The sequence below is a fragment of the Carya illinoinensis genome, chromosome 11 (genome assembly GCF_018687715.1).
Source record: "Carya illinoinensis cultivar Pawnee chromosome 11, C.illinoinensisPawnee_v1, whole genome shotgun sequence".
Taxonomy (NCBI): Eukaryota; Viridiplantae; Streptophyta; class Magnoliopsida; order Fagales; family Juglandaceae; genus Carya; species Carya illinoinensis.
Window position 1 is genome coordinate 10,197,448 of NC_056762.1, and position 72,089 is coordinate 10,269,536.

Sequence of the window (72,089 nt, forward strand, 5' to 3'; positions counted from 1 at the left end):
GAGAGTGGAACTAGCTTTGAGGCTATCAAAATAGATTACCCCATCTCACTGCAGCGAAAAGTAATCTAGTTCTAAAGTTGTCGACTAATTATCTCCCCCGAGTGAATGAATAGGGAGAGAGTCATTTGAAGCGCCTTTGCCCCTCCCTTAACGGAGTTTGGGTCTATCTTTAATAGCCCAACACACCTTACCTTCCTCATGTGTGTCGACTGATGTGAGAAGGTTTAGTTAGACATACTGCCCGAACAACTTACCTCCCCCCAGAGTACCAAAGGGCGAGATGAGCCAGAGGCCATCTCAACCGTCCTGTGGGGGAGAGCAGATCTAACCCTAAGGTTGCCCAAACATTACCTCATTTCGCCATGACAAAGAGTGGGCACAGCACTAGCCTAACCCTTACAGACTACCTCTACGTGAGGGTCACCAGGTGAGACTAGCCTTGGTTTAGCCCAACCTTTGCCACGGAGGAGAACGGGTCCAGCCTTGAGGGTGCCCGAACATTACCCTGTCCCGTAATGGCAAATGAATGATTACCTCCCCTAGGGGGATGAATGGGGAGAGAGTGGCTTGAGGCGCCTCTACCCCTCAATCAGCGGAGTGCAGGATAGTCCTAAGACTACCCGACACAACTTCAGAAAAATCGTCTCCTCCATTGGATAACGTCTTAAATCTTCTCCACACATCGGTCAAGCAGATCAGGTTTGCAAACTTCAGTGATTATTTACACCGATTGGTTTGGCCTTTGTAGCATTGATGAACTACCCCTCTCGCCAAGCACGAGGCTCAATGAGGTGAGCTTAGCCTATGAGCTGATCGACCTCCACCAAAGAATTTGGGCAAGTTCAGTCTTACATGTTGCTCGGCCCCCTCTCGCCAAGCACGGGGTCAACAAGGCCAACTTGGTCATACATACAGCTCAATCTTCGTAGAGGATTTCTGGGTGAGCTCAGTCTTACATACCACTTGATCCCTCTTGCCAAGCGTAAGGGTCAACAAGGCAAGCTTAGCCTACGAGCTGCTTGACCTCTGCCAAAGAATTTGAGTGAGTTTGGTCTTACATACTGCTTGACCCCTCTCGCCAATTGCGAGGGTCAATGAGGCTAGCTTAGCCTATGAGTTGCTTGACCTTCGCTAAAGAATTTGTGCGAGTTTGGTCTGACATACCACTTGACCCTTCTCCCTAAGTGCTAGGGACAACAAGGTGAGTTAAGCTTACATGCTGCTTGACCTTTGCTAAAGAATTTGGGCGAGTTTGGTCGTACATACCATTCACCTCCTCTCGCCAAGCGTAGGGTCAATGAGGCGAGTTAGGCTTACGTGTCGCTCAACCTCTGCAAAGGATTTATGTGAAGATTTTTGAGCGAGCCCAGCCTCACATGCTGCTTGACCCCATCTTGCCAAACGTGAGGGTCAATGAGGTAAGTCTAGTCATACATACCGCTCGACATCCGCAAAGATTTATGGGCGAACTTGGCTCATGTGCGCATGACATAAGCTTTTTTGTCTAAACTCAACTTACACAGATTCCCTGCAACCTTCGAAAAGTTTTTGGGACAAGACTAGTGACACAAATGCAAAGGACAACCAACAAAGCTTAGCCTAAATAAATGGTCAGCCAATGCAGGGGCGAACGAGTGAACAAGCCATTTTGCTCAGCAGGGTGCTAACCAACATTTAGAGTCTCCCTCACAACACAAGAAGTTATTTACTTGTCAAGTTAAAAGAAAAGTGTTAAGCCTAAATAAGAAATCAGCCTAAACAAGAAATCAACATACTATCACCCGCAAGGGGCTTGCGCCGCGTACAAACAAGCAAAGCGGGAAAGAACTATAAATATTGAAGGCGTAAATAAAAGACATTTTATTCATCAACTGTCAGAATTGTTACACAGAAAAGGTTACAACATATTCGCAAGAACCTATACAAAGAGAAAAAAGTCAAGAATGATCCCAAGGCAGGGTCAGGCTAGGTGGGGTACACTACGATACCATCAGCAAAAAAGACAGCATTAGCGGGGTCATCATAGAGGCACCATCCCAAAAGTATAGAGGAGCTAAAGATAGAAGGGTAAGAACAGGAGGCAAAGATAGGACTGAGAGACCAACCAAGCGCCCAAGACCCACAACCATCGAGGATAACCAAAGCGGAAACCATCCTCAGTCAAAGTTTCTCCCACACAAGCCCGGGCCCCATGTGGAAGTAGCAAATAGAGGATTCGCCCTAGTGGTTGCCACCCAGGTCAAAGGTCGTGGGGCCGCAAGGAGCTTGAATTGAAAGAAGCCCCCTCATTGAAGAAAGGGCCCCCTCTTTCTCCTCCTCTAGCCAGCGAGGAATTGCCTGAACCAGAATGGGTCCAGGTCACGAGAAGTCCCCTTCACTCGCCAGGCTTGAGTGAGAAGCCTAGCTCCATCCTGATCATGGGAACAGATCAAGATGTAATGACAGAACATGAACTACACGACGAGTCTTGAGATAGGAAAAACCATCGAATAAAGTGGCCACAAGGTTCGGCACGCACCACCTTCACAACACATCTTGCAGCGAAAAGGGGCAACACGGTCTCTGGTAAAACTTCCTCAGAAAGCCATTAAAGGCCCCCAAATGCTTGCTTCAACACAAGCACAAAGTGGGTTGCAGTACAAAAGGTCTGGCCTGGAGCCAGAAAGCTCATAAGAGTAAGAACTAGCGAGTGAGGGCTCAACATATAGGAAAGGAAAAGGTTTGAAACGCTTAAAAGGTAGGAAGAGAGGTTTGGTAGCAAATGACAAAACTGGAAGTATATATAGGTGAAATGAGACGGTTCACTTCCCAAGATTCGGGGAGCATACGTATCCCAGAGCCTCACCAAATTTAGTGTGAATCTCATGAAAAGCCCAGCATGAATCATGTGACACGCGCGATGAGTGTTATCCAACACCATCAATATGGGAAGACTAACGGGTAGACATTAATGGCCAACTACCCAAGATCCTTGCAGATTCATGAATGGAGCATCGAATACTGAACCAGCCTTATTGGGAAATCAAAAGTCAGTGTATAGCAAGGAAATCAGAGGAACGGAATATCAAGTGTCACCCTAAAAAAGGAAACCCCCACAATGGGCAGGCATATGGACCATGTAAAGGGAACATGCTAGAGATACAGGGGAACAATCATGACATAAAGGAGATGTATTATCATACGAAATGTATATATAGAAATGAAGGGACGCATTACGTCGATGGTCTATATAGGTAAAGAGCTAGGGGCGAAGAAGCTACATCACAACCCGCAAAAAAAAAAAAAAAAAATAAATAAAAGGAAAAGAAGAAAGAAAAACGACAAGCAGGATTAGTCACGAGATGAACCGGGGTCCCTTTCAGGGCTAGTATAGCCCCCCTCGAGAGGACCTGGCTCCTATACAAGCCTAGCAGGGGCAGCGCCAGCCCCCTCGAAATTGCCTCCCCTTAAGTTAGCATGCGCATCGCCCTCGAAAGGATGGTCAGTAGGATTATCATCCTCAGGTAGGAATACGTCCGGGACCATCGCTCGCTTGATCTCTTTAGCATGATTAAGAGCAGCTAGATCAGGCTTGAAGTTTCTAAATTCGATGACCTACAAGTATGTCGCCAACACCTCAGAACTTTCTTGAGGGTTCAGGATGACGTAGTCGCGCATCCTTTCGAGACCCTCAAGGTACCCGTGAGACCAAGTGTCGTCTCGAACAAAGAGAGCCCTCCCCGACTGTTCGCTTAAGTGAGTGGCAACCTCTTGCACCTATGCCAAGTCGCTCTGCAGATCCTAGGTAACCACGTCCTGGGCAGCTATCCTTTTATGGACTACTCCCAACTTGGCCAGTACCTCATTCTCACAAATTCTGGCCATAGACAGTAGGGCTCGTCGATCCTCTACAATGGCCAATAAAGTTGAGAGCTCCTCCTCTAACATTTTGATATGCTAAGAGTCAAAATCCCTAAGGCCCCTCAGCCTCTTGTTCTTTGCCTATGCTAGGTCCAATGACTCCTGAAGCTTGCTTAATGACTCTTGGGCCTTCATGGCCCACTCTCTAGCTATGACTAGCTCCACCTCCAAACAAATTCTCTCCCCCTCTCTCTGTTGGCATAATGGAGAGTCGTCATCACTATGGACCAAAGCTCTAAGTTCTCCCTTTCGAACACCTCTCAGCCACTCACAATATGCTCAGCCAACCATTCTACCCCATGCAAATTCTAAGTTAGAAGTAAAAGGCGAGGATAAAGAGAAATGCAGAAAATGTAGCTAAGGGAAGAGCATAGCACAAGAAGAGAGACCTCAAAAAGAAGCTTTCACAATAGCCTAAACGCCTACTCTAAGGCTTCCTCTTGCCAAGTTCTACCCTTAAGCCTAGAAGAGGCCTGAATGGCCTCATTTGCATCTTTTGACAAATGTGAGTCAACCCCACCTCCCCAAGATTCACCCAGGACCACCTCGCTAGGCTTACAACTGGAAGAAGTAGGAGCACCCTTGGGCATCAGCAGGGGGCAGATGTGAGAGATGGTGACATGTCCTCACAACCAAGACTATGTCGATTTCCCTCTCCGGAATCCCAAGTGACAGCTACGACCTTTCTAGGATTCGGCGGAGTAGGGATGATAGGCTTGACCACCGCGACTTCCCCAAGACTCGGTGGGGTAGGGATGGCAGGCTCAACAGCCGTGACCTCCCCAATACTCGACAAGGAAGGGATAATAGGCTCGATCGCCAACTGATCGTCTTCGGCAGTGCCAATGGTTGCATCCACCAGTGGGTTGGCAACATCAACAACAAGCAAAACATCACTCGTAGTGACCACCTCTACAGGAGATCCACGGACGGAAGTGCCTTCTTTGACAGACTCCAAATCCACCCCAAGATGGCCCGAGACTTCCTTGAACTCGTAATCCTCGACAGAGGATCGAGCAGTAGACGCTGACGAATGAGACATCTTTGCCTTTAGCTCTGGGGGCAGTTCCACCTCTTGGGTTTGACGGGGCACCTATCTAGAATAGTGTCCCAGAAATGCATTTGAACCAGGTTCCCTCTCTGAGACGCATCCCACGACTCCGTAAGAGTGCATGGGCCCCTTGGGCCAGGGATCGCAACAGGCTCCACAACTAAAGCCATAGGAGAAAGTGACATGGCGGATGTACTAGGATTTGTGAACTCTCCCTCCCTAGGACGCGAATTTGGCCTCGTAGAAGATGAAGAGGGAGCGAGGGGTTGCGTAGGCGCCATGAAACCTGGGCGCTCAGCGCCAATGACCCTCGAAGTTGAGGTCTTCAGGAACACAGAGTCATCCCCACTAGGCTTCAAGCTGGCTTTCTTCCCCTTACCCTTAAAAGGAAAGTCCAAGGCACATTGTTTTGATAGGTCAGGTGATAAGCGAATGGAGATACCATGGGCAGAAGGAACGACATGGACTATCAAAGGAAGGAAAGCGGCAAGATTGTCCTTCCCAAGAAGAACCTCAAAGTGAACAAAAAGGGGGTGTTGGGCCACCAAGTCCCAGACGATCACGATGTGATAAACTCATCTAGCATGGCGGTTGGGCGCACAACCCTATCACTTGGTACAACCCCCATGAAGCCCTAATTGAGAACTCATCATGACCAATTTGACCAACCAGGAACTACCACCCACAGCCAGCCCCGAAGAAAAATTTACTAGTCCAGTTGGAAATCTTACAATATCTCATGTCTAATACTATAAGGGCATTTATTCCTCTGAAGCTACAGATGTCCCCAATGCCCATCTTCACATTGTGAGTCAAGAGAAAGTCTCGATAAGTTAAATCAGCATGCTTAGGGTTGGCCTTCAACAAAGCTCGTCGTCATATGATACAACAACAAATCAAGATTTGCCAGGCATTTGGATGGAGTTGAGCAGGGGCCAACCAGAGACAATACAGGACTTACTAAACTAGACTATGATATAGCAACAAATCACATTGTTAGTCTCAGAGTGAAAAAGAACATGCTGGGAAAAGAGGCAACGTGAGACGCTGAGCCATCAATGCCAACAACCCTCTAACATGGCATCGGAGCTTTGAAAACTACCGTGTCTGGAACGTGATAAATCAAAGCCAGCGATTGAAAGAATTCAGGAGAGGCCTCTGAACGCCAAAAGTGGCTTGCATAGCTCGACTCTAGCGAGCCTGCCTCAGGGCAACACTTGAAACTTGTAGGTTCGGTAGATTTTCGGGCAGCCATTTGGACAGTGAGAATTCGACAAAAAGTGAAGAGCGGGAAGAAGTAAGGGCAAAGCGAGAAGAATGAGAGGAAGGCAATAATAGTACAATAGAATTTATGTTAGTAAACGATCAGCTCTCGATACGCTATGAGTATAGAGGGCGGAAGAATGATTTAAAGCCCCGCACACATACACGACCATGTAAGAAAGAGAACGTCTGACAGCTATCATTATGGAAAAGACGGAACAGTTGTCATTGGGTATCAGGATTAAATCCCTGGGAGCCGATTCGAGAACAGCAACAGGAGAACCAAGATTGGACACACGGAGCAATCAGATCGCCAGTGTTTTTGCTCAATCGGCCAGGTAGAAGCGATGAGATTTGGTGGAGTAACTATTGGGGGGATTTTTTTCGAGGCTCATGAAGAGGCCCAGACCAGACATCAGGAGGGTCCCTCGCGCCCTAGAGGGCCCGAAAAGCTAAGCCCAGGCCCGTGGAGTTCCTCAACGACCCAAACGAGATGTGTGACCCACGTAAGTCGGGCATGCCTGTCTGAGTCAAGATAAGATGTAACAAAGGAAGTGTGGGAAACCAAACCAGCAAAAGGAAGGAAAGCACGCCAAAGGGAAGAGAGCGGACTCCAGAGCAATATCAAGAGATCACGCCACATTAATTGAATTCAACATGAAATCACTTCGCATTAATTACTTCATTCAGGGGATCACGCCGCATTAATTAAGGTATGGTGGAAGGAACCCCAAAAGGACACTCCTTTACCCAGGTCATAGGGTATTTTTGTCTAACCCTTAGGGCTGGGTATAAAAAGACTCTCGGCCATCAGGTAAAGGGAAAGAGTTCTTCCAACTGAGAATTTACTTGCTGTATTTTCCTATTTCACGGAATACTGAAGGATCATTGCTGACTTAGGCATCGAAGGCTCCCCAGACCACCCTAGGTTCGCCCTTTCCAACTCTTTCTTTGTTATCGCAAGCCTAAGAAACCGAAGACTTGGATCGCTGAGAATCTAACCCTTATGCGTTCGAAACACGTCGTCAAAATTTCCCATCATTTTTTTAAAATATCATCATTTTTAATAATTTCTCTATTCTTTTATTTTTTTTCTTTATTTTTTGTGTCTCAGCTCAATTTTGTGGTTTTTTCATCGTATGTTCATTTTATAAATATTAAATTCTTCCATGTATATACACATATACATAATACACACTTACATATAATACATGTATTTATTCTCTTAGTTGTTTGTTTATATATATAAATATATATTTATATATAATATATACTTAATAATCCTGCAATGGTACATTGGAACGCATCGATACCTAATATTTCATTCTAGTACTTAAACCGAAATGATCACCAGAATATAATTTAAAACATTGTGTGCAAGCCCCTGCATTCTTTTGAGAAAAATGGATAAATCTAAGATCCATATGAAAAATTATTTTTTTAATAATGGATCCTAATTTTTTTCAAACAGAATACACGGGTCTTGCATACCTTATAACAGTATCTAATATTACTCATGCACAAAATACTACGATTACCTTAGCTTAAAAAATTAAAACTGGATTTCCATGTTCTTCAAAAACAAGAATATTTGGGCAAAGAAGAAAAGGGAACTTGAGGTCAAATAATTGCAATAAATAAATTTATATATTAAGCTATTTTATATATTATTTTAAAAAAAGAAATTGCATTGTGTGTGTGTGTGTGTGTGTGTGTGTTAATAAGTCGTGTTCATTTTATATCAAGTCGTGTATATTATATGATAAGGGTTAGTCCGAACACGACCCATTAAACTTAATGTGTTAGATTTCTAAATTCTAACACGACTTATTAAAATAACAGGTTGACACGACCTGTTTTGATCCGTTATGAACTAATTAAAAATATATCAACATAGCATGACCCATTTCGATCTGTTTCAGCCCGTTTATGTAAAAGGGTTGAATTACCCAAATAATCTATTTGACCCGATCAACATAATTTCACATAAAATTTAAAATTAAAATATCTCTAAAAAATATAAAACTAACTACATAAGTCTAAAATTAAAATCCAAACATTAAAAGCACCAAAATACACTCCATAGGAAGCGTGGGAAGCGGTCGTGACTCATGTGAACTGACTCAATTGAGAATTAAGAGAGGGACTTAATATTTGAAGATGAATGTGAGATTGTAAGAGAGTCTGAGTTAGAGTGCAGCAGGAATGAGACTTTTAACTTTTAGGTATAAATGTAAAAATATAAATTTAACTTTCTTAACAGATCATAACGTTAGTGACCCGTTAAGTAATCGTGTCTTAATGAGTCAACTTGCTTTGGCCCAAACCCATTAAAGCTAAACCCAAACCTACTTTTATCGTGTCGTGTTCGTATTGGGTTAACGAATCGTGTCACATATTGCTATCCTACCAAAAGGTAGCAGTGGTTGTTAAATGGGCTTTGTGGTAATTTTGCCTAAAGAACTAAAGAGCTCTCAAATTGAGATTCTTCTCCTTTACCCAACAATAGGGAACTAAACAGCAAAGTCACTACGGGAAGCGGAAGATCTAAGAGCACTCATAATGCAGTATTGTAATGCTAGCTAAAAAGTGGCTAGAATAAGAGAAAACATGCCTGATTAGGCACCATAAATCTTTTTTACTATGATTTACAGTCGTTCTGCAACCTTGAATGAAACAGTTGCATGGTTATTCTATTAAGTACCACTACTGAGTCATCTAAAATTTACTGCTCAAATAACTCTCCTTACGTGGCACTAGCACTTGGTGTTACGTGTTTATTATATTTAAAAAAATGTATTCAAAACAAAAGCATTTTGAAAAACACAAAAAAAGAAGATTGGAAATATAAGTTCTCTCTACTCATTTTGTGTTTGTGTATTTTTTAAGAAACCACGTGGTACTACGTGGTGATGCCACATTAAAAGGGTTACCTGAGTGATAAGTTTCAGATGACTCGATAACATTATTCTATCTTATTTTCTCTACTTGCTGAACAGGATTGTTCAACCAATCGGATTCCATATGCCGGTTAATTGATTCTGGACCAAAAACCACATCACTCAACCTGTTCCTACCTAGGTTGGGTACAGTTACGAGACCCGGATACTGGATTTTAAAACCCTATACTCGGTTTCTATGTAAAAAAAATTACAGGTTGAAAACCACAAAGCGGGTTTTAGATTGAAAATAATTAGAAAATATTTGGAGAATGAGATGATATGAAAAATTTATACATAATAGTGAAATGATTTGTGAATAATGGTGAAATTTTGTGAATAATAGTGAAATGATTTAAGTTATGATGTTTTATTAAATTTTTGGAAAGGAGATGGAAAAAATTAAATAAAATATTATAAAGTTAAAATATTGTTAGAATATAACTTTTTAATATTATATTTATTTTGAAATTTGAAAAAGTTAAATTATTTTTTATGTTTTGTTTGAAAGTTTGAGGCTAGATTTGGATATAAAGACGGTTTCAAGTTTAACTCATCTCAACTCATTTTATCTCATTATTACAACTTTTTTAAATTCTCACATAAAATATAAGAAATAATTCAACTTTTTTAAATTTTAAAATAATAAAATATTAAAAAATAATATTCTAATAATATTTTATTTAATTTTCAACTTTCATATAAAATAGTCTTATCTCATTATTCAAAGAGAAAATTATATTAATTAGGTAATGATTAGATAAAAAAAAGTTAAATATTTAAAATTAGAAAATATTTATATTGAAATAAAATTTGAAATCACGGATTCGGATTGCGGGCCGAAAAAATCACGGGGCCGAACATTTCCAGATTCCGGGCCGAAAACCACAAATCCGAAACGACGTGGTTTTATTCTTGACGTAAATCTTCAGCCCACACGCACGCTCCCTTCCGGCAACCTCTCTCTGTCTATCTAGTCCCTATCTCTCTGCTCTCTCCTTCCTCCCTCGCGTTTGACCCTAGCCTTCGAGTTTCTGCCACCGTTTCTCTCTCGCCGACTGCCTTTTCGGTAAGTGTCTATATCTTCGTTAGAATGTTTGAAACGAGCCCGATTTTAGAATTTGTTTGTTCGCATAGAAGGTTGGAGGAGTTGGAGCAACTAAAGCCCGAGTTTATTGGCCATATATAGAAACATTCACCCTTTTTTTCGATTGTTCCATTCAATCATTGTGCGATTTTTTTGCCCTTACAGATTATTCGGTCCATTGATTCTTCTGCTGCAAGCTTATATAACCCAGTTCTAGGGTTTTGTCACAACCGATCGCCCATCAGGAGCAAATGGCCATGGCTGCGGTTAGACGAGAGGGGAGGCGTCTCGCCCCTCTGATCTCCCCCCAATCAATCACCGCTGTCCGACCCTCTGTCATCTCTCAGTACGATCAAAACATGCTCATTTCTGTCTGTGTGTGTGATATCATACCTTTAGATTCAGATTCCTATTGTTTTCTTTTCTGTTTTGTTGCTGAGAAAGACGTGGGAAAAAATGGTATCGAGATATGAAATGTGGCTAGGTTTGGATACAAAGTTTGTTTCAACCCATCTCATATCATTGTTACAATTTTTCCAAATACTCACACAATATATAATAAACAATTCAATTTTTTCAAATCCCAAAACAGTAATAATATTAAAAAATAATATTTTATTCAACTTTCATCTAAAATCATTTCATCTCATCTCACCTCACTATCACTATCCAAACCTCACCTTAGAATAACTTGCTTTAGCTGTTACTCTCTCGCATCCTAAATTATTGAAAGACCTGATAGATTCCTTGATTCTTTGTAACCAAGCAAAAAATGGGGGGTTTTTGGGTTGCATTGAGCAATAGATGTACAAAATAAATATAGATATTTTACATATTATAAATATATATATACACACGTTTATCTACAATCTGTTTGGCTTCTGAGCAAGCACCGGATAATGGAAGAAGTCTCACGCTATTGATTTTGAAACTCAAAACAGTGGGAATTTATGTATTGTATTTCATACTCTGGTTTATGATAAAATAGAGGAAATTAAAAGGAAATGATTCTTTGAGATCCTTTTTTTTCCCTAGAAATTAAATTATCACTTCAATTAAATTGGATAGTTGTGTAGACATGATTGAAATTGTAAATCCCTTGGAAGTCAAATTAGTTGTATCAGATGAGTTGTATATGACAGTTGAGAAAAATCATCAATCCTAATGAATACACATGCTTTTCTTAATGGGTCGAAGATTCATGGAAAATAGAAGAAGTGTATGCCTTGTAGCAAATAATTATACTTAGTTTGAGACACAGTGATTTGATTTGAAGGACATTTTTTGTGTCTTGGATCTCTGGATGGAGAGAGAGATGGGAGAGATGAATTGAGATTTCCCTTTCTTTTCTAGACCATTTAGAAGTTCTTAGCCTTAGATATGGACCTTTGCCTTTTTCTTCTTCCTTCTTTGTGTGGGGTCTTTGCTGTATACTACTTATGTTGGGGTTAACAATAAATTTTAGGAAAACATGGAATTTCATTGAAACCGGAGAATACACATATCAAGGTTCTTGAAATTTTTTATCCAAAGAATAATTGTTTTTATTCTCATTGTCTTACTGCTCCAAACTTTTTTTTCTTCAAATACTTTCTATTCCTTTTTGCCTTTGGAAGTACTAAATCAACTGGTTTGGTTGAGCAGGGAGCAGGCCCCCCTGGGATTGCGCTCGATTTCAACTCAAATTGGTAAGAATCACTCATCATGCAGTATCTGCCTTTCATTACTGTTATAGACTTGCTTCTGTTGCACTATAGTGTAACGCTCCTTCCCGTAGGTGTGCCCGGTAAAAAGGCCCAACATAATAAAAGTACTTAATTTATTGAAAATAAATTCCTGAACAATAACAAATATATAGTCTTATAGCAAGAAAATTTACAACTTATACTTTAATGAAAAAAAGACACTTATTAACTAAGGGCATGTTTGGGTAATGTGATAAGATGAGAATTTTTTGAATAGTAGTGAAATGTTTTGAGTTAAGATGCTTGATTGGGTTTTGGGAAAGGAGAGAGAAAAAGTTGAATAAAAATTATTGTGAAGTTAGAAAACCGTTTAAATATTATTTTTGTTTTGAAATTTGAAGTTTTTATTTTTTATTTTTTGTGTTTTGTTTGTAAGTTTGGAAAAGTTGTAATGATAAAATAATGATTAGATAATGGGAAAGTTTGGAAAGATTTGAAATTGAAAAGTGTTTTGTGTTTGAGTTTGGAAAGGAAATTATAAGAAGTTTTGAGACGATCTCATCTAACTTCCCAAACAACCCCTAAGTCTGAAAATCCTTTGATGCATGATCTATGCCTGGCCATCAGCTCATCAACACTATCTTCTTCTTTACCTGGACAATTTAAAAACATAAAACAAAAAAAAGGCAAACAACAAAAATCAGTTGAATACTCAATAAGTAGTACATCATACAATAAACATAATAAACATATGGTTTTCTTGAAAGCGTGAATGCTTAATACTTATACTAGCATAAACATGTAACATGTACTATGCATAACTCATTAAACTTACCTTTCCCTTTCTTCGCTAGCACACCATAACCCTCATGCACAGGGTTGTGCACTGGTTCCACTGCCTCTTGCCACAAGAGGAACCACTTAACTTAACATGCTATGGTGGACCATGCTTAGTTCCGTGGTTTGCATATCCACCCATAACCACATTGGTATCATGCATCTCTTATGGACATTCTTAAAGCTTCTTTCATAATTTGTCTTTTATATTTTTTTATCACAATGCATATACATAATGAATGACACAGCTTCTTGTAATAATAAATGAAAACATATCATGATGCTTGTAAAACACATAATAAGATGACGATGAAACTAAGGGGATGCTCGGGGAATGGGATGAGATGAGAAATCTATGAATAGTAGTGAAATGATCTGTCAGTAGTAGTAAAATGGTTTGAGTTATGATATTTTATGGGTTTTTGGAACAGGAGAGAGAAAATTTGAATAAAAATATTTTAAAGTCAAAATATTGTTAAAATATTTTTTTTTAATATTATATTTGTTTTGGGATTTGAAAAAGTTAGTTTGAAAGTGTTTTGTGTTTGAATGATGTTTGGGAATGAAATGAGATGGGATGGGATGGGATGAGATGAGATGAAAAACATTACCAAACATCCTGTAACACTCATCACATCATAACTTGGTGTGTAAAAAGGGGTTTTCAATAAAGTTTCATACATACATAATACTTTAAAAGAAAACCATTGTTTACCATGTATGTAAGGGTATGATCATGCCTACTTGAAGTTGCTGGAAAAGGGTTGGACTTGATAGGATGAGACTTTTTTTTCCTCTTCAAATTGCAGTAGTTATCTAGGGTTAGGGATTGGTTGGCAATTATCACAAATTTAACAGCCAAAAATCAAATGGGCTTTGGCTAGAAAATACTTGGGCTTATTCATCCATCTCTAGGCCTAATGGGCCGGACCTACTCCATTTTAAATCTAGGTCCATAATTTCACATTCAATCCTATCTCCTCACTACTAGATCCTCAAATAAACTTATCAAAAAAAGACTAGATCCTCAAATAAACTTATCAAAAAAATACTAGATCCTCAAATAAAACATATGGGCTAATGGCCCAATAAAATAATCTTCCTTCTAGCTTTAACAAATTGGGCTTGTGGTCCGAACTTATAAGGCCTATAAAATTTCAGTCTGTATGTTACATATGGTTCTATTTTTCGGATATACAGTCAGAAACCGGATGAAGAGTGTGAAGAATATCCAGAAAATTACAAAGGCAATGAAAATGGTTGCAGCCTCGAAGCTTAGAGCGATTCAAGTTAGAGCTGAAAACTCACGTGGCCTGTGGCAGCCATTTACTGCCCTTCTTGGCGACACTCCCAGTATGTTCATTTTTTATCTGTGCTGTCCAAATATACGTTTTTTGTTTTTCATCAAATGTTACTTTTGAGTTAGTGACGTCATAGTAGTTTTTTCCTTATATAAGTCTATGAGTTTGACCTCAATGATTTACTTGTTCTTTCTGCATCTTTACGTCTTTGATATTTGTGCTTTTAGCCATAAATACTTCACATTTGTCTTCTCATCCTGCTGTAACTCTATAGAGAATATGTTTATGAGAGTGGTGACATAAATTTAACTTTCTACTACGATACCGTCATTTTCTACTAATTGTTCTGCATCCCCCTTTGAAGAAATGAGAATAATCCTACTGAATGTAGGGTAACAATGCCATTAATGGCATATTGGCTTCCCATGTTCTGCTACTTTGAAATGGTGTTATTCCCTGCCAGGGTTTCCAATCGACAATGGAGTTATTTTTTAGGAGTGTTGAACGAAGTAAGCCCCATTCAAATAATGTGTGCAAATCTCTTTTTAGAACTTTTTAATGTCATGACTTATTGAAAGGAAAGGATGCACAGAATGGATCTCTTCATATTTGTGCCAAAATTTTCTCCAAAATCTCTGTGAGAGCACACCCTGATATCCTTTTTTGTGTTTGAAACTAGTGTAAAAGTTTTGGTGGAAGTGCTTAAAAGATGAATCGAAAGGACGTCCTTTGCATTTGTCTCATTCAAGCTAACAACTTTGGGCTTAAAATAATTTTTCCACTGATGTTCAGTTAAAATTATACTTTTTACTGAACATAAAAGTATACTCGATAGATGTACGGTTTCCATGCTTGAAATTAAAAAGGCTGATCTTATTGCTTTTCTTTTTATTCTTTGTTTTCCCATTCTGAGAGGTGTATAAATTTCCCTAATTGTGCTACGTTTTGTTGCAATACTAGGTGTTGATGTGAAGAAGAATGTCATTGTTACCATTTCTTCAGACAAAGGTCTTTGTGGTGGAATTAACTCTACATCGGTCAAGATAAGCAAGGCTTTGAAGAAGTTGACTGCTGGTATTTGTTAGGAGGGAATTCCTTATGTGTTATTATCATAGATTGGTTGCTATCTGAAAGCAAATATATATCTACTGCTGCAGGCCCCGACAAAGAAACAAAATACGTTGTTTTGGGAGAAAAAGCAAAGGCTCAATTGATACGTGACTCAAAGAAGGATATCGAGTTATCCATAACTGAGTTGCAAAAGAATCCTTTGAATTATACGCAGGTTAATATCTGTTCTTTCCCACCACCATATATTACAGAAGTATTTTTCATTGTTTGTTTGCATATATGTGCATTGGATTTTAGAAGTCTTATCTTATTGTTGTTATTATGTTGAAGCTTGAAGTTATCTTTAAATAAAATTAATTATTGAATGCTAGGGGAATGGTTAAGATCTGTGGATGTACAAGGTTTTTCTGACTTTAGATCGTGCATATCAAGGTTTTTTTAATTTTCGTTCATATTAAATTTGCTCTGTAGATTTCCAGTTCTTCTTGAGGCCTTTCTCTTTACATCATCCTCGGTACTTCATCCCGATTCCTTAAATGGCCGATAAATTTGATTTTTGAAGTGAAATAAGGTTCCTCCTTTGTTGATTTTTTTTGTCTCTCACTCATTTGAAATAAATTCGATGGCTATATTAAATGTATAAGTCTGAATAATTTCACATGTAGAATTACTTTTCCTTGTGTTCCATTCAAATTGTTGTCCTTTCAGGTCTCTGTTCTGGCAGATGACATTTTAAAGAATGTTGAGTATGATGCCTTGAGGATTGTCTTCAACAAGTTCCAGTCAGTTGTCTCATTTCTTCCCACTGTGGCAACTGTTTTATCTCCTGAGGTGATGGAAATGCTTCGCTAACTTGTTATGTGTTAGCTCCCTTTCCTTGTTCTGATTTTGGTTTCCTAACGTTGTTGATGCTAGGCTGTGGAGAAAGAGGCTGAATCTGGGGGAAAGCTTGGTGAACTAGACTCTTATGAGATTGAAGGTGGTGAAACAAAGTCAGAAGTACTCCAGAATCTTGGGGAGTTCCAATTTTCTTGTGTAAGCCATTCTTAGCGAAGAAGATTTCTATGTTTGAACTTTGAGCAGTAGTGGGGACAAGGATTTACTGTTCTATGTAACAACAAAAGTCTTATGTAAGCTTTGAATCTTAACAGTTGAAATATAGAAGTTTAATATCTTGTTTATCGAGCATGCCTAGGAGTTGGCAACATCGACCAAGCCTCCCGTTGGTATCTGATATTTTGCTAATTTTTATTACTGAGGCAATATTCGTACTGAATCTTGCTCTAAGGTCCACTTTTTGAAACAACTGTAATGTGTCTTTGAATTTAAACACTTCATGGGCTACAGGTTTACCAACTACTTCTTATGTTCGGAGGATTCCCTTTATTTGGCATGTGGTAGATGTTGCTGGAAAAGTTTTAGTTTTCACCTTTTCTTTACGGATGTTTGAGTTGCCAAGCAGCAGTGCTATGCAACTACTCTGTCAAAATGTCAATATCCAAAATGTGTAGTGCCTTTCATTTTGGTAATGATCCCTATTGATTTACTGAGAAAATTTTCAATATTTCCCCACAGGTCTTGTTCAATGCGGTGTTGGAGAACGCATGCAGTGAGCAAGGAGCTAGAATGTCTGCTATGGATAGTTCAAGCAGAAATGCGGGCGATATGCTTGATCGACTCACACTCACTTACAACAGGTCTCACTCACTCACAATCACCCACCCACCCACACACACAAAAGCACACGCACATACATGCACAACATCCACACACCAATCTCTCTCTCCCCCACCCCACACACACAAGGCATGAGTTTGGGTAAAAGCAAATCAATTGGTTATGCTAGTTAATTGAATTATTACCTCTGATTCTAGTACACTCTAGAGGGTGAAAGTCAGCTATTTTATTTGCTGTTATTTCTAATTTATGTTGTTTTTCATATTGTTTGCGACAGAACTCGGCAAGCATCTATTACCACTGAATTGATCGAGATTATATCTGGAGCATCAGCCCTTGAGGGCTAATTGCAGAAACTCTACTTGCAATTTATCAGACGGTGACGAAATAACATGGAATTTCATGGTGATAGTTTCTGAAGAGGTTTTTTTTTAATTTTTTTGGCCAAACTACTCCAATAATTACCTAGGGTCAATCTCCTTACTGGGAGTGTTAAATCATATTTTTTGATGGTTTTAATTGAATTGGGAGTCTCTTTGTTTTCAATTATGTGCCTTAAAACACCTGGGAGTTGGCTCAAGTGGTGAAGACCTTGGTCTTGTTAGTAAGCTCTTTCCAGGTTTAAGGTTCAAATCTTCTTGGGTGTAAACAATTTTTAGGAGCCATTAGATTGGTGGAACTTCCATTGAATTACTCATGGTGCACTTGCGGAAAAATCCTTGTACCCTTGAGATTAGTCATGGTTTTGTTCTTGAACGCCATGTGCCAATAAAAAACTTGCTTGCCTTAAAATTTCTCCTCTCTAATTTCATTGTATAAACAAAAAATGTCCATTCGATGATTATGTGTTGTTTTCTCTTACAAGCTCTGTAAAGAGAATGCCGGATGTAAAGTATGTAATTACATATCCTCGTATTAGATATTTACCGAGTATGGATGACAGAAATTTTATTTTTAATGAGAAATGCTACATATCATCTCATACCACACATTTTATATATTAAAATATTATTTTTTATTTTTTATTTCATTTTATTCTTATTAAACTAATTGAATTATTCTATTTATCATCTACACACTACATATTTATTATAGAAAAATGAAAAAAAAATTAAAATAAGTGTGGTGTGTGAAGTGTGAGGATGACAAAAAGAATTTTTCATAATTTATACAACCTTCTCGTTGGCGGAATGAGTGTAATTCCGGATACAAATCTAGTAGAGGTTTTGGTGCATAATCTCTTCGACTCTCTTGCGAATACTGATGGACTAGAGTACCATGGCATGCATACCTGCTTTTGATTTGAACGTGGTATCTCTTTTATGACGTGGCTCTAGACTAATAACAGGGGTTTTGTATTTTAATATTCCAATAAAGATAGGCTTTGAATGGACCCTTCTTATGCTACATTTTTGACCAGGCTATTTGAGTGCATAATATAAGCTTTGACAATGGCGACAACATGGAAGCTATTTTATTACCCGTATCTTATAAATAGTGACATAACAGAGACAGGGAGACTCTCGGATAACTCTCTTTGTTGAATGGTTGGTTAAATTTGCTGTAAGATAGTGGTTGACAAGATAGTGATTCTTACAAGTTCATATCTTTGCTTTTCTGATGGCACACATCAAATTTTTATGATTGTACCTTTGCTTAGGAGACTATTAGAGTTTCCTAAAATAATTCCTATCAAAAGCTTAAAATTTACTCTAGGAAATTGTAGAGATAGAGGAGAGGTCTTTTGTTTACATGTTTACTTTTTCACTCTCTTAAAACTAACATATATAAAAATCTCATTTAAAGAGCTTTTTAATGGGATCGTTAATCAACTTTCCTAAAAGTTAATTAATTGCCAATGATGAAGAGTTAACTAACTATTTGTAACTTCCTACCCATGTGGACACTACATGGGTCATGATGTGTGCGGCCTAACGAGAAGGCAAATGGTAGGAGTACTATATTAAATCACCATTTTACTAACATAGTACATCATTTATAACGTCTCGTCAATACTCCCGATTATTTGATCTCACTAGGTCAAGGATCTTTAATCCCTTGTAAGTTTACAACCTAAAGAAATTCTTGACCTCACATTATGTAATATGCTCATGATCATATTGAGTCATATAGACATAACCACCCGGGTTATGAGTCATAAAATAACAAGTAAGAATCCAAATAATCTTTCTTAAACACTTATGTTAATTCAATTAGACTTGATTGTTTTTCTAGACATGCTCTGTGAGACCTATCATTCGTGGCCTTATGAAAACATGCCAAAGTAGGAAAATCAAGTTTTCATCTTATGACATAGTTTTAGGTTTAAAAGCATATGAATAGATTATCTATTGATCCATTAGGGCTCACATAGTGATGGAGCAATGGCCAATTCATTCACTACCTCATACGGTCTTCTATAGCATATACAATATGAAATGTATGTTATGGCGGAACTCCCACTCAATTAGGCTTGTTATATTCAAACGTCATAGGAATCTGAGTCTAGTCACCATAAACATGCCTTAACTTGAGTTTTTTAGTATAGCCACTCATCTAACATCTGTCTAAGATCTCAAATTTTGCTTTAATCAGGTTTGTGCAAATACTTCATATACAACTCTTGTAAGTCTTATTTTAGCCAAGGTAAGGCAACATTCTTCAAATTTATCTTGAACGCTTCTAAAGCATTAATATGTTTACTTGCTCTCTTTCCAAGCACTAAAATAATTAATTTGTCTCATCTTGCTCGTTATTCAAGTGCCAAGGTGATCATCCATGTAATTGAACTAATCTTTGCTTGGTGACATCTTTATAATATGTGTTTTTCACTTATAATATGAGATAAATACAACAATATCACTGATGTTGGGTGTTGAGATACTCTCAACATTCATCAATATACTTCACTACTATTCATTACTTTATTATTACTTTTCACCTATTTTTTACTACTATTCATTAGTTTTTATTACTATTCAATATTATATTATTACTTTTCACCTACTTTTTCACTACTATTCACAACAATCTCAACACTTCTCAACACCCAAACTCAACTTTTCGAATGTACAATAAAGTCTAAGTTATCTTTCATACAACATATATTAAATTTGATATTAAATTTGATAAAGTCCTAGAACTCCTAACATGAGTTCGAAAAATATTTCTACTAGTAGTTTTAGTAAGAGGATTAGCTACCATCTTGATAGAAGAGATATGTTGTAGGATTACCTCACCCAACGCAATGATATCTCTAATGAAACCAAATACTATGTGTTTGGTTTTGCCACAGTATTTGGAATAATTTACATATGCCAAAGCAATCATACTATCAATGTGTATCTTAAAGGCTTCATCTGCAATAGTCATAATCTCTAGTGGCTCTGAAAAATCTCCTCAACCAAATAACCTCTTATATAGTTGTTGAACAAGCAACGTACTCTAACTCCATTGTGAACAAAGCAATACATGGTTGTTTCTTACTACACCAAGAAACAACTGATGTGAACTAATGGAATCAAAATCTCTTGAACCCACAATCAAATTGAAAACTTACCCAAGAATAAAGTCAAGAAGATCTAGATCCATTGAAATCTTGTTTCAAGAACCTAGATTTGATAAGAATGCTATAAAATTTTTGCCTTTGATAAGTTCGTTGTTCAATCAAGAAAACTTAGAGAAAACTGAAAAGTTCTCTGAAATTTCATTCAATACTAAAACTTGTGTAAAATGTAGCTGCAAGGCTGTTTTTAATCCCTCATTGCAACCCTAGGCTAACTAACATAAATCCTAGGCCAACTAAGGCCTTCATTAATTAAAAGTCATTGGCTAAACATCTTCAAACCCAAAACATCCCCTATAGCTAATAAAAGAAATCAACTTAATGAATTAAATATAGAAACATAAAATAGGCCCACACACCTATACTTATTGAAATAAAGAGATTATACTAAACCCTAGGCTATGCCAACCCCCTCTATAGCTTGTATCACATGGGTTAAAAATGAATTTTTTTTTTCTTTCAAGCCCATCTTGAATGTTGGAGTCTTACTCGATGAATTTGCAAACTCAGCCCAAGTAGATTATACCAATCCTTGCATTGATTTCTTGATCTTCTTAGCTCTTGACCTTGTGATTGGCCTATCTTGAACTTGCAATGGATCCTTTAGTGGTGCTTGTTGATTCTCATAATCCCCCATTAAGCATAAATGCTTAAGCAGTGTAGATTTACACTCATCTGTAGCCCAATCAGCATCGCTATAACCTTTCAATTTCATATCTCCACTTTGATAACAAAAAATGAGGCCTGTTGTCCCATGAAAGTATCAGAAAATACTCTTAATTGCATACCAATAGACAAGTCCTAGGTTACTTTGATAACGACTAACTAATTCAACTACAAAGCAAATGTCAGGTCGTGTACACAACTTAACGTACAATGGACTTCCAATTGCAGGAATTCTGATCATCTTTTTTTTTTTCCTTATCATTCTTTGGGCAATATTCTAGACTTAAATTATAACATTTCTTGTAACAGCCTGCCAAAAATTCAATAAATGATTTTTTTTAGGCATTAGGAATCTTATGAAAATTAGAAAGTTTTTACGAATTGATCCATTCGTATAGGTTATAATTTGTCAGCATAGTCAGTTTTGCTACTCACAATGGTGTCATAAGCATAATGTTATTTATTAGAGATATTTAGGAGTGTGAGAATAAGAAAAGGTATGTGCCATTAGTTTCGTATGAATATTTAAGATTTTATGACGCAATAAAATCATTTTCGATTTCCAGAATAATGCTTATTTGAAAATGAGTTTTGATTATTTCGAGACATTTTAAAGTCAAATTTTGATTAAAAAAAATTCATATTGGGGTTAGTATGAATATTTAGGATTTTGCAATACAAAATTATTTTTCAATTTTTTAGAGTGAATAGTAACCTTGGTGTTAGCACCTAGAATAGTGTTTTCAAAATCATAGTGTGGAATGTCATAACTAGATTAGAGAAGTTTTATTTAGATACTTGAAAAAATCTTAACCATATTTGGTGAATAGAATTGGACACTTGGCACCAAGAAGAACCATGAGATGGAAAATGTGAAGGAAATAAAGTTTCGTAATCATGCCACCTAAGCCAAATATTATTCTATTTAACCATCCAATTTGTGCCAAACTAAAGAGTGTTTCAACTCAAGTAAAACCTCAAATACTTGGAACACATTTGAAACCCTAAAAGCTTAGTTGAAACTGAAACCTTAAATGGTTTCCCCAAACCTCAAAGTTGGCCTTCAAAACCTAAATGAACTCAGTTTTAAGCTTTTTAGCTTAGTGCTTAATCACTTGATTAAATCATTTTCATATGCTATTAACCACTCAAATTCATGTTATTATATCATTATTTATTCTTTTAAACCTTGGTAATTTTATTAGGCAAAGAAAAACTGGATTTGGGTTTGAGAGCAACCCCAACCCCCTTGAAACCCTGATTCAAAAGGTCATTCACACCCCTCATATCACCCTCCAGATGTGTAAGAGGCATTCAGGTGATTTCCCCATTCATTTGGTCACTTTCCAACTCTTTTCTTGGAAAGGAAATCAAAGAAGCTCTAAGGTAGATTTTCTAGCTTAACTTTCTTGACTTTTTTAAACAATTGTAAGTGTTTTCTCATGAAGTATTCCTCACTAAAGTTGTTCATCTTTGAGTCTAATTTCTGTTGGTATATTTTATGTCAATTTTCTTGGTTAAGTAATAAGTGAAACACCGGTTTAGTGTGAAGAAGTCATTTTGGGCAATAAACTAGACAATGTGTGATGTTTTGATGAATTTGACCAAGTTATTGGCAAGATCTTGGTTTGATTTCTTTATGGAATATATTTAACATGCTGATATATAATATGGATGAAGATTCGTTGCATGTTATAATCTTTTGATGACATTTTTACTTAGATCCGAAAAGTTGAAAACTGGAAGGTTGAAAACAGTTTCAGTTTTGAATAAGCATGAATCTTTTATTTAGACAGCATGCTCCAATGGTTTTAATATTTTTATATGATATTTCCAAGACTTTTATTCACATTTTAGGATGTTATTTTAAGGATTTTGTAGTTGGTTTTAAAGATATGATTTTTTTTATGCATGAAAAGGTTCGGCTAGGTCATGTATTTGAGGTTTTCAGATAGATTGATGTTTTGATTTAATTTTGGCCATGTGATTTTTAGTTTAATGCTTGGATCTATTTTAAGACATGATTTTTAACCATATAATATTGTTGATTTGTGAATAATTTCATGCGATGTTTCGGATCAAAGGGTTTTATCAAAACCAAACCATAAAGGAATCTATTTTGGTGGAAGTGTTAAGGCCGGAAGCTTTGTGTTGGATTTTTGTAATTATTATGGTTTTTACTTGATGATTCAAAGTATGTTAGTTCTTAAAGAGTTTGTTATGAACATATTTGAAGTATGTTTTTAAACTTTTGGAGTTCTTGAAGATTTTTTAAAAAGAGATAAAACCTTGAGAATTAACAGTTGTGTTTATAGTTAAAACACTTGAAACTTTGTATTAAAAAGATTTGTGATTTTGTGTAGTGAATTTTTATTGTTGTTCTAGTATGCTATTTGAACATAGGATATGATTTTATATGTTACAATAATTTGGTTTAAGCATAAGAAATGAGGTTAGATGAATTGCAATAAAAATCAAGAGATTTGGCTTACGTGTGTTTTGGCCAAGTTATTTTTGATATAGTTGTGATGTATTTTAATTTTTTCTAATTATTTAGATTTAGGACAAAATTTTTATGAGAAATGTGAATTTTGGTGAGTTTAAAATTAGGATGTGAAATCCTTAAGTTATGGATAAAATTATTATTTTTTCACATATAAAGGGGTAAAATAGTAATTTTACTCTGAGATAGTATTTTTTAATGTTCTTAAATTGTTAGTAAAGAGTTTCTAATGTTTAGAGATTTTGCTTACAATTTCTCATATTTCACATTTTTTTTTACTCCGTAATGCAACGATCATTGTAAATTAGTATCTAACTTGCTTCCAGAATATTTGTCATGCTATCATTGTAAGTTAGTAAGAGACCATCATCCATGTAAGTTATTATAAACGTCATTTATGTCATGCTATCATTTATTTAAAGTACAAGTTTATATATAAGTAAGTTAGTTTCTAACTTATTGTCAAATTTTTGTATATGTGTGTTGGTAAGGGAACTATTGTCAATGTTCTTGTGTTATCATATATGTTATGTTATGTCATGTCACTACATGTATGTCTGTTATACATTATTTTCTGTCACTCAATTGTTTATCTATTACACATTATATTCTCTGATCCAATATTAAACTATTATACTTTATATTCTATCATGCAATGTTTATCTTTACACCTTATATTCTGTCATGCAATGTTTATCTGTTATACTTTATAATTCTATTTCTTAATTTTTTATTTATTACACGTTATGCCATGTCAAGAAACATTTTTATATTTCACGTACTGCCATGTCATGAAATGTTAGTTTGTTTGATGTTATGCCGTTTCAAGAAATGTTTTTATATTTCATAATATGTCAGGTTATTCAAACACACAAATGTCACGTTATGTTACATCAGGTTATCTTTCATTTCATGTTAAGTCATGTCTCGAGTACAAAGTATTTATCGAAAATAATTTTTTCACGTCAAGTCAAATCTGTATACGTTTATATCTTGGTAGAACTTTTTTGTTGACGCTAGAGTGTTTAAATTAGTGTAAAATCTCTTGGGTTGACGAGGTAAAGATCAACAAGTTTCGAATAGGGCCTAATTAATTAGTCACCGAATTAGAGTAGGCACTAACACCTATGGTGCTCCCCCCCCCCCCCCAAATACGTACTTGTGCTGATATAGATACCTGTCATTAGATACGTACATTTTGTTTTCCACAGCAGTTGCATATATATCTGTAAACTGATATGTATGTTAACTCACTCATAACTGGTGTGGAGACTGACTCACTCAAAAATGAGTAGTACAAAGCTATCCCAAGTGTAGGAGGGTGTCGTGTAATAACTAAGAATAAAACTCCTAGATCGTCTCCTCAGAAAAAGTTGTTTAAATCTAAATTCGTATAAAATGATGAAAATTTTTACAAATAAAAGTGGTAGTATATACAATGAATGAAAAAGTGTAATGGAAATATAAAGGGCACTAGTCATAGACTAGATTCATACTTTTATATTTTTTTTTAGTGTTGGAATGGAACGTAAAATATTAACAAATTGAAATTAACAATTAAAGATTCAACTACGCTAAAAAATTTTAATTAATCTAAAAATTAAATAATAAACTAAAATTATCTATAATGTAATTGTAATTCATATTTAATAGAAGTTTAAAGAAATAAGAAAAATAATTGACATAAAATAAAATAGACAGCAAATAAAATATCCAACTTTTAATCCAAAAATATCAAGAATACACTATAAACTTTAAATTGAAAGTAAATAAAAAGTAGGGAATAAAAAGATCAAGCCAAATGAACAGAGATGGAGATTGAAAGCAGTGGAGGGGGCTAGACTATAGCAGCAATTGGACCCCTCAAGGAGCTCTTCAACGTGCTACAATGTGAGTGAGTGCCCTAGAAGAATTTGTGTTGCGGCGTGAATTAAAGACCCAAGAGAAAGAAAATTCCATTGAAAATGCCCCCAAAAGATCCTCTTGTGTGCAGCTTGAAATACACTCCCCAGAGAAAAAATAGTGTGCGGCGCATAAGGAATAAAAGTCTGCCGTGTAGTCTTGAACTCCCCAAGGAAAAAATAAAAGTGTTCCGTTGGTCAAACTCCACCAAGGAAAAATACAAGTCTTGTGTGTAGCACTTGAAGTCCCAATCCAAGTCAAAGTCTCCAAATCAATTAATGTAGCCCTTGGTCAAATTAGAAGTGTGGCTGAAATTAATTCCCCATCACCAAAGTGTTGACGGGTGTTAGAGACCCTAAGGTTAAAGTCTCCTCTGAATAAATGCATATCAAGGTCAAAGTCCCTTTTTCATTTATTAGTCTACACAAAAAAGATAAAAATAAAAATTAGAAATAAAATAAAATAAAAATAAAAATATAATATCAAAAAGATGTTATGCATGTAAAAGAACATTGTCCAATTAAATCACAAGTTATAATATTAAGCAAAACCATGCTATTTATCAATTTAAATCACAACTCAGATTTATGCATTTTAATTATTTTTTCATCTAAAATCAATAATAATGTAACGAAAGAATTAAAATATATTTGTTCTAGATGTATAAAAATATTTAATATTTCAGCTCAATCGCATCTCCCAACTAGTATTTTGCTAATCCTTGAGCAAAATAGTGAAAATTAGTTGAGATAGCATTGCATAAAGATCGAAATTCAAACAAAAGCAATCAAACACAATTCCAAATTCTCACAAAAGGTGATCCATGACTACTCAACCCCAGGAGCTATACCCACCAAGATTGTCTCAACAATCCTTCACATAGAATTGGAGAAAATGTCCCAGAACTTAGATGTGTATGTGTAGTTACACAATTGTGTGTTCCTCATTATTAGTCAAGATTTGTCATAGGATTTTTCAACATTAAAATTAATCATTGCTGATTCTAACCACCTCAAAGCCTAAGGGACTAGCAATTTTCACGCTAACTCTGTTTAAAGGTTGAATACTCAACCCCCAAAATTAGGTTAATTGTTTCTAGTTCTTTATTTAAGAAAGTTCACTAAACTGCTTTTATCTTCTTCTTCTTCTTTTTCTTTTGATTCTTTTCGAATCCTTTTTATTAGCATGGCTTGGTAGTCCTGCAGTTTACTTCTCCTGTGTTAAATTAGTGAACAGTAAATGATGAACACTACAGGTGTAAGCATGTGCAGATGTCTTTCAAACTTTTCCCTTCATTCTATATAAATCTTACCAAATCTCATCTCAATAAGTATCGCAGGCCGGTGTTTCAAACCATTTATCAACTAATATGATGCATCAGAAATCATACTCTATGCTCAAGGTTGAAAATAAATCTTTACAAAATAACTCTGCTCAACCACTCTACCAAAGTGCTCAAATTTCACAAAATGCTAGAAATAAAGTGTGCACACGCTACCCCCAACTAGTGAGAGATATGATCCTCAATGAATTAAACGAAAGAAAACAAAATGCACAAGAATAAGTAAGCAACACGGACAACCAATCATGTAATATAAAATGAAAGCAAAATAACAAATATAAATAACAGATAAAATGAAATGAAAGAAAGCCATAAAGAGAAGAAGTAAATAAATCAAAATAAAAAAGGATCTTGCACAAGCAAGATCTCCTAGTTTTGAACGCAGTCCTATAAGCCTAGATAGCATCAACCAGTTTTTCAGACCAGTCCTTCCGAGTGGGATGGATAATTTTTTCAAAAATAAGTTTGATCTCTCTATTAGCCAACTCAGCTTGACCATTAGTCTGGGGGTGATATGGAGTAGAGACTTTGTGAGTCACTCTATATTTCTACATAAGTTTTTAAAAAGGTTTGTTTAAAAAATGTGAACCCTCATCACTAATAATCGCCTTGGGCATGCCAAAACGTGCAAACAATTCTTTCAAGAAACAGATGACAATCTTATGATCATTTGTTCTACAAGGTATGACCTCTACCCATTTTGAAACATAATCCACAGCAACTAAAATATAAGAATTCCCAAATGAATTTGGGAATGGTCCCATAAAGTCAATCCTTCAATAATCAAATATCTCAAGTGTAAGAATAGGGGAAAATGGCATCATGTTACGTGCTGTGATTTTTTTCAAGTTTCTGACAAGGCTCACATGTCTTACAAAAAGACTCCACATCTCTAAAAATAGTGGGCCACACTTTGCAAAATTTTGGGAACAATTTTCTTAGCTGCAAAATGGCCTCCACAAGCCCCAGTATGACAAAAGTGAAAAACAGATATAAACTCATCATCATGAATATATCAACACACCAACTTATCAGCATAATACTTAAAAAAATAAGGAGTGTCGAAGTAATAAAATCGTACCTCTGCAAGAAACTTATGCTTGTCCTAAGCTGTCCAATGCTCTGGCATCCGGTCAGTGACAAGGTAATTTACAATGTCTGCAAACCATGGAGTGTGCGACACTGCAAAAAGATGCTCATCAGAATAATTTTCATTCAATGAAAGAATAGATGTAGACACATCAGGTAGCTGCAATCATGACAAGTGATCAGCTACCACATTTTAAACTCCCTTCTTATCCTGAATAGTGATGTCAAATTTTTGGAGTAAAAGAATCCAACGTATCAACCTGGGTTTAGCATCTTTCTTTGCCAATAAATACTTAAGAGCAGAATGATCAGTAAAAATGATAACATGAGACCCAATAATATAAGAACGAAATTTATCCAATGCAAACACAACATCTAATAACTTATTCTTGGTGGTTGTGTAATTTTTCTGTGCATCATTCAAAGTTCGACTTGCATAATAAATGACCGAAAGCTTATTATCCACTCTTTGGCCAAGAACGGTACCAAGAGCAAAATCACTAGCGTCGGTCATAATCTCAAACGGCAAGTCCCATCGAGGAGTTTGCATAATAGGTGCAACTGTAGGTTCTGCTTGGCCACTGAGATTTTTCAGATGAGAATTTTGAGTTTTAGGATTAAATATTAAAATATTATATTTTAATATTATTATTATATTAGAATTTGAAAAAGTTAATAAAAAGTTGAATTATTTATTATATTTTGTTTGAGATAATATTGGGATAACATGAGGATTTGAGAAAGTTGTAATGATGAGATGTGAATTTTATGTTTGAGATGATAATTTCATGTGGCCAAACAGTACCTTAGTGTCTCTTCAGGGTCTCAAAAGCATGCTGACACTCATCAGTGCAAACAAAAGTAGTATTATTTTGCAATAAAGTATATAATGGTTTTGCAATACCACTAAAGCCTTGAATGAAAGGCCGATAGAAGGCAGCGTGACAAAGAAAAGAACGAATATCATTCACTGTCTTAGGAATAAGCAGTTGAGATATTAATTATGTCTTGGCCCTGTCAACCTCTATGCTGCGTTCAGAAACTAAATGTCCAAGTACCAAACCACTAGTGACCATAAACTGACATTTCTCCTAATTCAATAATAAATTTTTTTTCCTCACATCTTTTCAACACAACATCAAGATTTTTTTAAATAGATATCAAAAGATTTACCAAACACAGAAAAATCATCCATAAAAATCTCACACATATCATCAAGCATATCAGAAAAAATGCTCATCATACATCGCTGAAAAGTAGCAGGTGCATTACATAAACCAAATGACATTCTTCTAAAAGTAAAAGTACCAAAGGGGCAAGTGAAGGTGGTCTTCTCTTGATCCTCTGGTGTTATAGCAATTTGATAATAACCATAAAAGTCATCCAAGAAACAATAAAAAACATTACCCACTACTCTTTCTAAAATCTGATCTAGCAAAGGTAACGGGAAGTGATCTTTTCGATTGGCCGAATTCAACTTTCGATAGTCAATACACATTCTCTAGCCCGTTACCTTCCTAGTCGGGATCAACTCACCATTAGCATTTTCAATAACAGTTAAACCAGATTTTTTTTGTACTACCATTAGCATCACGAACTGGTCTCGCATCTTCATCCTTCCAAAAAAATGTTGTGGGTACAAATTGAAAGATCAATACCTTTGATGTCTGCAATAGTTTAGCCTATCGCTCTTCGATGATGTCTCAGTATTGTTAATAACTCTGCTTCCTACTTCGAAGTGAGCTGAGAAGAAATGACCACTAGAAATGTATCTTCAATTAGGCCCAAAAAAACATACTTCAAATTCTTAGGTAATGGCTTCAACTCTAGTATTAGGATTTCTTCTTCTATGACTTCATGACTCCTGGTAAATCAAGAGGTTCAAAGACTAGACTACACCAATTATTCGTGTAACTCACATATGATAACTGAAGAGATCCAGTTGTCTTTATCAACTGCCCATCTGATTCAGTCAACTCTAATGATGTAGAAACTGTCTTAAAAAGAGCCTTAGACTGCTTAGGAAAGCCATCCTCAGATGTACTCTCGGAATCAAATATTGATAACAATTCCAAAACATCAAAATCATATACCATATCAACAGCATGCACATCTGAATCATCGCATTTACTAGACATCTTGCAAGCGTTGAATACATTCATCTCCAATGTCATATTCCCAAAAGTGAGATTTAGTACTCCACTTCGATAATTAATAAGTGCATTCGAAGTAGCAAGGAATGAGCGTCCAAGGATGACAGACGCTTGGTAAATAGTGGAGACTGGCTGCTGCATGTCAAGAACTACAAAATCCACTAGGTAATAAAATTTGTCTACCTGGACCATCACATTTTCAACTATAACTCTCGGTACTTTAACTGATTTGTCAGCCAATCGTAGCATGATGGAGGTCTTTTTCAGCTTGCTCAATCCCAACTGCTCATACACTGAGAATGGTAGAAAGTTCACACTACTCCCTAGATCAAGTAGGGCTCTCCCAATGTGTGACTCACCAATCATAATGAAAATGTGGGAAGAGCCGAGATCTCCAAACTTCTGAGGAGTCTCGCTCAATATTAATGCACTAACTTGCTCTGTTAGGAAGGCTTTCTTCTTCACATTCAGCTTCCCCTTCATTGTGCACAAGTCCTTCAAAAATTTTACATACGAAGACACTTGTTGTATGGCATTCAAGAGTGGAATGTTAATCTTGACTTGCTTGAATCTCAGTGTGATATTTGCTCTTTTGGCCAGTTGTCAATCTCTGAGGATAGGGAATCACAGGTTGGTATCCCCTACTAGTTTCGACCTCTCCACTCACAGGCTTCTTTAACTCTAGTCTCACTTCATCTGGTTCTTTCTCAACTTCATCAGTCTCTGTTACATCTTCAGGTTTAGAACTAACCACCAGTCTATCCATGGTCATCTCAGGTTGAGGAACTTCCTTCCCACTTCTCAAAGTAAGAACAACCTTCGCTGTCTCGATAATGTCCCCTGAGATATTATGCACTTGTTGTTGTTGTTGTCTGTATACTTGAGGATTAGGCTGAGGCTGTGTTGGAAATTTCCCTTTCTCTAAAGTGCTCAAGGTTTTGCTCATCTTATTAATAGTGCCACACAACTCATTTATGGCCTGAGTGTTCTGATTGTTTGTGGTGGCCTGAATATGTATGAATTGCTGAAGTGTATTGGTCATCTATGCCATATTGTCATCTAGAGACTTCTTTGCAGATGATAGAGGCTAAGAACTTTGTGCAACTAAGGCTGAAATCCAAGAGGCGCTACAAAATGGTAACTCTGAGAACTCTTATATGGCTGATACTGGTGCTGAGAAGCACCTTTGATAAAATGGCTGCTGCTGAGATGGTGGAGACCGGCTAGGTTGATCATTTCTCCATGAGAAATTTGGGTAATTCCTCCATTTTGAATTATATGTGTTGGAAAAATGCTGATTCTGTGCTCTATTAATCCAGTTAGCTGATTGCATCTGCTCAGACTCACTTTCTTAAAATACTCGCAATCGGGCAGTTTTGGGTCTTATAGTTCGAATCAGCACATATATAACATGCTTCTACTACTTTCACAGCCTTTACTTTTTCCATTTCCATGACCTCCAATCTTTTAGTTAATGCAGCTATTCGGACTTGAACATTAGTGTCTTCCTTTAGCTCATATCTGCCCCCTCCAGAAATAGCCCATAGTGAATGTGTTGTTAACGACACTCGATAAGTATGAGTGTTTCACTGTTGTGCACTCTCAGCAAGATAGTCAAAAAATGATAGTGCTTAATCATATTTCTTGCTAAAGAATTCCCCATTGCACATCGGTTGAACAAACTGCTTACATTCCGGAGTGAGACCAGTGTAAAAGTAGCTCACCAACCTCCAAGATTCAAAACAATGATGTGGACATATATTTACTAAATCTTTAAATTTTTCCCAACTGGCCTGAAAAAGTCTCATCAGGTTTCTTATTGAATTGGTAGATTTGCTTTTACAAAAATTGAGTTCTCTGAAAAAGAAATTTTTTTTGTAAGAATTCACGCTGCATATCAGACTAATTAGAGATAGAATTAGGCCTCAAAGAATTAAACCAATTTTTTGATGAATCTATCTCGTGGAACTAAGGTATCACTGACATCATACCATGCTTAATAAAAAAATTAGGTGCATCTTCAGGTAAAACAATGCATGAAGTGTAGTGGTGCGATTGGGTTGCAAATAATTCTTAAGAGTGCGTGGTACAGGTACAGTCATGGTTTGTTCAATTTCAATATCCTCACTCATAGAAGAGATAGAAGAGCTATCTATTTCTAAGCTGTGTATACTACTCTCGATGCTCGATGTGACTCTAAGTAACTTATTTGAACTATGTCTCACCTATTAGTCTAAATAGCATAAATAAGATTCAATTGATTGAGTGGTAGATGCAAATGAAATGTGTAATCAGAAATAAGATAATGAAAAAAAAATGAGTTTAAATTTAAATTAGACAACTATACCCGGCAACGGCTCCAAAAACTCGACTCACTAAAAAATGAGTAGCATAAAAGCTATCCTAAGTGCAGGATGATGTCGTGTAATAACTAGAAATAAAATTCCTATATCTTCTCCTTGGGGAAAGTTGTTTAAATCTAAATTCGTAAAAAATGGTGAAAAATTTTACAAATAAAAGTGGTTGTACGTATAATGAATGGAAGAGTGCAACAGAAATAAAAAAGGGCACTAGTTATAGACTAGATTCATACTTTTGAAATTTTATTTTAGTGTCGGAATGGAAAGTAAAAGACTAAAAAATTGAAATTAACAATTAAAGATTCAACTACGCTAAACAATTTTAATTAATCTAAAAATAAAATAATAAACTGAAATTAATCTTAAATATAATTGTAACGAATATTTGATAGAAATTTAAAGAAACAAGAAAATTAATTGACATAAAATAAAATAAACAGTAAATAAAATACTCAACTTTTAATCCAAAAATATCAAGAATACACTATAAAATTTAAATTGAAATTAAATAAAAAATATGGAATAAAAAGATCAAGCTAAATGAATAGAGATGGAGATTGAAAGCAGTGGAAGATGCTAGACTATAACAGCAATTAGATCCCTCAAGGAGCTCTTCAACGTGCTGCAATGTGAGTGAGTGCCCCAAAAGAATTTATGTGTTGCGGCGTGAATTAAAGACCCAAGAGAAAGAAAATTCTGCGCTGAAAATGCTCCCAAAAGATCCTCTTGTGTGCGGCTTGATATACACTCCCCAGAGTAAAAATAGTGTGCGGCACATAAGGAATAAAAGTCTGCCGTGTAGTCTTGAACTCCCCAAGGAAAAAATAAAAGTGTTTCGTAAGTCAAACTCCACCAAGGAAAGATACAAGTCTTGCATGTAGCACTTGAAGTCCCACTCCAAGTCAAAGTCTCCAAATCAATTAATGTAGCTCTTGGTCAAATTAGAAGTGTGGCTGAAATTAATTCCCCATCACCAAAGTGTTGTCGCGTGTTAAAGACCCCAAGGTTAAAGTCTCTTTTGAATAAATGCATATCAAGGTCAAAGTCCCCTTTTCATTTATTAGCCTATACAAAAAAATAAAAATAAAAATTAGAAATAAAATAAAATAAAATAAAAATAGAATATCAAAAATATGTTATGCATGTAAAGGAATACTTTTCGATTAAATCACAAGTTATAATATTAAGCAAAAACTATGTTATTTATCAATTTAAATCACAACTCAGATTTATGCATCTTAATTATTTTTCCATCTAAAACCAATAATAATGTAATGAAAAAATTAAAATATATTGGTTTTAAATGTATAAAAATATGCAATATTTTAGCTCAATCAAAGACTTGTGTTGTGATGCGGTAATCGATAGGGACACTCGGCTTAAAGGGAACCGTGTCACACCCATATTGTCACTTTTATTAATCATGTTTACTTATTGAACAAGATTCCAAGTCCATATATTTCACGTTCAGTGCACGTCCATGTTTAGTTTCTTGTTCAATCCATGTTCAATTTACACTCAAGTTCATGTCATGTTGTGTCAAATTCAGTTTCAATTGAGTTTCAAGTTCAGTCCATATTTAAGTACTTCTCATGTCAGTTCAAGTCATGTTAGTACATTCTATGTCAATTGTATGTTATGCATTCCTACTTTTATTATCATGCATACATATTTGAACTGTATGTTAAGTTTTTTGTTAACTTACTGAAATTTGTACTCAAATCTCGCCATGACCCAATTACCATCCCTTAGAATGGTAAATGATGTGCCAGAACTGGGAGATACAACAGACGCTAGTTGACTGAAGACAATTGACTAGGCAGCACAGACGCGATGCCGAACTTGTAGCCTCCATGATCCGATTCATAGATAGCATTATGGCATCCTTAACTAAGTTGCATGATGTAGTCTACAGATTAGTCCAATAAATGTTTAAGTTTATGCATATACTTATGGAGCTTTGTCTCTTGTACTTTTGTGATTACTGATCGTTTGGACTTATGCTGTAATCAAGAACATTTATCAATCTAATGTTTTTTATTATCTTTCAAAATTTTTTGAATATATCTTATTTGGTACATAGTATTACTCAAGAAAAAAAAATTATTCACCACGAATATTGCATATTGTTAAATACATGCTAGGTGCATTGCATCTTGCATATTGTGGGTTTCGGATTTCTCCCTCTATATATGATCATATCGAGTCATACCTACATAATCATCCGGGTTATGAGTCATAAAATAACAAGTAAGAATACAAATAATCTTCCCTAGACATTCATATCAATTCAATTAGACTTAAGTACTTTCTTAGACATGCTTTGCAAGACCTATCATTCTGGTGCCAAGAAAACATGCTAATATAGCAATATCAAGTTTTGATCTCATGACATAGTTTTAGGTTCATGTGCATAGGAATAGATCATATATTAATCCATTAAGGCTTACATAATGATGGAGCAGGGACCCATCCAATCACTCAATCAGATGGTTGTTTATAGCATATACAGTTTGAAATATATGTTCCAACGAAACTCAAACTCAATTAGACTTGTCACATTCAAATGTCATAGGAATCTAGTTGCATAAAAGTGCCCTAACTTGAGTTTTTTAGCACACTCAATCATCTAGCACCTGCCTAAGATCTCATATTCTGCTTTACTCAAATTTCATGTATGGCTCTTCAATGTCTTATTTTAGTCAAACTAAGATGATATATTTAAAATTTATCTTGAATGTGTCTAAAGTATCAAAATGTTTATTTGCTCACTTTCCAAACACCAAAGTAATCAATATGTTTTATTTTGCACACTATTTAAGCACTAAGATGATCATCCATGTGAGTTGACTAATCTTTGCCTAGTGACATATTTATAATCACGGCCATAAAAATAAACCAAAAATCTAATCGGGCCTCTAGTTCCCTTCCTCTGGTTGGAAGCCAATCTGATATCGGTTTTCACATTTTGTAAACTAGTTCAAACTGAACTGGATTGGTTTCTATATATATTTTTTGTTTTTTATATTATATATAAAATATTTTTATATAATTTTTTTATATTATATGCTAAATTACTAATTAATATAAAATAAATTTTTAACCTTATTATTTATGTCTATTAATCTTATAAAATAATATTAATATAATCTAAAAGGGAAAAACTTGGAGCCAGGTGGGTGCCAAATTTATTTTCGCACCAGCCAATGAGAAACGGCCATGTAGGCATTCCAAGAAAAATTAAGATGAGCCCGCATTCACCAAATGTTACCTTCTTTCTCTTCTCATTACTAAACGTTGCCTTCTTTCTCTCCTCTTTACTGAACAACACGGCCTCCTTCTTTCCTCACGTCGCAGGCTCGCCAAGGTTCCACCAATAGAAGCTGCCACGTTCTTCCTCTATCAGTCTATCTCTGTCTCCCTCTCGTTTTTTCTCTCGCTGTTACTCAGTCCCAATCTCTCCTCCATTGTCTCTGTTCCATCAACTTTCCACCAAGAGTAATTGGAAACTTGTAAAAAATACACAACATCGTGTAGTTTCAACAGAGACAGTGAAAGCAGCTATCGGGTCTAGGTGTAAGGATCTCCAAGATCTTTTGATTCTCTATTTCCGTAATCATCTGAATTTTTTTTTATTTTCTTGTTTAGATCTACACATATTACCGATCGTTTGTTAATTTAATTTTATGTAAATGAGTTTGGTTAATTTGTATTCGGATTTAGTTTGGTTTCATGTAAATGAGTATATTTTTTTACTAAACTTGTACAAATTCGAATAGATTGTATTTCAATTTCATTTGAGTCTCATGAATATGTATATGAGAGAAAGAAAAGAAAAGGCATACCTAGGAGATGCCAAGATTCACAAGAACGAAAAATAATTTGTGGCACACCAAGAAGTTTGTGTGTAAAGAAGCCAACATTTGGTGCATGCGGGCTCATCTTCATTTTTCTTGGAGTGCCTACGTGGCTATTTCTCATTGGCTGGTGTGAAAATAAATTTGACACCCATCCCGCTCCAAGCTTTTCTCAATCTAAAATTAATTTTATAAATTTTAATATGACATTTGATATAATATAAAATTAATATTATAATTCTTAATATAACATTTGATATAACATATAAATTTTAATCTTAAATATGAACATTAATATTAAACTATTAATATAAATTTACTTTTAATGGATATATATATCAAGGAAAATACATTTTTTGCATAATAAATTATAATATATATAGTCTTTTTGTAAATATATTTTTACGCATTTGATCATATGTACTCATATAAAAAATCTAGAATTTATATAGACTAAGTTAAACTTAATATTATAAAATAGTAGTTAAACTAGTATGAGTTAATTATTATAAAATAATGTAGTTATACTATAATATAAATAGACTAATAGTTTAGTATATGTAAATATGATATTATTACTAACATACATAATTTGTAAAACTGAAAAAACCAGACCGAAACTGGAAAAGTCAAAAGTTGAATCATTTCGGTATCAATTCTTAAATTTTCAAAACTAGTGTATACTGATTCGGTTCTAAAAGATGTTCAAAACCAAGATGTTTGGTATCAATTATCACATCAATATAAAGATTTGTTCTATAATTAAGTTTGATAAATATCTCTACAAATATATTTACAAAGGATATGATCGTGTTGTTTTCAAATAAATTAGTGAACAAAATAATCAACAAATAAATGAAATCCAACAATTTCAATTAGGTAGATGGATTATTCCACTTGAAAAACATGTGAAAAATATATGGTTTCACATGTAATGAAATGTATCCATCAGTTTATAATTTATACCTTCATCTTGAAAATTTACATTTGGTAACTTTCTGTGCACATGAAAACTTAAACAATTTTTTTCAGAATTATCAACATAATCGTTGCTAACTGAATTTTCTTTTTTTAACAAATCAAGTTAATCAAAACACACAAAATCTATTATATAGAGAGTTTTCTGAAAATTTTGTTTGGAAACAATAAAAGATTTGGACTCCAAGAAAAAAAAATGCTATAAGCTGAATTGTTACTGTAAATCATTTAAAAGTGAGAGATGTTACTTACGAATATTACTGAATTACATCAGAGGACCTATATCATTTCAAGATTTGAAAATAGTTAACAGTGTTATCGTGCCAATATATCGTAAAACAATTAATCAACATTATTTATTGAACAGAAATGGTAGTCTAGAAGATTGTTTGCAAAAAGTTTATTTGTATTAAATACCAAGCAGCATAAGGCACATGTTCGCAATAACTTTAGTATATTATAATCCTACAAATTCAAAAGAACTTTGAGAATGATTTGGAAAAGAAATGTTAACTGATTTTCAATTAATAAGTATAACAACTGTACAAAAAATGGTCTTACAAAGCATGTATTCTACACTTGACTCAATGGGAAAAAACATAAATATATATCATTTTGTTTCCAGTTATGTTTTCTTTGATGACCAATTTGCATATAAAGAGATTGATGATGAATTAATGGTTAAAATTCCAGAAGAGGATCTTCTTGCATCAAAACATCTCAATCCTGAACAAAAAACACAAATATGATTTAATCCTCCAAAATTTGTTATAAGATGAATCTGCAGCATTTTTCATTGATAGCCTTATTGGTACTGGAAAAACATTTCTATATAAAGTACTTCTTCCTAAAATCAGATCAAAACACATAATAGCACTTGCAACTGTATCATTTGGTATTATTTCATCTATTTTACTTGGAGGCTGCACAATACATTTACTATTTAAGATTCCATTAAATGTGGACAAAAATAGCACATGTAATCTTAACATACCAAGAGCTCTTGTTAAACTATTACATGTTGCAACTTGCAATATTGATTATATGAGTTGAAGTACCTATGTCCACAAAACAATCTATAGAAGTATTAGATATGATGTTGCGAAATATGAATAATATACATTTCCTATTTGGAGGTAGAGTTATTGTTTTTTGTAGGGATTTTTATCAAGTTTTACCTGTAGATCATAAAGGCATAAGATAAGAACAAATTTATGCAAGTTTAGCCTCCTCTTACTTATAGCCTACTTTGAAGAAAATCAAGCTAATAAAAAATATGAGAGGCCAAATGTGATAACCCGTTTTTACATGTATTTTCACTGAAGGGTTGTTTTTAATTTAATTAATATATTGGTTTATTTATTTTAAATTAATGTATTTTAAATTGGTTTTAATTTATTTGATATCGTGTTTAATTTATTTTAGTCGTTTTACGGTTTTTAATATCGTTTTCGGGGGGATTTGTTTTTGGTTTCCGGAATGAGGATTTGACCTCATTTCTTTTCTTTTGTCTTTTTATTTTTCTCTTTTTCCTTTTATTTTTCTTCTTTTCTTTCTTTTTCTTCTTCTTTCTTCCCCGTTTCCTCTCTCCCGCACGCTGCCCCTTCTTTTTCCCCTTACTGTCGTTGCCACTTCGGCCGCCCATTGCGCCGTTGTCCAGTGGCTGTGTTGTACACCACCCCCACCATTCTCTTCCCCTCCCACCAGAGTTCATCCCCACCAATTTTCAGAGCCATCGGACTAGCCGTTAGCCACCACGAGCCTCTGGAAGTCACTGCACCTGCTCTATTTTTCCCCCTGTCGCCGGTTGCTTTTGCAGCCCAGAACCGCCGCTCGCCGGCGGCGTGACCTACACCACTCACCCAGTTTTCTTCACCTCTCACTGGTGAACATCCCCACCAAGTTTCACCTCCATCCGAGCCACCGTTAGCCACCACGGGCTCCTCCAAGCCACACGGTTTTTCACCAATTCCGGCGCCGTCACACCACCTCCGGCCACCATCTCTTCACAACTTCTTCCTCTACCGCTTGCCGACCTAACCCACCTAATTTTGGCCCCGATCCGTTGCCGGAGCAGCTCCCACGAGCTCAACTCCGATTTGGACTTTTTCGCTTCCTCCGCCATTTCCACCACCACCCACGACCAAAACTTATTTCCTTTAGTTTCATAAATATCTATAGACCATTCTCTATCAATTTCGTGCCTTGGTTTGTTCCCGTTCAAAAGTGGGTAATTTATTACCCACGACAACAGTGTAAATTTCATTGTTACGTTGCTTTTCCTCCGCCGTTTGCAACGCCGCGAGCTTTCGAAAAATACCGTATAGCGCTGTAAGTATTTTCCAAACTCTACTTTTAGATTTAAATATATTTTACTCTTAAAATAAATATTTATCTGTTGGTTGACTGATTCCGGACTAAGTCCGAGGAGTTCGGGGGTCGGCTGGATGAGAACGGAGTTGCTTGGATTGTTGTTTTGTGCATTGTGGTTGCTTTTACATAGTGCATGCACGTGCATTTTATTTATTTGAGAAAATCATGTTTGTTGGTGTAAATGGTTTTCGGGTATGTGAGTCTCACGAGCTCAAGCCGGGATGGGTTATTATCTCGGTGGAGCTCCTCTGGTCACTCGGGAGTGGATAATATTGAGTGACATCTCCTGGATTGTCACAGGGCGACGATCGGATCGCACGATACGGTAACGCTGTCGTGTCGACTCCGTGGTCCCTAAAGTGGCGGGGACTAGAGGATGGCTTGGCCAGGGACGCGCTGGGCGCGAGTCTGGTCATCGCTCACTTAGGTGTCACACGCGTAGTCGTTACCTGCGGTGTGGCATAGAGCCAAGGTGTGCGGATGATCCCTAGGGGAGATCATGGTGCATGCATAATTGGATCGTTTTTATGGTTTCCGGATGTGGGCAATTTTTTGGGAAAATGGCGAGGTTTGGTTTCGAGGCTTTTGATCCATTTTCTGGAAAAATGGTGGTTTGAGCCATTATTTAGGATAATGGCGAGGATATGTTGAGGCTTTTAATTCATTTTCTGGGAAAATGGTGGTAGCGGTTTTGGGCCATTATCTGGGATAATGGCGAGGAATGGTTTTAATGGTTATATTTTTGGGCAAAATGGGTTTTTGGCGTGCGTGGAAAAATTATGATTTTATGGGACATGTGCATTGCATTCTTTCATGTATATTGTTGAGTTTAATATGTTTTTATCTAGTGGCGTTTGGATTTTACTTACCTGCGGCACCATTTCTGGTACCTTAGATTTTGGTGCAGAGATCGAGGAAGAGGAGGAGGAGGCTGAGCCCGAGGATGCGGTTCTGCCAGAGTTCTGGGTTGAAGTTAATGTCTTGTTGTTGCTTTGAGTAATATTTATAGTTTGTAATATTTTATTATGTATGTTTTGAACAGATTTGTATTTAAACAAGAAAAATTCTGGTACTTAGTTTATGACTTTGCTATCCGCTGCGTGTTTCTCGTGCACATTTGTTGCTTATACACACACTTGTCACTCATCGATAGGGTGGTGACCCGTGATGTCATCATCCAGACGTCTCGATTTTCCCGTATCCGTGCGTGGGGATTTGGGGGCATCACACCAAATTAGATCCTTATTTTTAGCATTATTTAATTCAAGTTGGCAATGGTACAACACTAATTACTGTTAATGAAAAGATCAAAATCCTCAACAATATGCTTATTCTTTACAATAGTGACATCGAATCTTTGAACTATTTAGTAGATGCTATTTATGGAGATATTTGAAATTACTCAGAGAATTTGATCCAAATGACAAATTAAACTATAATAACACCAAAGAATCAATCAATTGATAAAATAAATGCCATATTCATTTAAAAATTTCTTGATGAAATGATGCGATATTATAGTTTTGATAAAATAGTTGAAACATTTGAAAAATGCATTATAGAATAAGGCATAATGGATCACCTTCTCAATTATGGATTAAATTGATGTTGATGGTTTGATGGTTTTCCAAATGCACAATTTTGAAATATATATACATATATATATGGGTGGTGCTAGCGGGCTGTCCAACACTTACCATTGGGTGTACTACTAGAACAAATATGAGGCTTTTTTTCTATTATTTTTTTGTAAATATTTTTTTTAACATTCTTAATCATTAAGAAAAATAAATAAATATACAATTTCAATAATAATCACTTCTTTAACCATCAAGTAAAAAAAAGTTAAAAAAATTAAAATGTATGAGCAATAAGTTTAAGCGATAAGTTTGAAAGGTTTTACTAGTATTTTACATATATATATATATATATACTAGTAGAATAAACGTCCTTTGGACGTTTGCCTAGTTTAGGCAAAATTTTGCATGGTAATTATATATGTAATGAAGCAACGTCCAAGGGATGTTTGCCTAATTGAGAGAAAATAATCTAATAATATATATGAACTATATACGTGACAAAATAAAATCGTTTACAAAATAAATGGTACAAGTGCAGGGTACATGACTGGGAACATTTGAAAATCACCATTTGGGGAAGCTGGAAAATCGAAAAATACTGGAACCTGAGAATAACAAAACTACAAAGTGATTTAAGACAGAAGCTGAAAAAAAGCCACAATCAAAAGCATGAAGAAAAATATATGCAAAACAAGTGTTTCAAATACGCATTCATAAAAAATGTTTTCCATTCCTATGTGACCATCAATATCTTTTAAGGAAGCACTTCTAAACTCTACAAGATAAGCAGGCTTCAAACTGGCATCGCTCAATAACTAAAATTGTAGGAGTTAGAAGCAAAAAAGTCAGTCAATTTTCATTAGCCAGTTCCTCAAGGTTCGATTCCAAAGAAACAGAAGTATAAACACACAGGGCTGGTGGCAATTCATAGCCACATTTAATGCCCCAAGCATCTATACCAATTGCCATGCCTTGTGTTAGTATTCAATTGGCTTACACATAGCATCAATATGCAAGTCAATCAAACACAAAGCATACTCATGCTATGTGGCAATTCCCGTTAGAAAATTTCATATTTTTTTGAAGTTAATATATTAATTTTACCAAACTTTAAAACCTAGCTAGACCTCAAATTTGTAACATGGAAAACTCAGTTATTTGATTTGGCATTAAACCATTTTATTTATATTAAAGAACACAGTAGTAATTTTGGTAAAATGGAATGTACTTACAGAGGAATCCTGCAACACCAATTCCAATTGCAAGGTAAAGTGTTTTTAGACAGATCTGAAATAGTACCAGTCATAAGCAAATTAATTAGGATCTCACAAAATGGGGTAGAAGAGTTGAAATTCATTCTTAAAACCAATATTAATTTAAACAAAAGCTAGCATATATAATAATACCATTAGAGATGAGATACTATAGACTTTAAATCACATAAAAATTACAAGATAAAACATAATATAAATTAAGCTTTTTCAAGATGATGTAGAGACAAAGAGTTTTCAAGCTTAAAAAAGGGGGGGGGGGGGGGGGAATGGGTGTTAGAAACAAAGAGATGAACAATTTATTAGAAGAGAGAACAAAAGAGAACCTACCTCCAAATGGCGGATGTCATTCCCATCTTGATAAATATATAGCTGCATCATAAGTATATGAGGTAATTTTTTTTTGGTTTTTCTATAAAACTTGAGCAATTGTTAATTGCACTCGTATTTGAAGCACCTATTGATCAAAAGAAACATAATCAAAAACATGTATACAAATTTTTTTTTACGGCAAGAGGGGCAGAAAAGGTTTGCAGACAATATTTTCACTTTGAAAATAAGGTTTGCAGAGCCTTTACAAGCATCATCAATAAAATTTTCCTTATGGGTTTGACTCCCTTGAAGATTCAAGGGTTTACATCTACCTAGAATAAGATATAGCGTTTTCACATTTTATGTTCTGCATCAAATCTTTTAACATGTGACAACATTTGATAAATACCCAAACATTTAGGTTTGTCTGATAAGAGAGTAAATTCTTGAACTTAGCATGGTGAATGTAATATAGAGGCCTCATATACTATATGAAATGGCTGATGAGAGGAAGTACCAACATTATAGGTGAACTCTTTACTTTGCATCAAAACTGAAACTGTGGCTTCCCCTTCAAACCGCCATATAAGCCAATGCTCACTTCTTTTCTTTAAAGAAGTCTGGAACAATTTCATGACAACAATAATAACAAGATTAAACAAAAACAACTTCTGCAATATTGAGGTTCGAAAGTATATCTTTTATTTTTTAAAGATATTGATCCTTAATTCATACGGTGGTAATAGTAGGCATGATAGACAAACACCTCAAGAAAGCCGTATACAAAATCAGCATAGTTATTTGTGCAAAGGCTTTCAACATGCTCATTCATCCGAATTTCCATTGCTCCATATGTGCTTGCCATTGTGTTTATAATCACCCAAAAAAAAAAAAAAAAAAACATCAGCAACATCATATTCAATATGATAGAGGGAAGAATAACAATTCATATGCATCCCGCATGCAAAATTCAAGAAACAAAATATAAAAAATATAATAAACTAAAGGAACTTCTTTTAGAACGAATAATAAGGGTTATTGAAAGTGATGTGGATAGTCATTAAATACAAGCAAACTTCCAAACAAATTGACACTAAGAATCTAACATCAGTTGTACTAATTCCATCCATTAAACACGGCATGACACAGGTACCTCTGTTGCCGAAACAGAACTTCCATGCACGGCCAACCACCACACGACGAACACAAAGCAAATGGCCGAATCATATACATCATATGCATATACGCAACAGGAAAAAAAATTACCAAACAGTGAATAAAAACCATACAGAATAATAACTCAAACAAAATAAAAGCCATATATGCTTATATGTGCATGATCGGATAGATCATTTTCTCACAGAAAATAACCCAGGAACCGAAATCATACGGATGTCTATCACACCAAAAAAAAAAACCCAAAAACATTGAACAAAATCTTTCAATTTTGATAGCTTCAGTAAAGTAATCATTCAAACATTCGTTGTTTGAAAAAAAATTGGAAAAAAAAACATAGCTTTGGGAAGATTTATCGGTGTTCTTTTTCACCCACCTCTATTTCTCATTCAGATGGAGGATGAGATTTCTCGGCCTTTGTCTTCTTCTTCGTCTTCGTCGGGCTGAGACCGAAGGCATGCGATGTTGAGGTTGGAAAGTTTCACGGGTCATAGATTCAACGCGAGAGACTGTGCTTCACTGATGGAGGCAGTGGTATCTTGGTTTTGCTTTGCTAGAGGTGAGAGTGTGGCAGTGAAGAGGAATAAGCAGAGAGAGAGAGAGAGATGGTAGGTGGGAGTGTCGGCATTGAAGAAGAACTAAAAAGGTCATAAATGTAAAAAAGACTAACATGGCAATCAGCAAAAGAAAAATAAAAGCAAACCCAATAAAATTTTGAATTACAGCTAAGGGTAACATTGGAAAAAAAATTAGACGAAAATACTACAGCATCCGAATTCCAAGATAGCAGAGTTTTAATATTTTTTTATGATATCTGACAAATTATCATTACTTGTATGCATGCAACCAAAAGAAAGAGTAACTTTTGTACGCATGCACTGATCCTGACCAGCAAACTGCACAATCAGTAAAATATTTCTATTATAATCACAATTTAAAAACTTTTGCACGGACAATATACACAAAAATAAAAGGAAAAAGTGAAGACATGAAATACACGGAAATGGAATGTAATTTTACTGTTTATTATTGTAGCAATAGCATAGATGCTTATTATAATAGAAAGATATATATATATATATATGTGTGTGTGTGTGTGTGTGTGTGTGTGTGTGTGTGTATTAATTAGGTTGAACAATTAATCGATATGACCGCATCAATCATTAATATATATTTTATAATTACAGAAAAAATAGAAAAATCTGAAAGATCTAAGACTTTGAATTACTGAATCCTTTACAAAAAAAGTCTATGTTGTGAATTGGGTTTTTTTTTAAGATTTCGAATTTTCAGATTTTTCTACCTTTGTTGTAATTATAAGATATATATTGATGATTGATGTGTTCATATCAATTAATTATTCAACTTGATTAATACATATATATATATATATATTTATATATAAAAAATGCTAGTAGAGCTCCTCAAACTTATCACTCTTGTTAAGGAAGTGATTATTAGTAAAATTTTATATTTTTTAAATTTTTTATTCTTAATAATTAAAATTGTTAAAAAAATATTTAAAAAAATTAATTTCCACATTTATTCTAGTGGTATGCCCAGCAGTAATTACTGGGCGGCCAACAAGCATTATCCATATATATATATATATATGTATATATATTTTTTAAAATTATGTATTTAAAAAACCATCAAACCATCGACATCAATTTGTTCCATAATTGAGGAGATGACCCATTATGCCTTATTCCATAATGCATTGTTCAGATGCTTCAACTATTTTATCAAAGTTGTACTATTGTATCATTTCACCAAGAAATTTTTGAATGACTATGGCGTTTATTTCATCAATTGATTAATTATTTGGTGTTAATATAACTCGATTTGTCATTAGGATCAAATTCTCTAAGTAATTACAAATATTTCCACAAATAGGATCCACTAAACAATTTAAAAATTCAAAATCGCTATTGTAAGGAATAAACATCTCTTTGGGAAGTTTGATCTTTTCATGAACAATAATTGGTAATGCTTGATATTTGATCCAAAGAAACTTTTTGCAAACAATCTTCTAGACTACCATTTATGTTCAATAAACCATGTAGATTAGTTGCCTCACGATGTGATTGTATGACAACACTATTAACCATTTTTAAATCTTGAAATGATATAGGTCATTTGCTGTGATTAAGTAAATTCGTAAGTAGTACCTTTCACATTCAAATAGATTTGCAGTAACACTTTGGCCTACAACACTTTTTTTTTCGTGAAATTCAAATCTTTTGTTGCTGATTCCAAACAAAATTGTCAAGAAATTCTCTGAATAATAGATTTCGTGCATTTTGATTGTTTGTTAAAAAGAATTCAATTAGCATCGATTTTGCTGAGATTCTGAATTTAAAATATTTTTTAAATTTTCATCTGTATAGAAAGTTACCAAATATTAATCTTCAAGATGAAGATGCAAACTATAAACTAATAGATATTTTTCACTAAGTGTGAAACTATATATTCTCCATATGACTTCAGGTGGAGTAATCCATCTATTTGATTGAAATTGTTGAATTTCATCGATTTGTTGATTATATTATTCACTAATTAAATTAAAAGTAATACAATCATGTCCTTTGTAAATATATTTGTAGAGATATTTAACAACATTAATTGTAGCACAAATCTATACATTATTGTGACAATTGAATTTAGAAATAAGATATGGATTATATGGTACAACCCTATGATTATCTAAATCTTTTTTTATCTAATTTTGGCAGTTACTTCATCATCAAAACGTCTATACGATAGAAAACAATCAATCTTAACAGCTATGTTAGATGCAAATTCTATTAAATATTGATTTTTGCAAGTACCATTTTTATTTATACATATATTGGTTTGATTTAGTATTTCATAAGGACTGTACATCAAATGTTTAATAACAATTTTATGAAAATGTAAATTTTTTGTCATAATAGGTATTTCTTTTGAAACAATTCTATCGAAGGATTTAGAGCGTAAATTCTTAAGTCTTTTTGTAGTATAATTAAGAAATGAGCATGTGCAATGCCCCTTTTCTGATGTTTAATTGCATAGACGTATGCTACAACTTTACTAAAAATTTTTGGTTTAAACAAGTCATCTTTTAGATCTTCTAATTTTTCCCTACAGATGTATGCAATTAGATCAAAACTATTTTAAACTTCTTCTTGTGGATGCAATTAATCTAAAATCTCTTTTCAACTTGGATTGCACGTCATGATTAGAAAAAATATGAAACTTGTTAAAACGTTAAACTAATGACATTGTTTTTATATATTTTTTGCGCATATATCTTGGGCCTCCAATAAAAGATAAATGCAAGATACGTTTTCTAATTTTTGAGGTATTAATTTGATTGAAATATTATCAACATTATCCTGATACACCTCTGATCGAATTTTTTGTTGTCTCGAATGGAAGTAATTTAATCTTGATGTCTTAGTTTTAACATAAATATTAACCACAAATTGTTGCAACAAAGGACAAGACAATAACAGAAAGGATCTGTTCTGTTTCCTAATTTATAACTTGAAACAATAATATTCAAGGCACAAAAATTTTTGTTCCTTCCTTTTCTCTTCAAGACTACAAAAATTATGGAAAAACCTTATAAAAGTTGAAGATAAGGAAGTTAGAATATTAAAAGTTGTTTTAACTTTTTTCCTCTTTTCAAAGTAATTTATTTGACGGTTAAAAATGAGCTGATGTTGATGTTTCATAATTTACTAATGTTGTTCATTTCTTCATCATTTCTATCCCTTGGTGCTAATCTGAATCGCTGAAAGGAAATAATAATAAATATTAAAGTGGATCATGACAACCAAAATAATATTGAACAATATGACTTTCACCTGTGTGGCTAAAATCAATAATATTCTGACCTTTTTGTTGTTCAAAGTTATTAGATTCGGACTAAATAACAACGACTTGTGATGCTAATGGAGTGTTATAAACACGTTGATCTAAACCAATATATGATCTTATATGAATTATATGATTTTCCAAATCTAGAATGTTGCTCAAATTTCGGAGAAACCCACAATATGAATTAACATCGAGAATAGCTCAAAGTTTTGAAATCCGTTCCGGAGACCATTTCGGTTGAGGTACTGAAACAGAATATTTCGGTACCGGTACGTTTCGGGATTAATTATATATTATATATAAATATTTATATGTATATATAAACTAACAATTAATAAAATAAATACATATATATATAAGTGTGTATCATGTATATGTGTATATATATAGAAGAATTAAAGATTTATAAAATGAATATATATTGAAAAAAATCACAAACTTGAGTTAAGACACAAAAATAAAGAAAACAATTAAAAAATAGACAGATTATTAAAAGTAACAATATTTCTAGTGCACGGAAATGGGTATTTGAATTCTAAAAGTATAATTTTATCTATTATTTTTCAACTTATTTACAAAAGAGCTATTTTTTATTTTTTTTAATTTGAATTTTAATTTAAGACCAGAATTACTATTCAGACCGGAATGCCGGAATCCTGCCTGAATTGATCGGAACGGCCGAAATTTGACCCGAAACGGAATAGATATCTATCCCATTCCGGTCACTGTTCCGGCACGAAAAATTCCAGCCTGAACGGAACGATTTTTAAAACATTAGAATAACTATCACTTGAACAATAATAGATAGATCTACTCTTCTTGAATTATTAACATGATTCTGTAATTCGTGTTCAGTGTCATAAAAATATACTTGCAAATACGAAGGATGTCTATCTTCAAGGAGTAAATCATTAATATTAAGGTAGTTGCCATTATAATGTCAAAATATAAATCTATTTTATGAAGCATTGAACTTTCAGCAATATTGCTGGAAGTAACAAGTGTTGTTTTCGAGATATCATATGCATCATTATGGAGGTTACTTTCAGGGAAATTAATATTTGAAGAAGACTCAATTTCTCTTGTACAAAGAATTTTTATTGCCCTTTGAATCATGAGGCAAACTTTATTGAGATTTTTCTCATCTTGGGATTTTATTACTTTGAAATATTTTCGATTCAGTATAACTCTCTCCTTCTTTTTGGGCTCATTTATTCATTTCTTTCCTCTGATTGAGCAGCATATAAAGTTTTTTTTGTGGTTATTTTTCAGATTCTTCAAAATTTATTTATGAAAAAAATTAGATAATAAATAAATAAATAAATAAATAAAAGAAATGACGTTTAAGTGTATTTATTGATTTTGTGGTGGTCTTACCACTTGCTATAAAGTTATCAAAGACTATAAATTCTGTATCAATTTGAGAGAACTATATATAAAGAAGGCCAGTTAAAGTTAACGATGAATAGAGCCAAACGGAAGAAATGAAATCTAAGAGATAAGTACATATGGATATACGTGAAAAAATATGGTCTAAAGAATGTTTATTAAAGATATGTACATTTCTATCAATATGAAAGAAATGGTTTTGCTTCAATGCCCTTTTTTTAACTGTAAATAGTTTATTAACATTTTCTTAAAAATATTAGAAACATCAGTTGCAAACAGTTTTGTTAATATTTTGTTGAGTAATATTTTAAAAAAGGTAAATTATATACACCATATTACCATCCAATTTCTATACTATTATATAAGATGTGACACATTTATCACTATAAGATGATTATTTATTATATGATCATTTATTGAATGATTCTTTGTTATGAGTAATGCTATACACCACACCACCATCTCGTTTGTATCTTATTATATATGATGTGATACATTTATTACCATTTGATGATAAAGATATAATAAATGATCATTCAAACCTGTTATTGTTAGTTTTAATAATTATAGTTGAATTTGTATGATGTATGCTTGTTATTGTCAGAATAAATATATAATGTGTTAATTTTAAAATTATAAACTACAGTAGTAAGTGTTAAATAATTTAATCATATAATTATAATATAAACTTTCATCCTTTGCAATTAAAAATATATTAAACAAACTATAGTACATTAGAAATTGTAAATCTACTGTTATTAATTTAGGGTTAATTACTAAACTATTCAATTTATCTAGAAACGAAAGAAATATTTAAGTTTGGAAATTATATATTTTAATAAATCATTAAATAAAAATCATTAATAAAAGGGAAAAAAAATTCTATAGCTACACATTTCTACTAAAGTATAGCAATTCAATTCAATATTTACAGAACTCAAAATTAAAAGAAATAGAATGTAAAAATTTAATTTCTAAAAATTATTTTTATTAGAATTTTATTAAGAGTTGATATTATTTGGAAGAAAAAAAAAAGAAGAAATAAGTCAATTGTTAAATCCCAAATAATTTGTAGCATTATCTATTTTTATCATCTAAAGCCCAAAATACCAGAAGTAAAACCGAATCCTCCCTCCCCAATTTTAGACGACAAGCCCAGCCCTGGCCACCCCCAACCACCCCACCAACCCCCCCGACCGTTACATCCAACATCCACCAAATCTCTCTCTCTCTCTCTCTCTCTCTTCCCCACCTGCGCTGACAACCGCACCATTTTCTCAGAAATCTCTCTCTCCCAACACCACGTCTTTCATATCTCTCTCACTTTCTCTCTTTTACTGAACAACGCTGCCTCTTCTCTCCTCGAGTCGCCGTCTCGCCGAGGTTCCGCCAAGAACAGCCGCCACACTCTTCCTCCCTCCGTCTATCTCCGTCTCGTAAATCCCCTGTTCCGCCTCCCTCTCGTTCTTTCTCTCTCCGTCACTCGGTCCCAATCTCTCCCCGCTTTCTCTGTTCCATCAAGTTTCCACCAAGAACAACCGCAAACCTCCAGAAAATCACACAAAACATTGTGTTCTCAACAGAAAGGACGAAAACGGCAGCCGTTGGGTCTGGGTGTAAGGATCTCTGAGATCTCCCCACTCTCTGTTTCAGTAATCGTCTGAGGAAATTTTTGTTTTCTTGTTTAGATCTACACATGTATTACAGATTGTTTTTTAGTTTGGTTTGATTTCGTATATGTGGGTATGATTTTTTTACTCTAACTTGTAGAAATTTCAGCATCTTACATATTGGGTTTGATTTTGTCTCATGCTTATGCATAATCTATTTAGGTTCAGTGATACCAAAACCATCTCAACCCATCTCATATCATTATTATAACTTTCATAAATTCTCACGTAAAATACAAGATACAATTTAACCTTTTCAAATCTCAAAATAATAATAATATTATTAAAATAATATTACATTTAATTTTCAACTTTCATCTCGTCTCAACTCACTATCCAAACTTAACCTTAATCATCCCATAGAAATTGAACATCTTCGACTGAGAGAAGAAAGAAGAAAAAGCATACCCACCCTCTGTTTCTGGAATCGTCTGATGGAATTATTTTTTATTTTTTATTTTACATCTAGACATGTATTACAGATTGTGTATGAATTCGGTTTGGTTTCATGTATATGGGTATTATTTTTACTCAACTTGTAGAAATTCAAACAGATTGTGTTTCGGTTTGATTTTGTCTCATGCATATGTGAATGATCTATTTAATCATCCTGTAAAAATTCAGACATCTTCGACTGAGAGAAGAAAAAAAAAGAAAAAAAAAAAAAAAGCATACTCATGAGATGCGGAAATTCAGAAGAACGAAAATCAATTTGAAGGCCACCGAGAAGTTTGTGTGGAAAAGTGAGGAATATAAGAGATGAAAACACAAGAACGAGGAATCAAAGTGTTTCTGGAAAGTTGAGATTAAATAAGTACAAAATGTGTAAGAGATAAACTTCTAGAAATGTAAAAAGACAACAAACTTTGTCGGTAAACGAAGAAGAAAAACAGGAGAACTGAAATTCGTGATAAAAGCATGGTCAAAACAGGAAAAAAAAAAAATAATGGTAAAACATTCACTGTTCATTTGGATTCGCACTTATTTAACCAAGGTAGAAAAAAGAGCATTTGTAGTATTGTTTTTTTTATTTGAATATTTTTATTTTTTGACTTGTTGGAAACAGATAATTTGATGGAAGGATTGGTGAGTTCTCAGATGACACTCATTAGTGCTCATTATAGGCAACTTAACTCTCCTTTCCTTCCTGCATTTTCTCTCCAATTCAAAAGAAGATTGGATATCAGTCGAATTGGGATGGACAAATCTCCTAAATCATTGAAATCAATTACTGCTTCTGTTCAACCATTGGAAACCTCAAAATTGGGTCACTCGAACAACACTCTGCCATCCAAAGGTTATGTTCAAACAATGTATCCTAGCATCTTTTAAGTTTTAATTTTGGAGGAAAAATGGGTTTAGTTCTAAATATTGAGTACTTTTTGATCCGGTTGAGTCCAATACTTAACTCGCTTCAATCCTTATTTGCAGTTGTGGTAACGAGACCTAGTAAATTGATTTTTGGTATATATGTTCCAATAATGGACTTTACTTACCTAGATATTGATTTTAGATTTTATGATAACGAATTGTTGAACTCTTTAAATATAAACTATGTTCTTCTTCAAGGTTAATTTTGGACAATTTTAGAATGATATATCTGTGGCTGATGTTTGCCATCGTAAATATATAGATGTCCTTGATTTATGGAGAAGTGCCAATGCGGTGTGCTTCGATGTGGATAGCACGGTGTGTCTGGATGAAGGCATTGATGAACTTGCAGAGTATTGTGGAGCTGGAAAGGCTGTTGCGGAATGGACTTCTAGGTTGGATTTCTCACATTTCATTATAATTATTTCAATCAGTTTGGTGTTAGTGCCTATTTCTGACTTTGGTTTTGGATTTTGCTAGAGCAATGAGTGGTTCTGTTCCTTTCGAGGAGGCCTTGGCTGCCAGACTTGCTTTGTTCAATCCTTCCTTTGCTCAAGTTCAGGACTTCCTTGAAAAGAGGCCCCCAAGGTCTGAGGGATTTTTTTAAAAAGAATTTTATTTATCTTGAGCTAGTATTGACTTGTTTTCTTAATCAGGTGGGTCGCATAGTTTAATTGAAAATTAAAACTCGATACTCCAATTTGTTTCATATAGCATTTGACAACACGATTTGGTCATGGAGTGTGAAAGCCTCATCATCTTTGTGCTGGAGAGACATAATATATAGTCCTACCTCTGAAGTTTCTATTGAAAATGATTATCAATTCTAAATGACACTAATTTGGATGTTGTCAAAGATGCAGTGTGCTTGCACCATATCTTATGAAACACGAAGGACAATTGAATTTCAGTTGAGATGGGCAAGACCTTCTTGCTCAGTTATTGAGTTTGCTTTAAGATCATTGCATTTCTGTGACTTTTAATGCAGTTGCAGTTCTTGTTTTCTATTTAAAGTCAAACGCTATTGTAAAGGTTTCTGTGTGGAAAATATTAGGAAATATTTAATCTTATATTTTCTACAAGGTTATACAAAATTTTCCCGAGGTTTTTCCTTCAAGGATCTGTACAATCTGGATGGAATATGTTGAATTTGCTCATAAAAAAATATGTTTTATGAAATTTTATCAATTGCTAGTTTGACGGCATGGTGCCAACAAAGTTAGTTCCATGTTTGCATCCTTTATACAGTAAGTTATCGAAACAGATTGGAAGAGACTTGCAGTCCTCATTTTAATAAATTCAAGTTTCCTTGCAACCATTTCTGTAACTGTTAACCAAGTTCCCAACTATGTAAAATGCAAGTTCCATGCTTCAGCCGTAAAATTATTGTTGAAATGATCCCTCCTGTTTTCAAGGGGTAGTGAGTTGTCAGATTAATATTATTGTCTATTGTTCTTTATAGTTGTAATTTTCACTAATATAACTATTAGCTTATAGAACTACACGAAGCATGTAAATTTTAAATGGCAGAGCTTAGGCTTGTCAAGCCATTAACATAATGGCCATCATTGGTTTCCTACTACAGATTTTATTTTGTTATATACTGAGTCATGCCATCAAATCAAAACTCTGAACTGTTTATACAGTGGAGATACCATGATTATAGGTTATGATGGTGAAGAACAATAATCACAAACATAATTGCGCTACTTGGTAATCACAAACAAATTAAACAATCTTGCGTAGTATAGATCTGGTTTTTTGTCTGTTGATATCTATTTTTTCTTTTGCTTTCCACTGGATGAACGGTAATGACCAATAGTTTGATTTTAATTTCAGATTAAATGGTATTCACAACTTCCACTTTTTGATGTGTAGGCTTTCTCCTGGCATAGACGAGTTGGTCAAGATGCTGAAGGCTAATAATACCACTGTTTACCTTATCTCTGGAGGCTTTCGTCAAATGATCAATGTATGCTGTCAAATGATTACTTATAAAAAAAATTAATGCTGTCAAATGATTACTTATAAAAAAAAATTAATGCTGTCAAATGATGGAAGTGTCTGTTGCTTTTGTATTTTTCCTAGAGCATTCATTGATGAATAATTACGTAAAATCATACATATATGTTCCATGTAGACCCTTACAATTTTATTCATTTAGTTGGACAGTAATTGTGTTCAGTCAATCTTAGGATAGTACTGTAGCATGTGATGTTCTTTCAACAGCGTTGGATTGCTATTTTGGTGGATTCTAACATGATCCAACTGAGTCAAGGAACATTTTAACTCCTTAAATACGAAAAGCTTTGAATGATGATGGCACCTTGGAAGTGCTTTATCATTGTACAAACTGTATACTAAGAATATTTTATTAGAAATTTTTAGAACAAATAAATAGGTGTTTGTTCATTCAATACTTAGATTTATTTGATGTCCTCCATTTTGAATGCTTTAGAAGGTTAGCTTATGTTGTGATCTACTTATAAAAGAAACTTATTTTGTGATCTGACATATCAACAGTTGTAGGGTTCATAGAGTTCTTGTTTATATGGGATTCGGTATATGGCATCTACTTTTTCAAATTGGGGAATAAATTGAAGAACAGATTACTTTTTGTAATTATTGATTAAACAAATTATTTTGAAGCCTGTTGCATCAATCCTTGGGATTCCACATGAAAACATCTTTGCCAATCGATTGCTATTTGGAAGTTCTGGGGAGTTTGTGGGGTTTGACACCAAGGAGCCTACTTCAAGAAGTGGAGGAAAAGCCACTGCAGTTCAACAGATAAGGAAGGCAAGCCTCTTAGCTGTTTGTTTAATAGTTGGTTGTTAAGAATGTTTCTTGTGGAGATACTAAACTTGGTTTTCCAGGCTCATAATTACAAGGCATTAGTCATGATTGGGGATGGTGCAACTGATCTTGAGGTAAGTATAATTCATCTAAACTTTAAATTGGATCCATGTGTCAGTTTTCCACAAGTTGTCACACTGCACAGTATGTATTTATACAAGGAAAATAAATAGAAATAAAAGCCTGCAATGGTCTTTCCATCAACTCAACTTGGTTTTGAGGAATTGCCAAATTTGTATATTTTTGCCCATTCCTACAGGGTGGTCAAATTAGATAAAGACTTTTACGATTATCCTCTACTGGGACTTTTTCTGAGTTTCCTGCCAATGTGAATCTTCTACTCTTTTAACTTGTTTTGTTCCCAATATAGGCTCGTAAACCAGGAGGTGCAGATTTGTTTATATGTTATGCCGGTGTCCAACTTCGAGAAGCTGTTGCCGCTAATGCTGACTGGCTGGTTTTCAGTTTTAAAGATCTAATGAACTCCTTGGAGTAGCTTGGAGTTTTCTGAGCCTCTCTTTTTGTATTTTTTTTTTTTTTTAATATTTTGATGATTAATTTTTGTGTCCCACTGGTCAAATGCATTATAGAAGTGTGTATTCATCATCCCATTTTAAGTTTACAAAACTTATGTGAGGAACTAATTAAAAGGTTATCATCTAATGCCCAAGTCTTGTAAAATATATATATTATTTTTTAATTGTTGTTACCCAAGGTTTGAGAGGAAATGGAATGTTGTGATGTGTGGTGTGTGGGATGATGAGTAGTAAAACTATTTTGCTTTCTAAGTTGGTATCATCACTAGAGGCAGATGAAAACTCATAGATGTATTTTATCTGTGTATTCTTCATATACATCCATAATCTCAATCTGGGAAAGTGGAGAAAGCTTGGGGATTTGTTTTATCATCTCTGCTGAATTCAGATGACAAAGATAGATAAGTGTACCTATTTCTTCAAACAAATGTCCGTTGGTATTTCTCTTGTTTGGTATAGTGATTTCAATTTATTTATTTATTTATTATTATTATTTTTTAAAGTAAAAAAAAAAACTCATTTCCATTCTATTAAACTAAAGAAGAGATACAACGAGTATTCTCTATGGTTACAATGAAATCATTCATGGAAGGAGCATCCCTTATTAACAAGTGAGCCATATAATTGTCATTTCTCCTAACATAAGAAACCTCCCACTTAGAAAAGTTTTTGAGTAACTGTTTTGCTTCATAAGCTGTAATAATTTGCTCATTCTTTCTATAATTATGAGTCTCGTATTACGTATTGAGTATCGATGACGTATTTTAAAAGATATCAAATGGATTTTAAAGCAAACTCATTATTTTAAAAGTTTACGAATATTTTAAATATTTTAAAAATATCTATATGTGATATTTTCAGTGTTATTGGATTAAGTTTGTTTTTAAATAACATAATTATAATATTTTTGAAGAGTTCTACAAATATCATTATTATGAAAAATGATTTAAATTAAAATATTGTAGTCATTTGAAAATATTACGAGATTTAAATGTATTTTGAACTCTAAATTAATTTAAATGGTTTTATTCTCTTCAAGTGATTAACGAGACTTCATCATTTTAATTAATGACGAAGAAATATTATTTTATAAATTTTAGTTTATAAAATAATATTATATCTTAATTCCTCTTAGTGTTTTATTTTATGCGCTTTCAAATCAGTATTTAAACTTACAATTAGATCGTTTTGTAAATCCCGAAACGAAAGACATGGATTAAATATCCAGGTCCTTTTCTTTTTCTCCTCACTTCTCTCTTTTTCCTCTCTCTCTCTCTCTCTCTCTCTCTCTCTCTCTCTCTCTCTCTCTCTCTCTCTCTCTCTCTCTCTCTCTCTCTCAGCCCAACGCACGGTTTCTCTTCTCCACCGTGCTCTTCATTCCTCCAGCCCATCTCCACTGCCAGTCGTTCAACTTCACCTCCACCACTGGCAGCTTTCCTTCCCGCCAGCAAGTCCCTCCTCCCACCATTGAATTCCACGACACCTCATCCAAAATGGGTTTCAAGCTCATTTCTTCTCATAACGCCGCTGTACACGGCCAGCTTGGCCTTCGACCACCACCAACTGCATCCCCATTCCATGGGCTTCCTTTCCATGGTCTTCTTCCCCTCTCTCTCTCTCTCTCTCTCTCTCTCTCTCTCTCTCTCTCTCTCTCTCTCTCTCTCTCTCTCTCTCTCTCTCTCTCTCCTATGGGTCACTACACACACTGTTTCTCCACCGTTCACGGCTACCCATGCCACCATACCACCACCAACAACCTCCCTTGACCACCACGACCTTCCCTTTCAATTATCATGTCCAACCGAAGTCCCAAAAGTTCTCACTCTCTCACACTCTCACGGCCTATCCTCCACCTCATGACCCAATCTGCCACCATCCAGTCACCACAGCTCCACCACAGCTCTCTCAAGCTCTTCCATGCCTAGCCATGATGTCCAACCCCTCCCTACCTCTCACATGCACCCTCACTTTCTTGGGTGCACTATTCACGGCTAGATGCCGCCGTGCTCCGCCACCTAGACTACCATGAGGCCACATCGAGCTTTTCTAAGACCACACTTAGCTATCCCTAAGCTCAAACTGCCACTTTACGTGATGGACAACCACTGTATGTGGCTAACTGCCATTGTACGCGGTTTAATTGCCACGTACAACTCCTCTGACGTCTTGATCGTGATGGGCAATGAGCGACGCATGGGTTATCATGTCGATGGTATAATCCTCAATCTCTCGTTATTTATATAAATGTTGGTTGGTTGGACTGTAGACTGTGTTGTTAGTAATTGTGGATTTCGCTGCATAGTTGTGAAGTGAAGCATGACTGTGTAATGAAGGACATAATTGTGTAGTGTTGTGGATTGTGCTATGAGTATGGGTGTGAGTTGTATGCCACAGTTGTGATACAGCATGGTGTATGAAGAGAGTACATGTGGAGTGTACTCCATGTAATGCAGCGACGTACTGTGTGACGTGTAGAGTGAAGAGAGTACATATGGCTTGTGCTTTGTGTTGTATAGCGATGCATCGTAAGGTGTGTCACGAGTAAAAGGATGGTTGCGTAGTTGAGGAGCGTAAAGTGTATTGCGTAGCGTCCAGAACCGTGTAACAGTGTCCCGAAATAGCTGTGACGTGGCTTGTAGTCTGAGGTGATGGGTGTCACCTTGTGGTTGACTTATGACTGAGAGTATGTGTGAAGTGGTGCAAAAGTGTAAGAGTAGCGCAGCGGAAGCATAACGGGCATCGTGATGTGACTCAAGACAAATCTTGAGTTACGTGACGTGATAGAGATGCATTTTTGGATACAGTCCTCTTGTTAAGTGTCAGGATGAACTTGTATAGGACCGAAAAATAGGAAGAGTCCTATCGACCGAGTCTGAGCAAGTTGGTAACGGAGTATGGAGCTTGTTTATACAAGTAGGCGTTCATTTGACTATAAGTTAATCGTAGGTAAAAAAGGGTAAGGTACATGTACATCTGGTGAAACACGTGTACCGGATAGGTTCATCATATGTAATGGGTAATCTATCCTCAGCATGATTGTACAATATTTAAACCTCAAAGTTGGCTTAAAGTCATGTGGCATGTATGGATGTGAATGATGATTGAGTATAGGCTAGGATACATAAAGGTAGTAATGGGTAAGTTGTCTAGAACTGGAATGCATGACTTAGTCAGTCGGAGTCATGCGTCGACATGTGGTTGATAGAAGAATAAGACGAAGGTTTTAGTGTCTTAACCCTAAGATGAATTACGGAGGTTCACTTTAAAGAATAAGACCCTGAAGGTTTTAGCATAGTAAATGGCACATAAGAGCCCAGGGATGGATGGTAAGTGTTCCAAATGAAGCATAATTCTATTTCTAGTATAGTTACTTATGCATTAGATAAAGAATTACGTAAGGTTAGGTGTATGCATGTAGGTTGCCATCTGACATGCATAAGAATGAACTGCATGGAATAAGCATAACATGAAATCTAAGTAAGTATTGCGTTCATACTCTTCTAAAGTGTTCTTAAATAAATGAAAATGAAAATAAAACGCTTTTCTTTAAGATTATTTTTACGAAAAAGAAAGTTAAGTATAAGTTTTCAAATATATGTAAGTAATGGCCTTCCTTGGCAGCCCATTTTCATGCACTCAAAGTACGTAAGTGTATGCATGTGGATGGATGCTATACGTGGTATGTATTGTATGTATGTTCACGAAATGAAATGAACTGATGCTTTAAATGATGCCATGAAAGATGTTTAAGTGTATGTTTTTAAAATGACTTTTATGAACGAAAGGACTAAAAGACTGTAAGAACTGTAAATGATTGAATGGACAGAAAATGAATGAAAGTAGTAAAAGGAATGAATGGACTGAATGTTTAATGTATGAAAATATGTAACGACCATATGAATGGCATGGAAAGGTACCGAAAGACTGGACTGGGCAGATTGCAATGCCTAGTAAGTAGTACTGGTAGTGCACTCAGTGCTGCACCTTGACGGAATGGATTTCCAACCCGTGGCCATGGGCAGAATCAGTTCTAAAAGACTACTAACCCCAACACATGGAGCACAACAGTGTGCAACGGCCAATGAAAGAGATAAGAAAGAATGTATGCATGTTAAGAAATAATGCATGTATGTATGTAAAGACGTATGCATGAAAAGACTCTTTAACAAATGAAGGTAACGATGCGTGGGGAACTGTTTTACAAGAAGAAAACGTTTTTAAAGAAAAATCTCACATTGCAACGTTCTAAAAGGAATGGAATGTCTATGCATGATATGTATGTGATATATATGGAATGATGAATGCATGACTGAAAATCTATGTTATTATATTTTAACTGTATGGAGTAATACTAAAGAGTCATTGACTCATTTTAATTTTAATGTGTGCCCTCCCAGGGACAAGATGTGCATGACGCGTCAGGACGGGTACAACCCAAAGAGAAGGAGCATGAAAGTCTAGACAAGATATTTTGTACGAGAAACTTTAATTATGAAATATAATGTTTTCTGTTGTAACTTTTAATTATGAAAACAAGTTTTATTTATAAACATGGAGTGTTTTGTATTCTAGCACGAAAGAAAAAGAAATTTCAAAATGAACCATAATTCCCGTCTATTTTCATAAAATCATTTTCTAAAAGACCCACCATAAGGACAGGAGTTACACAAGCAAACGTACTAGCACTATTGCAGCATTATGTGTCACTTTTAATAGCATTGACAACTTGTAGTGAGTCCCCCTCAAGAATCACTTGTGTAAGGCCAATATCCAAACCAAATTGCACAGCTTTAAGGCTCCAAAAGCTTTTGCAAGCAAAGGGTCAGGAAATAGATGTTTCTTTGTCCTCAAAGTAGCAATGATCTGACCTTCACTGCCTCTTACTGCCACTCTCACACCAATAACACCTTGAGCCTTATCCACTGCACTATCCCAATTCATCTTGAACTAGCTTGAAGGAGGTGCCTACCAACTCTTTGTGCTAGACAAACCTTACTAACTCTGGTAATCTTGCTGGTGTCCTCCTCATTCACAAATTGAGAGTGCCTCTTACCTCCTTTATAAGAGCATTAGGATGAGCAAACACTCCCTTAAATATGAAGTTGTTCCTTCTCCACCATATGTTCCTTGCCACAACAGCAAACTCTTGAATGATTTGCTTGTCCATGGACTTGAGTAAGGCTTCAAGTAATTGCAGCATAGGCAAATGTGGGAGGTAGCATTTCTGTAACTTTTTAGAGCACTAGCTCCACACGTCCCTTGCAGACTCACATCTCCATATTGCATGAGCTGAGTCTTCTTCCTCCTTGTAGTAGATAGGACAGATAGAATGATCCACTATTCTCTTCTTGAAGAGGTTTGATTGAGTAGGCAGAGCCTCAAGGCAAGTTCTCCATACGAAGACTTTAACCTCAGGTTGCACTTTAATATGCCAGAGTTATTGCTAGATATCTTTAATTGATTTATTGCTCGAGGCTTGATTAGATTTAGATAGGCTCCTTTCAAGTTCCTTATGGTATGCACTTCAAATAGAAAACTTCCCATCCTTAGAGCCTTGCCAAATAAGCCTATCCCTACTGTTGAGGTAGCTTATGGTTTCAAAATTGTTTCAGCTTCTCTTGGATTAAAAACCTCCTACGCACAAGGGTTGAATTCCACTACTTAGTTGAGGGGTCGATGAGGGTTGAGACTGTGGCCTTATCTTCCAAAACTCTGACAGTACTTTGAACCTTGCTGTGGGAAGGATATGCAAGCCATTTGTCATTCCAAATCAAAAAATCATTGCCATTCCCATTCCTCCAATAAGAGTATGCCTCTACAAGTGATCTAGTTGTAAGGCAGCTTCTCCACACATAGGATGGTTTCGAGCCTAGCTTTACCTCTTGAAAAGTAGATCTTGAATAGTACTTAGCCTTCATCACCTGTGCTACAAGTGAGTCAGGATGTTGGATCAATCTCCAACACTATTTTGCTAGTATTGCTTGGTTGAAAGCCTCAAGGTCCCTAAAGCCCATTCATCCTTCATATTTAGGTTTGCCCATCCTTTTCCAAGAGACCCAATGGATCTTATGTTCTGTTTCTTGTTGCACCCACCAGAAGTTATGAATAACACTATTGATGTCTTTGAGGAGAGACTTAGGCAATTTAAAGACACTTATTGTATATGTGGGGAGAGCTTGGGTCACGGCTTTTATAAAGATCTGCTTTCCAGCTTGGGACAATATTTTGACTCTATAGTTGCTGATTCTAGATCTAATGTTGACCAAGATACCTTTAAATGATTTCTATCTACTTCTTCCAACCACTAAGGGCAAACCCAAATACTTCTCATAAGACATGGCATTCCTCACCCCTGCAATGGATAGGATGTAATGTTGGTCACCTTTGCTATGTTCTTGCTGAAAATGATTGAGCTTTTCTCCAGATTAAGTCTTTGGCCTAAGGCTGTTTCATACATTCTCAATAGACCAAATAACTTGCTTCATTCAATGGCATTGGCCTTACAAAAGAGGAGGCTGTCGTTAGCAAAAAAGAGGGAAATTCTAAGCTTACCTTTGGCAACAGGGACCCCATAAATCAGTCCATTTCCTTCTACCTTATTAATCAAATTACTAAGAGCCTCAGCACACAAGATAAACAGATAAGGTGAAAGGGGTCACCTTGTCTTATACCTCTAGTTGGAAGGAAAGGTTCTTGGGGGGTGCCATTCAGTAGGATTGCATAGGAGACTGTCTCAATGCACCTCATCACCAACTCTACCCATTGATTGCAAAAACCCATCCTGTACATCATAGCTCTTAGAAAGCTCCATTTAATCCTATCATAGGTCTTGCTCATGTCTAGTTTCAATACCATGTAGCCTTCCTTACTTGTCATTTTGCCCACTATTACATTATTAGATAAGAGTATGTTAGGAACAAAGGTAGATGGAATGCTAGAAATGATAAATGGCAAAACTAGTTTTAATCTATTTGCAACTACTTTAGAGATAAGCTTGTACAACACATTACAAAGAGAGATGGGTCTGAACTTAGTCACTTTTGATGGATTCTTCTTCTTAGGAATTAATATGATGAAGGTGGTATGGACTTCAGTGAGACTGCCATTAGAATTCAATACCAAAAGGATGGCTTTATAGACCTGTGATCCAATAGGAGGCTAGTATTTTTGGTAAAATGTTGCCGGGAAGTCATTTGGTCTTGGAGAGCTAAGGCCATCCATTTGGAATAGAGCTTCTTCTATCTCTTGCTAGGTGTAAGGTTATGTAAGCATGAAATTTTGTTCTTCTGCTACCCAATGCTTCATGGACCCTAGGCAATCAGAGATGTTGACAGGATTTGAGGTAGTAAAAAGTTCTTTATAGAAACCTTGGAAGAGGGAGTTGATACCCTCTCTAGATTACACTTTGTTCCCATTATCATCCACTAGCTTCTTGATCATATTAATCTTCCTTCTTTGAGAGGCACATTGGTGAAAGAATTTTGTATTTGTCTCCCTCTCTCAGCCACCTTTGCTTAGCTCTCTGTTGCCATCTAAGATTTTCTTCCTCTAGCAGTCTATTAATAGTCTTCTAAACTTGCTTAATAGAATCATTAAGTTGGCCTTTGTTGTCTTTTTGAAGTCTAGATAAGAGAGCTAATTGTTCCTCCATCTCTTTTTTTGAAGTGCCCGAGGCTCCTTTACTCAATTGCATTAGTTTCTGCTTACACAGATTGAGTCCCTCGGTTGTACAAGTGAGTATGTTCTCTGTTACTTTAGGCTGAGTCCATGCTTCCTCAACTAGTTTGTAACACTCCTCCCTTAAGGTCCAACTTGCCTTGAATCTAAAGGGCTTGTTCTTCTTATTCATGTTGGCAGGCTTACCTCTATTGTGACAAGTAATGGCCAATGGTTTGAGCCCAAGAGGCATTGCATAAGGCTCTATCCAGACTTTCTTTAGTGAAAGCCCCCCCCCCCCCCAAACCATATCTCCCATTATTCTGGGTATATTTGTTGCCAACTGATCCCATGTCATAGAACTCACATGCTTCGACAACATTTTTAAAGTCCTCAATTTGACTATGAGGTCTCAAGGCTCCACCCCATTTCTCACCTAAATTTAGTATCTCATTAAAGTCTCCTACACACATCCACCCTATAGGACTCACTAGCTTGATGGCTTGGAGTAGTTGCCAGCTCTCTTTCCTCTTCATTGTACTGAGATTACCATAGAATCTAGTTAACAACCACTCCACTCCCTTCTCACCCCCTTTCACCATAAGAGAAATGTGGTGTCGGGTGTAAGAGTGTACTACAGCCTCATGATCTCCTTCCATAGGAAAGCTAGCCCTCCACTCGTACCCTTATAATCAATAAAAAAGCTGTTATCAAACCTCAGTCTCTTTTTGATAGCCTCAATTTTTGTTCTTTTGCACTTTGTTTCCATTAGGAAAATAAAGAATGAGAGCTTATTTTACACCATTTGATGCAGGTCATGAACTGTCTTGGGATTCCCAAGCCCTAGACAATTCTAGCTGAGGCAGCTCATTGGGCTTGGTGGGGCTGTTCAACAGCCACCACCTTTTTTGGGTTACTAGAACCATTGTTGCAAATTCCCTCAATTCTGGCATTTTTGCTCGTGGGTTGGTCCTCCTTAGCAAAGGATTGACTTCTTGATCTCTTGTTCCTGGCAATAATTCTTGTGCTTCCTCCCAGGCCCAAGGAGAAACTCTCAGAGCAGGTATTCTTGGCCCTTCTCTTCCATCTGGCAGTTTTTTTGGCCTGTTCAAGCACTTTAACTCGGTTGGAAAAAAACTGGTCAAGTGAGTTGATCTAGTCCACCATGTTAGTCGAGGTCTTATTTTCTTGTGGTGGTCTAAGCCCCTTGCTAGGATCGAATGTAGTTTGTTTTGCATCAGTAATTTCCTTACTCAGATTTGGTCCCATCACTTCAAGTGTATCATAATCTTCCTCTATTGGGTCAGGGGGCAAACTACCTTTTTTGTTTAGCTTTTCCACAATTTCCTTTTCTAGCTTTGGTTTTAGCTCTGTCAAATCCCCGATCTCCTGCACTTTGCTCCTGCTAGCTGCCTTAGCCTCAATATCACCAGTCTCCTCAGCAACCTTTTGACACCATGCCTTCCTTTTTGCATTATCTCTTATAGCTTCATCCCTATCTTCCCCTTCCTCCCTCGATGGTTGAGTTTTAGGTTAAACATACTGTGTATCCCTTTCTCCATAGCGTTTAAATTGCAACTCGCTCTTCCTAACTGGGGGGGCCCTCAACCAGGTACCATATTGAAGTTGGTCATCACCACTCGGGCTATTAGGACATGGGTGTCAAGAGTGTTTGATGAATCCACATTTGAAGCATAGGGAGGGTAGGCCTTCGTATTTTAAATGCACCCTCGACTTCTTCCCATCTACTGTTAGAAACATGCCTCTTAGGAGGGGTTTAGTGATGTCGATTTCAACCCTTAACTTGAGGAACTTCCCCCAACCTATGCCCCTACTATCTGCATGGACTTTAATCACCCTTCCCACATTACTGCCAAGCTGGTGGCCAAACTCTTAGTTCATGTAGTCAAAGGGTAGGTGTTAAAGAGCACTTCATTGATAGACATTGAGCCATCAAAAACCTAAAGACAGAAGCCATTTGTCAAAAGACCATGGCCTACCATTGATCACTTACACCATGTCCTGTTCTTTATGGAACTCAATGAGAAACTTATTGAGACCAATTTCAGAAAACTGTAGCCAGCTCTCACACTTCCAGACTTTGGACATGGTGTTCTTGAAAGCTTCTTTGTTTACTGTTTTATCTGCCACTATCATCACCAACAGACATAAATGGCTTTGTTTCATATCTCTACGTGTTGATGATGATGGTATAACCACCCCCTCTCGTTCCTTCCCAGTGAGACTTAATCTCTTCCACTGCCTGGTTAATTCTTCCTCCATGATCAACTCTTTTGACTAGCAAGAACCAGCCTAAGAGACCTACTCTAGATAAGAGAGAAACCTCACCAAGGAGGACTGCCCTTTGCACTTCAGGTACTATGTGATTTCACTTTATCTAATTTGACAAGCTACTCAATTTCTTCCAAATAATTGTTTCAAAAGAAAGAAATTCAGCCATTAAACAGTGGTGGGGTTAGTGAAACTTCAATTAAGTTCCAAATTGTTTGGCTTGAGTTCGAATATTCTTGACAGAAGTTTACAAACTGAAGTGATTTAATATGACTTACTTTGGATATGATCCACTATGAGGTGGCTCCAATTTTTTTTATTTTTTCAATTTTGACTTTTTAATTTTTATATATTTTTCATTTTTCATATTTGTGACATGTGGACAAATGTGACTGTGCATTTTATTGTGAGTATGATGAATTTATAAGAGCATTGGTAATGATAGCCAAATCCAAAATTTGACTAAAAGTTAAGGTCTTGGCATCAACATTGAACTATCAATACCAAAATCAAAATAATAATATAATATTATGTATTTTAATAGTAATATTTTTTTAATAATTATTTTTTCATATTTTGCAAATACACTTCACATATTAATTAATAATTTAATTTTTACTTAAAATTATTATTTTTCAACTATTTTTTATATCAACCTAATTATCCAACATAACATATCCTTATTTACAAAAAATATTTCCTAAAAAATCTGGACATAATTTAGCCTTGTTTACTAATGAAAGATTTAAAAAGAATTTAATAAAGCCTTGTTGACTATTCGTGAATAAAATATAGATTTGATGGATAAATAGTGACTCTCCAACTTTAAAAATTCCTTAGAGTTACTGTAGCTTAGAGTTCAGGCTAAAGATTTTTAGCTAGTCCAATACGGGTCATTTATATAAAATTTAGCTATATTTTAGATTTCACTACCATTTAGCTAGTTCAACGTCAGTCCAATGCAAGTCATCTATGATTATCAATATCATTTCTCATTAGTTAATAGTATATTTAACATTTTATATGGTCAATACTCATAGGTTAGATGAACATTATATAATTAAGTATGCAACTACCATATAAAAAACTAAATAAAAATTATTAAAAAAAAACTATATATGTAGTTAGTTGGTCCGGTCTAGTCTAGGGTGAAAAAATCATACCCAAAGACCTAACAGAAAGTCAAAAATTCTAAAATTGTAGGACTGAGACCGATTGGTAAGGTTATTGATCTAGTTCAACCGAAATCGTTTGATTAGATCAGATTTTCCAATCTAGACCGATAACCTTACACCCTTAATTGCCACTCATTGCTTGGTTGTGCTGCTAAATGAATGATTGCATTGTTGAATCCATCTTTCGGGAGTCACCCAATCAAAAATAAATACAATCCATATAAAATTAGTCAACAATGAATTGGACATTGAGAGTTGGTTTGTGTGCATGATCTGACTATAGGTTTGAGTGCATCTAGATGTACTCAAGGCTCGAGCATGGGTCCTCGTTATATTTTTTTTGATTGACTAGTTTCGGTTCTCCTTATATATTATCTATATACAGGAAAATGATATTTGGCCTCATGATCTTGCCTTTTTAAAGTTATTGCTCAGGTATTTTAATTTTTTTTCTTAATGGTTAAGAAAGAAATGATTAGTGAAGTTGCATATTTTTTTTAAATGTTAAAAGATGCTTACATTGAAAGAAAAATGAAAAAAAAAGTGCAATTGCATTAGTGGTAAATTTGAGGAGACAAAATCATAGAGTTGAGTAAGGGTGTACAGGAAACGCTCGAACTAGTCGCCACCAATGGAACTAGACCAAATTGGTGAAGAACCAATTGGCCTGCGGCAAGATCTAAGTAGAACCGATGTCGTCCGGTTCAGTTCCTGGTTCAACCCTAGGAAAAATTGTTGAATCGGCCGACGGTTGCTATACATTTTATTTTGATTTTATACCTATGTTGAAACGATGCTATTTCACTTTAATGAGTGAAACGGCGTCATTTAAGACCCTGGACTGAGAAAAAAAAAATTAATGGAACAGCGTTGTTTGGCTTAAGCCAAACAGTGTCGTTCCAAAATGGGATTAAACGAACCCCCTACCCCCTTCTTCTTCTACTTCTTCTTCTTCCTCAGTCAGAATTTAGGGTTTCTTGTAGCATTTCTTCATAGGCCTTGAGAAAAATTGCAGATGCAGGTGACACTCCTCAGCCACAGAGACGCCGACAGCAAACTGAAGACCTCACCGACGCACATCAAGACTGATGGGATTGGTTTTCTCTCCCACAGTCAATCGGTTTCGGCAGGTTTTAAGTAGTATTCTTCCACGTTGGTAGTGTCTCAGTTTTACGCCAAAACCGACGCTGATATATCTGTGTACCACCCTAGAGTTGAGTAGCAGAACCCATATATACATATAAATATAGTGGACAAATTTATTATCAGGTGGATGGTTATTCCACTCGTAACCAGTCTGATTACTTAGAAATTTGTTTTAAATCCATCCTTCTAGCCCATAATTGGGCGAGTGAATGGGTTCTAACTTGGTTTCTATCCATTTTCAAAGAGAGTAAATTTAGGTATCGTTTGGATGTTGAGATAAGATAATATGAGATAAGAAATCTATGAACAGTAGTTAAATAGTTTGTGAATAGTAATGAAATTTTTTGAGTTATGATATTTTGAGAAATGAGAAAGTAAAAGTTGAATAAAATATTTTAACGTTAAAATATTGTTATAATATAATTTTTGTTTTGGAATTTGAAAAAGTTGATTTTTTATTTTATTTTATTTTTTTTGTATTTTATTTAAGAGTTTGGAAAAGTTGTAAATTATTAGATAATGATTAGAAGACAAAGTTAAAAATTAAAAATTAAAAAATGTTTGTATTTGAGTAATATTTGGATGTTGAAATGAAATGAGATCATCTAAAAGTAAAATCCTAGATTAGTCTAAATGAGATGAGATTAGTCTAGAGAACAAAATAGAACCCTAGATTAAATAGGGTGTATCAAAGATGGTGGATTTTTACATCATCCCAGCATTTTTCTTCTCTTTTCCCAAAAATTCACTATAAAAAAACAAGATTTTGTGATAAGCCAAGTAAGGAAAGTCCTTGCCCTTGGCCTATACATGAAAAAACTAATTTCACTTAGCTAGGAGAAAGTCTTTACTACTCTTGTTGTTGCTATAATAGCCACCTCCTTAGTCCTTACTTATTAGTTGGTGTATGCAGGATTGTATTTTTGGATCACCATTCCTTTAATCTAAGAAAGAATTCCGAGGCTATTAAGAGATATGTAAATAAAGGTCTTTAATCAAAAAAATTGATGCGCGTATATTAAGGCCATGTTTGGGAAGTGAGCTGAGTTGAGAACATCTCAAAACTTTTCATAATTTCTTTTTCAAATATTACTCAAACACAATTTTTTTTTTTTTAATTTCAAATATTCAACCTTTTCATCTAATCATTATTTACTCATTACAGCTTTCCTAAAATCCCAAACAAAATTAAAAAAAAAAAACTATATTCAAACAATTTTTTAATTTTATAATATTTTTATTCAACTTTTTCTATCTCATTTTCCAAATCCAATAAAACATATTAACTCAAATTATTTCATTATCATTCACAAACTATTTCACTATTATTAACATAATTTTCATATCATCTCATTACTCAAGCATGCCAAGCTGTCAAATAAAGAGCAAAGGATTTACAAAGTCTTATAGGGAAGAATGGTCGAGGCGTTGAATGCTATAAGACTTTCAAATATAAGGATAATTCCTCTAAAGAAATGTTTTTGCCTAAAAAAAAACTCACAAACTGGCGAAACTTGATTTAGTACGTTGGATTATAAAGTTATTTTATTATAAATAATATTTAACGTATTGTATGAAATTATATTAGTTTATGAATTTATACGTTTAAGAATTTATTTATAGTTATAGCACTTCTCATTCCTCTATAAGGTCTCCAATGATTCCCCAACTTACAAACCAGTCCTCTTACATCATTGGAGCGTTGCATAAAAAATATACCGTTAAATTTAAAAAATTCCCTATCAACATGGCAAGTTAGTAAAAATAAATTATAAAAATATAGCAAATAATTAATGTAAAGCTAAAATAAAATAATTATAATTAGAAGAAAAACTTAAAGCTAAAAAAAGAATAATTACAAATCTTAAAAAAAAAAAAACTTAATAAGTTGTTAAAAATCAAATAAACGTATGAAACTTGAAGTTCTAGAAGTCATTTAAAAAAAAGGTATAATTAGGGGATAAAAAAAAAAGGCTCAGAGGAATCCAACGAGGTAGGTTTTCTTCCCTTCCACGGGCTTACTAACAATTACCCAGTGAGGCCCAATTCTCCTCATTGGGCCCAGAACCACCTCGCGCACGCCTGTGTAGGCCACAAGTAGAGAATTGAAGATGATTTCCATTTTCTCTTTCCCTTAATTGCAATTAGGGCCAAGTAGTTTTACTTTGATTTAATAAAATTTTCAAATAATTCTCAAGAGTTTTTCCACTCACTTGAGAACTCATATTTCTTTTTTATTGGCATTCTCATCTGTAAAATCCCGAACTAATGCTGTTTTTGTTATGTGATATTTGCAATGTTGTTATATTGCTATTGTTAATTGGTAAAAGTATTTTTCTTTATATTCTTCACAAGTTTAATCATACCTAAACACTCTACGTTTCATAAGATTTTATTCATCCGTTACTCATTAGTTTTTCTTAAAGAGTTATTTTATTCAACAGCTCTACACCACACGCCTGTTGTTGAGTAGAACTCTTTTTTCTTTTTCCTCAACATGTGTGTGGTGTCGGCTAGCTGCTGACTGCTGAGTAAAATTTTTCTTTTTTTAATAAAAGAATGATCGAGATTCCCTCAAGTGCATATTAGGATTTGAAGAGATCTTTTTCTAGATGTTTCGAACCTTATCACCTAATTAATATGATAGTTTTTGGCACAATCTTATGTTGTCCAGACCAACATTGCTTTGGGGTTCCCTGTTTACCCATAAAAAAGGACGGGTTAGACGTGGTTGGAATAGTTAGTGGAGAATAGCTTTGATGTTTGAAGTTAGAAGCTATGAATGAGATTTTCGCTCTAGCGAATGAGACACAGGAGTGTTATGCTAAGGTTGTCGACATTACGCAATGAACATTGACAATCTTTCGCTGTATGCTTTTTCGACATTCAATGCAAGTTTCTTTAAGATATTATCTTTATTGGGCTTTTCGTAGTTTCGTCGGCCGAACACATACCTTTCGTTTTGCAAGGTACTAGCTCATCGGTCATCTTGCCAATTGGTCGCTCCCCTGCAACTCACCTTCCTCCGATCCACTTCCCCTCGATTGCCTTGCGCTCAACTCGCAGTTTTTCATTGGGATTGTATTGATAGGGGCCCAACCCAATTCGCAATTGAACGTACCAAACCCATTACCCACCATCTCAGTGTTGTATATAATCATTTAGGCCCTATTGCTCTGTGAGCGCCAAAAAAAAAAAAAAAAAAAAACTGAATTCATTAAAAAATTGAAAAAAAAAAACATAATTAATAATGTCTTCGGATGTAGGTAGGCCACCTGGTAGAGCAATCAGAATCTAGGGACGTACGTGACTTCAGAAAACGAACAACAATATTGGTTACCATGTGCTTGCTTTAAAGCCATAGGAATTGATCTCTACAGAAGGGTACTTGAAAGATTCAAAAGAAAGGCCGCCAGCTTGGAACCCTCGAATACTGTGAAAGAAATTAGAAAATATATATGGAAGCAAAGGAGGAAGGAGTGCCACATCCCGACTTGTCCACCATCCACGTTTCCTGCTCTCTCCTTCTTTACTCATAAGTTATTCACTTTAATTTAATCCCCATGCCACATTAATATATAATTTAAACCCTCTTGAGAGATACTGACTTAGCTGTTGGAAAGATCTTTTGCTTTTGATCGAGTAACCCTATCTACTTTATATCATGTTTTGTGTAAGTTTGTTGGTGTGGATACTTTAATTAAACTTTAGAGAGTCACAAAACTCAAAGAGTTTGGCCTAATTATTTTAGAGCAACGCTACATACAGTCGTGAAATTGTAAACGCCGCGCAATCGCTTTGAAAAAGAATAGGATCCACGATTAAAAAGTTAGTCTTTTTTTTTCATGTGAGTTCCATATTAATTCATTTTTTTCAAAACGACTGCACGCCGCTTGTATAACCACGATTGTAAATATCATTTCTCATTATTTTATTAAGAGAACTGTTACAGATATAAAAAAATTATATAAAATGAATTTAAGAATTGATGTGAATTTCTAAAATTTATTAAATCTATTTTATAATAGAAGTAACTTTACAATCTAACGTATTACATCAAATTACATCGGTTTGTAAGTTTATTTTTATATAATTTTTTATAATTAAAATATTATATATATATATATTTATATGTATGTATATTTGATGATCTTCTTTAAGTATTTGACCTACATGACTTTCTTTACCAATGAATT

The 72,089-nt window shown here is 35.0% G+C and overlaps 2 protein-coding genes across 4 annotated transcripts; both read left to right on the forward strand.

Moving 5' to 3' along the window:
• Positions 1–10,060: 10,060 nt before the first annotated feature.
• Positions 10,061–17,603, forward strand: LOC122281282 (ATP synthase subunit gamma, mitochondrial-like). Its single transcript, XM_043092646.1, has 10 exons — positions 10,061–10,222; positions 10,406–10,586; positions 11,885–11,928; positions 13,963–14,115; positions 15,024–15,137; positions 15,221–15,348; positions 15,843–15,965; positions 16,050–16,169; positions 16,710–16,831; positions 17,089–17,603. The coding sequence occupies exons 2-10, from the start codon at positions 10,492–10,494 to the stop codon at positions 17,156–17,158; spliced, it is 969 nt and encodes a 322-aa protein (XP_042948580.1). The 5' UTR covers positions 10,061–10,222; positions 10,406–10,491; the 3' UTR covers positions 17,159–17,603.
• A 32,752-nt stretch (positions 17,604–50,355) lies between these two features.
• On the forward strand, positions 50,356–55,816 carry LOC122282558 (phosphoserine phosphatase, chloroplastic). 3 transcript variants are annotated; one of them, XM_043094493.1, is made up of 8 exons: positions 50,356–50,843; positions 51,928–52,158; positions 52,495–52,627; positions 52,713–52,820; positions 54,111–54,204; positions 54,882–55,031; positions 55,109–55,162; positions 55,459–55,816. In XM_043094493.1, the coding sequence occupies exons 2-8, from the start codon at positions 51,936–51,938 to the stop codon at positions 55,582–55,584; spliced, it is 888 nt and encodes a 295-aa protein (XP_042950427.1). In that variant the 5' UTR covers positions 50,356–50,843; positions 51,928–51,935; the 3' UTR covers positions 55,585–55,816. The 3 variants fall into 3 exon arrangements, with proteins under 3 accessions (XP_042950427.1, XP_042950426.1, XP_042950428.1); XM_043094492.1 differs by having other exon boundaries at positions 50,357–50,807; XM_043094494.1 differs by having other exon boundaries at positions 50,838–50,856.
• The last annotated feature ends 16,273 nt before the right edge of the window (positions 55,817–72,089 follow it).

Bases quoted from the DNA above. Each gene is read 5' to 3' on its own strand.
- LOC122281282 (XM_043092646.1), top strand. From the start codon at position 10,492: ATGGCCATGGCTGCGGTTAGACGAGAGGGGAGGCGTCTCGCCCCTCTG. The intron at 14,116-15,023 runs GTATGTTCATTT...TTGCAATACTAG, and splicing joins CCTTCTTGGCGACACTCCCA to GTGTTGATGTGAAGAAGAAT. The intron at 16,170-16,709 runs GTAAGCCATTCT...ATTTCCCCACAG, and splicing joins GGGAGTTCCAATTTTCTTGT to GTCTTGTTCAATGCGGTGTT.
- LOC122282558 (XM_043094493.1), top strand. From the start codon at position 51,936: ATGGAAGGATTGGTGAGTTCTCAGATGACACTCATTAGTGCTCATTAT. The intron at 52,159-52,494 runs GTTATGTTCAAA...GTAAATATATAG, and splicing joins CAACACTCTGCCATCCAAAG to ATGTCCTTGATTTATGGAGA. The intron at 52,628-52,712 runs GTTGGATTTCTC...GGATTTTGCTAG, and splicing joins GTTGCGGAATGGACTTCTAG to AGCAATGAGTGGTTCTGTTC.